This window comes from Erpetoichthys calabaricus, chromosome 13, assembly GCF_900747795.2.
Source record: "Erpetoichthys calabaricus chromosome 13, fErpCal1.3, whole genome shotgun sequence".
Lineage (NCBI taxonomy): Eukaryota > Metazoa > Chordata > Cladistia > Polypteriformes > Polypteridae > Erpetoichthys > Erpetoichthys calabaricus.
Window position 1 is genome coordinate 117989167 of NC_041406.2, and position 68210 is coordinate 118057376.

Consider the following 68210-nt stretch of genomic DNA (forward strand, 5'->3'; position numbering starts at 1 on the left):
ATGTGAAGGACTGGGTTCAGCAACTACCCCTATTCTTGTTTGCCTTTTGGGAAGTCCTGTGGGTGTCAACAGGCCTCTCACCATTTGAGGCACAGACACTTTGTGAATTTTATTTGGAAGACAGGGTTCTGGTTCTTGTTCCTACATCACACTCAAAGCTTCTAGCACACCAGCAAGGACCATATGAGATCCGCAAACAAACAAGCCTGGTCAACTATTGTCTACCAGCCTGATCAGAACATGTGTATCATGTAAATCTTCTCAAACCCTGGTGAGATCAAGAACATGCAGTCTCTGCAGTTACTCCTGCAGCGACACTCTTTACAGACAGATAAACTCTGAGCAAACCCTCACAACCTGGCAGAAAGGTGTACTTTAGAAAACAATATCGTCTGTTGATGCAGTGGTCAACCCTAAATTGGTCACACCTCCTTGATACAACACAACATCATGAGCAAGCTGGTGTTGTGGTCTGTATAGACTACCAGAGGCCAAGAAGGCAGAGGTGGAGCTAGAGACACGTAGGATGCTGGATTTCGGCATTATTGAAGAAAGTCACAACCCATGATCCAGCTCTGTTGTTCTTGCTTCTAACAACATAGATAGATAGATAGATAGATAGATAGATAGATAGATAGATAGATAGATAGATAGATAGATAGATAGATAGATAGATAGATAGATAGATAGATAGATAGATAGATAGATAGATAGATAGATAGATAGATAGATAGATAGATATTTGTGAAATGTACTGTATGATAGATAGATAGATAGATAGATAGATAGATAGATAGATAGATAGATAGATAGATAGATAGATAGATAGATAGATAGATAGATAGATAGATAGATAGATAGATAGATAGATAGACACTTTATTAAGTTCAAATACTCCAGCAGCAGCATATTGATAAAAAACAATATTAAATTAAAGAGTGATAAAAATGCAGGTACAACAGACAGTAACATTGTGTAATGTTAACGTTTACCCCCCAAAGTGGAATTGAAGAGGAATTGAAGAGTCACATAGTGTGGGGGAGGGATGATCTCTCAGTCTGTCAGTGAAGCAGGACAGTGATAGCAGTCTGTCGCTGAAGCTGCTCCTCTGTCTGGAGATGATACTGTTCAGTGGATGCAGTGGATTCTCCATGATTGACAGGAACCTGCTCAGCGCCCGTCGCTCTGCCACGGATGTAAAACTGTCCAGCTCCATGCCTACAATAAAGCCTGCCTTCCTCACCAGTTTGTCCAGGCGTGAGGCGTCCCTCTTCTTTATGCTGCCTCCCCAGCACACCACCGCGTAGAAGAGGGCGCTCGCCACAACCGTCTGATAGAACATCAGCAGCATCTTATTGCAGATGTTGAAGGACACCAGCCTTCTAAGGAAGTATAGTCGGCTCTGTCCTCTCTTGCACAGAGCATCAGTATTGGCAGTCCAGTCCAGTTTATCATCCAGCTGCACTCCCAGGTATTTATAGGTCTGTACCATATGTACACAGTCACCTCTGATAATCACGGGGTCCATGATGGGCCTGGGCCTCCTAAAATCCACCACCAGCTCTTTGGTTTTATTGGTGTTCAGTTGTAGGTGGTTTGAGTCACTCCATTTAACAAAGTTCTTGATTAGGTTCTTATACTCCTCCTCCTGCCCACTCCTGATGCAGCCCACGATAGCAGTGTCATCAGCAAACTTTTGCACATGGCAGGACTCCAAGTTGTATTGGAAGTCCGATGTATATAGGCTGAACAGGACCAGAGAAAGCACAGTCCCCTGCGGTGCTCCTGTGCTGCTGACCACAATGTCAGACCTGCAGTTCCCGAGACGCACATACTGAGGTCTGTCTATAAGATAGTTCACGATCCATGCCACCAGGTATGAATCTACTCCCATCTCTGTGAGCTTGTCCCTAAGGAGCAGAGTTTGGATGGTGTTGAAGGCGCTAGAGAAATCCAGAAACATAATTCTTACAGCACCGGCGCTAGAGAAGTCCAGAAACATAATTCTTACTGCGCCACTGCCTCTGTCCAAGTGGGAGAGGAATCGGTGGAGCTTGTAGATGATGGCATCCTCCGCTCCCACCTTCTCCTGGTATGCGAATTGCAGAGGGTCAAGGGTGTGGCAGACCTGTGGCCTCAGGTATTGAAGCAGCAGCCACTCATTGGTCTTCATCACATGTGACGTCAGGGTGACAGGCACGCGCTTGGGCTCATGCTGATCACTGCCTTTAAAAGTCCTTTTCTTCTGGTTCAAAAGGCCCTTGATGTCATTTGTAATCCATGGGTTGTTGTTAGCACAGCAGCGTACTGTTCTTACTGGTACTACAATGTCCATACAGAAGTTGATGTAGTTAGCAGTGCAGTCAACAACCTCCTCAATGTTCTCACTATGTGACTCCTGCAGGATATCCCAGTCCGTAGTTCCAAAGCAGTCTCTCAGAGCCTGAATGAGCGTGTGGTTGTAGGTAGCTCCCTCACTCTTGGTTTGTAGTGAGGCTGAAGCAGAACCAGGTTATGATCTGCTTTCCCAAGCACAGGCAGCGGGGTGGCACTATATGTGTCTTTAACGTTTGCATAAAGTAGGTCAATAATCCTGTTTCCCCGGGTGTTACAATCCACATACTGGGAGAAGGCAGGTAATGTTTTGTCCAGCGTCACATGGTTAAAATCTCCAGAGATTAGCACAAGCGCCTCGGGGTGCTGTGTTTGTAGTTTAGCAACAGCGGAGTGGATGATGTCACCCGCTATCTCCACGTCCGCGCGAGGAGGGATGTAAACAATAACAACAATGACATCTCCAAACTCTCTGGGCAAGTAATAGGGATGCAGACTTGCAGCCAACAGTTCGATGTCCCTGCAGCAAGTGGAGATTTTGACGTTTACATGTCCAGGGTTGCACCACCTTGTGTTCACATAGAGAACGAGTCCTCCTCCTTTCCGCTTCCCACAGGTATTTGCGTCTCTGTCTGCTCTAATTGTGCTAAACCCAGGTAGCTCCACGTTAGCTTCTGGGATGCTAGTTGTTAGCCACGTTTCACAAAAACACAACAAACTGCATTCTCTGTAGGTCCTAACATTTTTCACCAGCACAGCCAGTTCATCAATCTTATTTGGTAGTGAGTTCACATTTCCCATAATCACAGAAGGCACCAAAGGCTTGTATCGCCACTTTCTCGCTAGCTACTTAGCCTTTAGCTTAGCACCAGCTTTGCTGCCACGATACGGCCTTCTTACCTCGTCAGGTGAATAGGGAACCACACCGGCACGGGCCTTTGTTCTCAGCGCTAGAAGTTGACTACCTGAATAGACGAGTCTCTGTGTGTAAAAATCCATGTCCAACTAGTAAAAAGTGTCCAGGAAACAAGTCCACATAAAAGAAAGTGATAGGAGTGATCAGAGAGAAAGAGAAAAAGGTAGAAAGATAAAAAAGATAAAGTCCTACACAGAGCTGCTAGAAAGGCTACCACTCAAAGATAATAATAATAATAATAATAATATGATAATATCCTGGAAACTAGTACATCTCTGCTACTCCATGTCCCATGAAAGTGATGTGCTCGAAGTGTTTCAATCTGGTTTTAAGCCGCTTCACAGTACTGAAACCGCATTACTGAAGGTTTTTAATGACATCCTTTTGGCAACAGACTCAGGGGATTATGTGATTTTAGTTCTGCTCGATTTAACAGCTGCTTTTGATACTATAGATCATAGTATTTTATTATCTCGTCTGGAGCACTGTGTGGGCATTCGTGGTACTGCCTTGGCGTGGTTTAAATCGTATTTGACTCAAAGAACTTTTTCAGTGAGGCTAGATGAATTTAGCTCCTCCTCTGCTTCACTATCTTGTGGGGTTCCGCAAGGCTCCATACTTGGTCCTCTGCTATTTTCTTTGTATCTCCTGCCTCTTGGCTCTATTCTTAGAAAGCATAATATTGCTTTCCATTATTATGCAGATGATACTCAGGTTTATGTACCCCTCAAACGCAAGGATGCTTACTCCATACAAACTTTGGTTATGTGCCTAGAAGAGGTGAAAGCTTGGATGGCAGTGAACTTCTTAAATTTTAATGAAAATAAGACAGAGGTTATAGTTTTTGGTCCTGGGGGCACCAGTGGGTCTATTTCTACTTCTGCTCCTGTGGATTTGGGTCCCCTTGCACAATATGGTTAGCCTGTTATTACAAATTTGGGTTTTAGGATAGATGAGGATTTTCGACTGGATGGTCAGATCAGTGCGGTGGTGAAATCTGTTTTTTTTCAGTTAAGACGTTTGGCGAAGATAAAAAACATTCTTTCCAAAGATCAATTTACAACAGTAATCCACGCCTTCATTACAACCCGGTTGGACTATTGTAATTCGTTGTATTTTGGTGTTAGCCAGTCCACCCTGTCTCGGCTGCAGCTGGTGCAAAATGCTGCTGCACACCTTTTAACTGGCACGCGAAAGAATGAGCACATTACACCTGTATTATCCTCACTGCACTGGCTGCCTGTTCAGTTTAGAGTTAATTTTAAGATTCTTTTATTTGTTTTTAAGTCCTTAAATGGGCTTGCTCCGCCCTACCTCGCTGAGCTGCTGCATATGCACTCTCCTTCCCGCTCACTCAGATCAGCTGGTCAGCTGTTTCTGGATGTGCCTAGGACTCAGCAAAAGCTCAGGGGGGACAGGGCTTTTTCCGTTGTGGCTCCAAGGCTCTGGAATTCACTGCCGATCCACATTAGACAGGCCTCCTCACTGCCCATTTTCAAGTCTGCTCTTAAGACTTACCTTTTTGGTTTGGCGTTTGATCCTGTGTGAGCAGTTGATTTTTCTCTGTTTTAACTCTGTTTAGTTGTTTTTACTATGTTTTAAATTAGTTTTATTTATTGTATTTTATTTACTTATTTATTATTTTGTTTTTGTTTAAAATTTATTTTAGCCTATGTTCAGCACTTTGGTCAGCGGCTGTTGTATGTAAAGTGCTTTATAAATAAAGTTGACTTGACTTAAGAACTTTATCACATAATATAACATGTTTAATCCATTGCATGGTTTGCGGAGGCCTGGAGCCAATCCTGACATGGCATAGGCACATGGCTAAACCAGACCATGAATGCATGCATCCACACTCACAATTTAGAATCAACAATTAGCTCAAGAAAGATATTCTTGGTCACATAGATGGAAAACCAAAATACATGTGGAAAAAGCATAAAGCATGCAGACACAGGGAGAATGTACAAACTTCACGATGACAATAAATGGGGGCAAGATTCAAGCCAGTGACAGGAGATCCATGAGGAAGCAACACTAACCACTATGCCATTATGCCACCACCTGATGAAGAACTTTGTTCAATTTTTAGTGTTTAGTTTTATTTGTATAAAAATGTGCATAGATTGTTGTACACAAAACTAACAAGAATGTCAGTGATGAAGTGGAAATAATACACTTCTCAAAATTCTAGCTGCAAATCTGAAAAGTTTAAAAAATATTTTGCAGGAAGTCAGTAATACCAGCAAATAGCCCTTCTTGGATTTTCCATTTCTTTTCTACAGATCTGCCCACTTCCACCTTTTTTCTAGTTCATTTACTTTTTCATTTTTTGATTGTGTTCTTGTTGTGTTTCAGCGACACCAAAACAGAAAAAAAGTGAGCAGGCATCAAAATAAAGCCAGATCAAGGCCTGTATTCATCAAGCATTTCAGAATTATTCCTAGGAATTGCACTAAAAGTCACACTAGGATAAGAGTTTGTCCCACCTCAGAGTAGGACATAAGTTCATTCACAAAGCAGCTTAATCTTACTCCCAGCTAGAAGTGAGAGTTCACATTTGAGAATGAAAGACATTATGACTTCACAACACCCCAAGCCACAAACTGGAAATCATAATGATATTTTGTAGTTTTATGATACTAACACTAAGGCTAAACCACAAGGATAATGATGATGATAATAACAATAATAATATTTAAAGTAGAATTAGAAGAAGAAGAAGAAGGAGGAGTAAAACATTAAAAGGTAGTATATTACTCTAAGATGTTGCCACTTTGAAACAACATAATCTATATATATAAAATCCCTATGTGCGTCCAGGTGTCCGTGTGTGGGTGTCTTCTGGTGAAGTGCGCATGCGCGGGGCATGGTGCGATGCGCGATATTACTGTCAGAGAAAGTTAGAGGCGTTTTACGGAAATACAAACCAGTATTACTGCAAGAGGAAATTAAAGGTACACAATACAGTGACGCATATTACAGCCACATACAAACCAGTATTGCTGTCAGAGGAGATTAAAGGCATATTACCGACGCACACGCCTGTATTACCGCCAGAGAAAATTAAAGGTATATTACGGACGTACAAGCCAGCGGATGTACAAGACGGTATCCTTCAATAAGGGCACGCACAAAAAGGCGAGCCTCAAAAGGGCGAGCTCAATTGGGCACAGTGAATAAAGGCGCGCGTAAATAAAGATCTGCACCTTGTTGCTCTTCACGTATTCCAGAGCCATTTGAACTAAATTATCTACGAACGTCTTTATTCGCCGCGCTCAATTGAGGTCACCCTTTTAAAGCTCGCCTTTTTGTGCGCGCCCTTATTGAATAGAGCCGTACAAGACAGTATTACTGTCACAGAAAATTAAAGACACACAATACACGGCGGCAGTCCACGAAGAACGGTCAGCTCAGCAAGTAAACATCAACAAAAGAAAGGCTGAAAGAAAGAAAAATACGACCAACAAAAAGAATGAGGTCAGAGTCCCTTGCCATTTAATATAGACTGTTCCTACTAATGTTTATGCACTATTGTTCTAGCGCCCATTATTGTAACGGGCTAAATGACTAGTAATAATAATAATACAGTAACGAGGACTGAGATGAAAAGACTGAAACACACACACACACAAGGAATGAAAGTTAGGCCTGACAATGGGAATGTTTACTGAATGCTCCAAGGATTGTTCCTGCCTTTCGCCCTGTGCTTGCAGGGATAGGTTCCAGCTTGCACATGACACTCCTCTGAATAAAGCAGGCAAATAAATAAAATCGATGGATGGATAACTGGAAGATCCACAGCCTTACCTTCAGATTAAGCACCTTCCCACTGTTATAATCATAGTAAACACATTGTAAATGTACAATTCCTGAAACTAGGCACATCCATTCTTATGCTGTTTTTGAAGTTGTGTCCATTCTTCCAGTGTCCTGCTTCTCTTCCAGACCTGAATGCCATGTCCTTCTCCTTGATCCCCCTTATCTTCGGTGCTTCTAAATGTATTCAGTGCCTCAACTGAACCTTTAGAGGCTTGTAAATTGTAATTCAAATGTTTCAGGAGTTCGAGTAATGCAGAGGTCAGCGTAACTGGGTGACATTTCACTGTCCATCATCCATTCATGGCTACTACAGTATAGTTTACATTCCTAACCACCTTAATTTTGATACTGTGTTATCTCTTGCAATTCACATATATGTGCTCATCCATACTTGGGTGGAGTAATTTCCTAATGAAGGAAAATTGATAAAATGCTTTCACTCCTCTTCCTAAGAATTCCTAAATTTGCATCCCTCAGATTTTTGTGTCAATTAGAACCATTTGTATACTCTTAGACACTTCATAAATATGGACATAGGACTCTGTTATATCTGGGCCTAAGATGCATTCCTCACCCCAGGAAGCCTAGCCTCAAATTCAAATAGCAGACATTCTAACGTACTGTACATACTGCCTCATGTATAACGCTGTGCGTAGAACTCACACTATAACATGGCGTAAGCACAAAAGCGGAAATGTTCGTATGCACAAAAAATCCAGATGCATAAATCTGTGCGAATGCCAACTTCCACATTCTTCTGCTACATAAATCCCAGTCAGCATGAAAAGTAATGCACGTGCATGCGCCTGCTGTCCCGCCCCATCTCCTCCCAGAATTACGCCTCTTTGAATATGCAAATCAATATAAATAGCCCTTAAGCTCAGCATTCTGTGAAAAGGCAATGGCAAAAGCACAGGGGGAAATAGAGGAATTTCAGCGAATACCAAGTGGAGGCAAGGAAAAATGTACTATCTGTTGGTTGAAACAGTGGTATAAACAACAAAAGGAAGTTGATCGAGTGACATAGAGTGTCGGAGAAACTCTACAGCTGAAGTTCACAAAGTCGCACAGTGCCCGAAATAAAAAATAAGTTGTCAGATATCAAAGTCGCCATGAAAAGACGAGTCGTAGCCCACCGTGTGAGTGTCATATGAAAGCTTAATAGGGTACAGAGAAAAAAAAATAGGCACACAGTGGGAAAAAAGCATGAAATGTCAACTTTAATCTCTAAATTTCCACTTTAGTCATGTAGTTTATTTTATCATTAAAGTAGAACATCATAAACTTCATCTTAAAATCGTTTAATTTACTAGTTTCTCAAATCCCAACGTAACTAAAGTAGCATGTTAAATGCTTTGTTTTGTGTTTGATCTTATATGTGCCTGAATCACTACGTGCTCTTCCTCCGACAGGACACAGAATCCATTACATTCGTGATATTACAGCTCTTTGAATAATTAAAATACTGAGATCTATACTAGATATAATTTTCATGATGATAGGAGTTAAAGCATGTTATTAAACATGGGAACACGGTGGTGCAGCGATTGTTCATGCCTCATGCAGGATGCTTGCTGTGCCGTGCGTGACCTTCGATGAAATAATTTATTGCAGCAGTACTGTTTCTTTCAAACGTACTAACCCCCAATTCCTGTCCTTACTTTTCTTTCTCCAAATACCCAATTGCCACACAATCAGCTCTGTAATAGACGTTAAGCCATCTGTAAGCTTAAAATGCCGATTCTTCAAAACCTTTAAGGAACATTGAAATATCTTCGTAGTACATGTTAAATTATTCTATCCATCCAGTGTCACGCCAGTCCCAACAAGAATACAGCATGAGGCAGGAACAATTCATGAACGGAGCGCCAGCTCCTTGCTAGCCCTGCGACACCGTGTCCTCATTGTTTATTTATTAACAATATAGATTATTTAAATTAAGCTAAAATTGTATCTGTATAATATAGCATTTCATCTTAAAAATGATATTGTCATCATATGTAAATACGCGCTTTATAAAGTGGCTCAGGTTGTGCAATATTATAACTGTATTGCAAATTTACAGTGAGGTAATTGTACTTATAGGTACAAACAGTTCTACAAGGAGCATTTGATGGACTGATCGAGTGCGTTTATAATTCTTGAGAAGAAACTGTTTCTGAACTGCGAGGAAAGGCTCTGAAGCGTTTGCCATATGAGAGCAGTTCAATAGACAGCATGGCTGAGACAGCATGTGCTTGATGCTGTGTACCGATAATTCTCTTTCCGATCAGCTGCTGTACAGCTGTGATTCCACACTCAAATACAGTGATATAAATACTCCGAGTGGTGCAGTGAGAGTAATATGGAAAAAGATGATCCGCTGTGGCAACCCCTAATGGGAGCAGCTGCAAGAAGAATAAGAAGGTGCAGTGAGAGTAACAACGCTAAAGCAGCTATGGTATTTAGAATAGTTTGACCATTCTGTGAACCATTATATTGTTACAGGTTAATTACAATCAGATGCATTAAACTAATAAACAATATGCGGTTAATTTCAGTGTATTTATAAAGCCGCGTCAGGGATGTGGATCTAAAAAAGAAAGGGAAACCACACTGGAACAGTAGCATTGCTTTGATGTTGGGTGCCGCCACTCTGCAAAACAGAGCGGAGAACTTGTGTACGCCAGGGTATGAGCTACTGTGGAAATGTGCGTGGCTTTACGCCAAGTTTAGGTTTTATACATCGTGATTTGAACGTGGAAACATTCATACGTTACATTTTTGTGCGTACGCACCATTTATACATGAGGCCCCTGGTCTGCTGACTTGAGAGGGCGAGACGGTGCATATGGGTGCAGCAGTTCCGACAGATAAAGTGGGGCACAACCATTAAAGGATTTAAAAACAAATACAAGAATCTTAAAATTAATTCAGCAGCATTTTGCACCAGCTGTAGGCAAGCAATGGAAGCTTGGCTAATTCTAAAAAGAAGCGCATTGCAGTAATCTAGACGAGAGGTTATAAAAGCATGTATCACTGTTTCAAGGTTGGATTTAGACAAAAAAGGCTTGATTTTTGACAGCCTTCTCAAAAGGAAAAAGCAAGATTTTACCACTGCGTTCACATGGCTATCAAGTTTTAAAGTAGAATCCATTTTCACACCAAAATTTGTGATCATGGATTTCTCATATTGAGCCACGGTGGAAAGGTCGATGCAGGGGGTCCCGCTGGTGCCATTGGGTCTAAACAGCATGACTTCTGACGTTGTTCTCATTAAAATTTAGAAACTTTAATGCCATCCAACTCCTGATGTCAATAAGGCAATCAAGGAGGGGCTGGACAGAGCATGGACCAGGGCACTTTAGAGGGAAATAAACCTGACAGTCATCCATATAAAGATGAAAGGAAATACCATGTTTCAGGAAAATAGCGCCAAGTGACAGCAGGTACAAGGAGAACAGAAGAGGTCCCAGGATGGAGGTAAAATTATCAATGTAGTCAAAATAATGGTTGAATATTCACAGTCATTTCTTTTTTGCAACAGACTCCCAAAGCACATGCTTCATGTGTCTCGCAACCATGCCTAGTAATGACTCAGCAAAGCTCAATAAGGTTATTTGTAATAACCACAGGACTCGGTTTTTCTCTCCAAGAGCCAGCTACTGGTGCACAATGCACCATCTTCTGAAATAAATGTGTAATAATATAAATAAAACAGCATAAAGTCTACTACAACTACTTAGTAGCTTATTCCACGTGTCTATGGTTCTCTGTGCAAAAAAGAACTTCCTATTGTTTGTGTGAAATTTAATCTCAACAAGTTTCTGTGTTATTAACTAAGTTAATAACTAAGTTATTAACTCATTTTAATATAACAGCCTTGATCCACTGTACTAATTCCCCTCATGATTTTTAACAATTCAATCATGTGTTCTTTTGCTTAAACTGAAACGGCTCTGCTCTTTAAATCTTTCCTCATAATTCATCCACTGTAGCCCTATTGCTCTTCTCTGGACTTTTTCTAGTGTTGCTATGTCTTTTTTGTAACCTGGAGACGAAAAACTAGTAGGCATAGATGTGCAGGCATCTTGTTTGATTCCTAGAATTAAATGATGTTATAGTCTTTTAAAACTAATGCTATTTGTCTGAAATTAGTTTGTTTACAGTACGTTGCAAATCTATGTAATCATTCTGAGTATCCCGTCAGAGAAGAGCACATATAAAAAAAATTAAACTGAATGCAGTGCAATTAGCCTTCATGTTTTGGACGTCATTCCTGGCTGTTATAGACTATAGGATTATCACAGTGCAGTCTGAAACAACACGCAGCATCATAACATTTGGTCAAAAGCTTATAGGTGCTAAACAGGTACAGAAACTTTTAAATTTGGGAAAAAGAAGAAAAGGCACTGAGGTAGAGGCTGCAAAAACTAAAACTGAAAGGATAGGAAATTTTCCCTGTTGAATAATTCACGAATATGTCATTACTTCCTCTTTTGTCTTTCTATTTAAGCACTTCTTGCCTCATTAAGCCCTCATTACATCTGGAGAAAAATAATTAGAGAATCACAAACACAGAGAGAGAAAAATGCAGGCAATGTTTCTGCTTGGAGTCACCTTCTTCGCTCTCATCATCTCTCCAACCATGGGAAAACGTTGTGAGCTGGCAAAACAGCTTAAGGCATCCGGGATGGATGGATACAAAGGAGTCAGTCTTCCTAACTGTGAGTGACTGGATGGGTTGGGCCTTAGGATCCTAAATCAGTTTAAGAGCTCCCTCATCCTATTATCTTTTTACAGTAGACTCTGCTGTTTAGTAAAAAATGCTAATTACCAGTGCAGATGACGGGTAATTCATTTTATTATGGATTTTCTCTGTTCTGTTTTTCACTCCCGTTGTGTCCAACAAATGAAGACTGTGAACTCCAGCTTAGACACCAGTTCAGACAGTGACTCAGGGTTATTGAAATATACTGTAGCCAATAGACTTATATTTCACAGGTTGATACTTCCCAAGGACTCTCAATTTAAAAGCGTGAAGTTCAGCTGTTGGTTAAGCATGGCCCAGTGTGCAAAGACTCTGAAGCTTACAGGTTCCCAGTTAGGACAGCTGGCAGATTATTAGCTTGTTGTTTTCCAGTTTCCTGGGATAGGTTCCTTTTTCTACTGTCACATTTGTCTGCATGACATCATTTAAGTCTGAGTATGACACCATGGCAAGGAACATTAACAAGGACGGCTCAGCAGATTATGGTATACTGTATTTCAAATTAACAGTCGTTGGGGGTGTGAGGATAGAGAGACACCAGGCTCCAAGAATGCCTGTAAAATCTCTTGTAATGGTATGTGAGCCATTGTCAGTAGAACTACTCATTGATTCCCTCTTTCTGCAATTTAAAATACTGTAAAATAATCCCTTTTATCTTGCAGCACTGCAGAATGATGACATCACTGATGACATTAAATGTGCCAAGCGAGTGGTCCGGAACCCCAGTGGACCCCAACCAATCTGGTGAGATACAGATACAAAAAGTTTCCATGTGTCTTTCACAAGTGACCAGGGGGCATAAGTATCCAAGGGGGCAGTAGTAGGCTGTTAGAGAGAGAAAATAAATGTCATTTTCAGGTTCTAAAGTGGCCTCAACTATGACCATGTATGTTTATGTAACTCTTTGCCTGTCTTTGGTGTCTCAGTATACATGTACTAAGTCATGGTGTGCCCAGATGTGGTGTTCATTAAAAGGTCATTTACTGCTTCATCCCTTTCCCTCCATCTCCTGGTCACTAATTAAAGTTTCACTCTTTACAATGCTTGTTATACAGTGAAAACCCTCACTAATACTTTGAGATAGCTTGTCCAAACATGAAAATGTCAGCTTTAGGCAGGTGTAGTGTGGAGGAGAAGGGGACCTAAAAGGAACCCATTTGGATAAAGAAATGACTTGTAGAGCAGAGATGTCAGACAGAGGACTGAGTCTAACAAGCTTTTCTCCAAAATTAGGATGGATTGGAGGCATTACTTGCTGAAAAAGACCTAATAAAATACAAAGAAGATTGTGACCTGTACTGAAGATATCCAACGTGCACCACTCCCGCAACTGGACAACCAGAACAATTTAGCTTTCCTCTACATATTGCTTCAAAATTAACTAATGTATTGAACTGCCCTGTCTTCGATTCCCTGCTTTCTTAAAATACCCTTTTGATGCCTTAAATAAAGCTTAACTGATCCAAACTTTTCTTTTGTTCTCTTTGTGGTGGAATGTGTGAGTGTGAGGTGGCACCTCTATGATGCTTAAATTAATTTGAGTGTTGTGTTCTTGCATTCCCACCTGCTCCTGTCCAAAGTGGCCTGGATTTCTATGGGGCTTTATGAAAGGTTTTTTTGGGGGTATAAGGATTCACTTAATTTCAAGTAAGACAATAGTGTGGACATCATTATCCCTGGGTTTGTTACTCTCCTTTCCCCAACCCGTTTTCCCAAGCACACAATTTACTGAAATGAGAAAAATGTGGAACTTTTAAAATGTTTTCTGGATGAGGGTCACATGGCTAATGGCGAATTAACTGCCAATGACAGTGGGTATGAGCTAAAGCAGCTACCAACATCTATCCACTCTGCTTTACCCTAACATTCAAGGATTCAGTGCCACCCAAATTTCAGCTTGCTGTGTTGTGACTCTACAGACAAGCCTGTATACAGGGAGCACAAACCTTGAGATTTAGATTTTCTGAAGTCTAAACCCCCCAGTTGACTGATTTCTGTGTTATTAGCAGAACAAACAGGAGCAACCACTTAACATTATAAGTATCATTCAATCTTTGAATTCCATTTAAGGTATTCCAGGTAAATGTCAGTGACAACTTTGATCAGATGTCAATGAGGGGGTCTCTGTCTGTTTCTTGAAGAAACTAGACTATTTAACCCTGAAATCAAATAAATCTGGAGCAGCAAAACAGCAGAAGCAGGTGCTTGGAGTAAAAAGGATAGGGGATAAAGATGAGAAGCTGCTTTCTAAAACACTGAGCCTTAAACAAACCTTGGTAGGAGGTCAGAAGTCCTTTCTATTTCCAAGCAGATTGTCTTTTCAGCAATGAGGAAACATAATATGTTCAAAAAATATAAAAGCAAGGCGCATATGAAACGAACCTGCAGCCTGATCCTTGAAATTATATTTTTCCGAGGTAACTATTGGTTTTTCTATTACTTAAAGTGGTTATTGTTGAGTCAGTGTGTCAGCAGTTGCACTTGAAGGGAACCCATCATACAACATATTAAATTTGGTCCTTTCTTTAGATAGATAGATAGATAGATAGATAGATAGATAGATAGATAGATAGATAGATAGATAGATAGATAGATAGATAGATAGATAGATAGATAGATAGATAGATAGATAGATAGATAGATAGATAGATAGATAGATACTTTATTAATCCTGATGGGAAATTCACATTTGTGATGTTCAGAGAAGAAGCTGTGTAATGGTTACCTCATTCTGATAGATTAACCAAATCATTCTTGTAGCAGTTTTATTTTCTCTATTACTAACCCATCTACTTCTGTTGTAATAGCGAGAAGTGCTTCTTACAAATATTTACAAAGGCATGGATGTACATTTAGAATAAACATAAAACAAAGAATTGACAAATACTTAAATTATGCATTATTTCTAATCCACCTTAATAAAATGTCTGTGTGTCTTTGTATCTGTGTGGCGATCCTGTTGTTATGTTTTTGACATTCCAACTAATACTGCAGCACAAACGTGTAATAATGCATTTTATTACTACAAATGTTTTTGATGCACCATCTGTTGAAATGACAAATACAAAGTATTTTATTACTACAAGCATTACAAAATACATTCCAATAGTTTGTGCACTGCAAATGTTAATGTTGAGGTCTATGGTGATTACTTATCTTTCAATCCAGTTTAGCTAGTATAGCTGTACTTTCTGCATTTGTTTCTACAGCTAACACAGCTAGTATTAGGTAAAGTATTAAGATAATTGTTTATTTCTAACGCAAATACTTTAAAAGGATGGTTCTCTTTTGTATGTATTTCTCTTGTCTAGAAATCAGTCATATATCATTAACACATTAACTGAAATACACATTTCTTGGTTTCCTTTATGTTGCTGTACTACATTATAATATTAGTTTAATTTTATGTTTGTTTTCCAGAATAAAAATCTTTTGATTTGTAGTTTTCATCTAATTTCCACTGAATATGCACTTTTTTTCAATTTCTTTCCTAAGCAGTTTGAATGTTCATAGAAATATAATACTTGAAGAATAAATGTTCGAAACTCACAATACTGAACTATGAATTAACTCTTTTAGGGCGGATGTCGACTTTTGTTGACACAAGAGGTTGAGGATGGATATCAGGGGCAGAGTGCAAAAGAAATCTTTAAATGCTGATAAAACTCACCATTACATTATAGGTAGACCCTCTTTGCTCGGAGGACTGTTAGACTCATTGACTTGATGTTGAAACCCTGCGTGTGTGTGAGTAGCATAGAGTAAGCAACGTCTAGAATGGCATCGACATTGGGTGAGAGAGCAAAGCAAATGCACAAAGCAAAAATATTCTGTGCATATTATTTATTTCTTTATTTTTTGTGTATTATTGCTGAATCGGACTCTGACTTATCCAACTCCAAGTTTGATACAAGTAATTTGGAGATTGAAAATGAAAGTCAGGTGCCTGCATCAGCTGACTGGTTGCCAGCTGATCGTAGTGCTGGACACGCTCATGCAGCTGACGCGCCAATGAAAACGTTCACCCTGGGAATACTACACAGACATCGATCTGTGAGAGACAAGCTGGCAACTGGACTTCACCAAACAACACAGCCCGCTGGTGGACACAATGGATTAGCATCCCCTCGACTACTTCAAGCCGTCTTTTACCAGAAAGTGCCTTTCAGCATATGAGTGATGGGACAAGCATGTAGATAGATAGATAGATAGATAGATAGATAGATAGATAGATAGATAGATAGATAGATAGATAGATAGATAGATAGATAGATAGATAGATAGATAGATAGATAGATAGATAGATAGATAGATAGATAGATAGATAGATAGATAGATAGATACTTTATTAATCCCAAGGGGAAATTCACATTCTCCAGCAGCAGCATACTGATACAATAAACAATATTAAATTGAAAATTGATAATAATGCAGGTAAAAAACAGACAATAACTTTGTATAATGTTAAATGTTAACGTTTACCCCCTCCCCCCCCCGGGTGGAATTGAAGAGTCGATATATAACGTATGTAATAAGTATGTGAATATGCCTACTGTAGGGGCTCCTGGAACATAAAACAGAGTGACATTTGTCATAAGTAAGTATTTTATGTTGATTTATGTGTGAAACCATTGCTTTATGTGCTTTTTAGAAAACAGATTTTTGGAAAAATATTCAGCCCTGGGACAAAACGAAGAAAAAATAATTAGCCCTAAAAGAGTTAAACAATACATAAAACAGGAACTCGGGCTGCAGGCAAATCAAGATTGGAAAAGTGTGACCTAGTACTGACTAAACAAGGCAGCACTCAAAGCCACCTGAACTTTAACCTTCTGGTACTATAACCATTATAAATAAATCATACAGCTCAAGACTGCTTGGCATTTATTTAAACTCTTAAGTTTTAAAACATATCTAAATGCTTAAACAAGCAAAAATTCTGTCTGTTGAAATCTTTATTTGATATTTTCTATCTTTTAAAAGGTATTAGTGTTGATGGCTAGATGTTGACCTAAACTTTGAAACTTTTTATTAATCTCAATCTTTTATCTTTTTACTTTCTTTGGAATGTGCTAAACTAATTTTATGTATCAGCCAGGGTAATTAGGATGTGAGTGGACAAACAGCCTGAGAAAGGCAAACACTTCTTGGTTATTCTTGTAATCATTGATAATTCAATGTGAAGTGAGGTCTTCATGTTTGGTGTGCATGCTGAGCAGAGAAAGGAAGAGCAGAGCAGGGAAGAGTAGAGAAGGGGACAACAAAGAACAGAAGAACCCAAAGAAATTGACAAGATCTCTGCAGAATAAACAACAATTTGAAGCAACTCTTGAAGCAACTTGGAGGACTCATCTTTCATCATCTAAATTTTCTACATCCATCCATTTTCCAACCCGCTGAATCTGAACACAGGGTCATGGGGATCTGCTGGAGACAATCCCAGCCAACACAGGGCGCAAGGCAGGAACCAATCCCACAGGACACACACACCAAGCATACACTAGGGCCAATTTAGAATCTTTAATCCACCTAACCTGCATGTCTTTGGACTGTGGGAGGAAACCCACGCAGACACGGGGAGAACATGCAAACTCCACGCAGGGAGGACCCGGGAAGCGAACCCAGGTCCCCTTACTGCGAGGCAGCAGCACTACTACTGCGCCACTATGCCGCCCCATTTTCTACATAAGTCTCTCTATTATATAAAAAATCCAGGGATGAAACGAGACTTTTTAGCCTGGGACGAGATGTGACTTTTTCAGAGAGATACTTTCAAATCCCGCGAGATGAGACTTTGTGCCAAGAGATTTAACCACGCCCGTGGCCAGAAATAAAAGAAAACGAGTAGATGACAAAGTAGAACGTCGTAAAAAGGTTCCAAAACGTTGCCGTGATACACATACAGACCAGGTTAGAGATAATGAAAGTACTAAAATTCGAATGTCTCAAAAAATGATAGTAAAGATCGCATTAGCGCAAACAAATGGAAATTATTACTCAGTGAAATAATGGAACAGTGAAAAGAGATTGAATATATTGTTCAGCTGTAAACTTTAAGTCGGAGACTTGTAGATCGTCTAATTCGTGTTGCTATCGGGGAAAAGTAGTGTTTGCTCCCAATTAGAGGCATATCTGCGAGAATTAAAAGATTTGTTGTTTGGTGAAAGTGCAATCCACATATGCGAACGGCAGAGACACGAAGTGGCTGGCGCGTAGCACAGGCAATAGAGTTGGGGAGCAAAGCAAGAAGGGAGCGAAGCCCCCTAGTCTCTCTATTATAAAAAAAAAATCTTGCAACAAGACGTGATGTTTGGAAGAGAGACCTTTTGAAGAGAGACAGAGAGACACTTTCAGGTCCCACAAGAAGGACAAGTAACGTCATACTTACAACCTTTGGAAGCAAGTCCCACGATACACATGCAGAGCAGGTTAGAGATAATGGAATTAGGAAATTTCAAAAGACTCAAATTATAGTAAAGATCGCATTAGCGCCAACAAACAGAAAATATTACTCAGTTAAATAATGGAACAGCGAAAAGAGATCACATAGTGTTTGAGGATGTCTGGTGGACAAGAGAGACAAGGCAGTAAAACAAAAGGACTGGTGCTGTACAGGCTTTTAAACGTTTGAAGCACCGCACGAAATGCAGATCATGCGGCATAGCAGCAGCAGCAATCCAGCAGCTGATTGAGCAAAGAGGAGGTAAAAAAATGTATTTGTTTCCCATTGTATCACCGTTTAAGAGGGGTTTCGGAGGAGCGACCGTGTCTCCTTGCAGTGCGCTAAGCCCACCTTTTCACAACGGTGCGTAGCGCTAGCAGGAGGGGAAAGGGGTTGGTGAGCAAAGCGAGCAGGAAGTGAAGCCTCCTAGTATTTTTAATAAGAATCTTTTTCGAATACATTTTCCAACCTTTAAGTCTCTTCTCAGATATATCTCCTACTTTTGCTATGTTCAGCTTTACAGTTTTTTTTAAATTTTGCTTTATAATAATATTGATTTTATACTGTTTGATTGGATCAAGGTACGTTGATAAAAGTAGCTAGAGAGGGTTATTGCTATATTCCCACAGGTGTTAGCAGTGTGGTAGAAATTAACATATTAATTAAAAAAGAAATGTATCCTCTACCAGGACAAGTTTGATAAAAACCTTTATGAGTTAGTAATCAGGCAGGTGAAAGCTTGTCTATCTGCATCAATTATTTACCTTTGCAGCATTATGCTGAAGAGTGTGCATTCATCACAGCGGTCTGTTACAGCATGGCCAGAATAGTCAAAAAGTAGAAGGTTACATTTACAGCCAACTGAATTTGCATAACAGTGCTGAATTATTGCTTACATATCATACTCTGATTGGTACAAAGTCATGATACAAAGACATAAGGTGCTTTAGCACAAAACACAGTCTGCCTAAAATAAAAGTCTTTCCCCATTATATCCTTGCTGTTCAACATCTCTTCATCCAGCTCTTATTCTATTATTAAAACTGTATATGTACCAGCTAGTAGGTCTTACTAGGTGCATGAAAGAACATTAAATCATCCAGTTTCTTGAACCATCCCCCTGGAACATTTTGATATAATATCCATCCATCCATTTTCCAACCCGCTGAATCTGAACACAGGGTCACGGGGGTCTGCTGGAGCCAATCCCAGCCAACACAGGGCGCAAGGCAGGAACCAATCCCGGGCAGGGCGCCAACCCACCGCAGAACACACACACCAAGCACACACTAGAGCCAATTTAGAATTGCCAATGTACCTAACCTGCATGTCTTTGGACTATGGGAGGAAACCGACGCAGACACGGGAAGAACATGCAATCTCCACGCAGGGAGGACCCGGGAAGCGAACCCAGGTCCCCTTACTGTGAGGTAAAGCAAAGTTGACTGACTCGTTCACTTACTCACTACTCAACAAAAACACCATTTCCCATTTAGTTAAAAAGCTGAAATTAGGAAGGATGGTACATCTGAAACAGTAGGTATTAATGTGAATTTCCCATTGGGATTAATAAAGTATCTATCTATCTATCTATCTATCTATCTATCTATCTATCTATCTATCTATCTATCTATCTATCTATTATCTAAGAAATGACATTTTGATGTATCAACATTTAGGGGTAAATCCTGCCCCCACAATTGAACTAAATACCCCAAAGTCATAAAAATGCTTTAAATGATTTGATTGAAATTTGGTGAAGTTGCAGAAAAAAGAAACTTAGCTGGCATGTTTTTATATTTGTTGATATTTTTTTTTTTATTTCTCAGTATTTATTAATATTAGGCTCATATACAGTACATGCTATGTTCAGCATTGACAGGAGGCTTTATGCAAATGAAGAACACAAATGAAGTGATGGATGGGCCATGCAAACAGCACCACTAGCCAATAGGGTGGAGAAATGAGTAAAGAAGGGGCAGTGTCCTGGACAGGAAAAAACACATACTTGGCATGTAGAGGTGTGAAATAAAAAAGGAAAGCTTGTTGAAGCTCAAGGAAGTAGCAAAGCACAGCACCAGTATCAGTGTGCTGTGACTCTGAGTAAGTGTTGCTACACTAGAAGCAAAAAGGGAGGAAGAGAAAAGAAGAGTCAGAAGTGGAATCCTCATATCCAAGACATGCTAGGATCAACACCAACAGTTTAAGCTCAGCAGGTCTCCCTCAGAGAACTCCATTGTAATATACATTATCATCTACAAGGGGGCTCCGCCCCCTGCTCGCTTCACTCGCCTACCCCTGGCGTTGGGTATCCTGAAATACATTAGTCGAGCTCATTCGTTTTGGAGCCGTGCCCGCTTTGCCTGCGGCATTTCAGACGCACGTTGTAGGCGCCTGCGTTCATTGATTTTATCCAGGCGGGCTCGTGTTTGTATATCCGTCAGTCGAGCTCATTCGTTTTGAACCCGTGCCTGCTTTGCTTCCGCAATTTCAGACACGCATTGTAGGTGCCTGCGTTCATTGATCTTATCCAGGTGGGCTCGTGTTTGTATCGTTGAGCTGTATTGTGTTTGAATTTGGTGTAAAGCGTTCAGTAGTTTGCACAATCCCAAGCAGCACATTATTCCTAACTTCACTCCGCAGTAGTGCCACTCACAATATGGCGGTGACGCCTGCGCCTTCCGTACTATGTCGGGTTTGACTATGCTGTGTAGTGTGGACGTTTGCGGCATCCGTACTCTCTCCGATTTGACTTTGGGCGGGGCGCCGAATCCTGTTGTGTTTGTTTGTTCTGTGGCCATTCTCTGGGGCCGTGTGTTAGTTGAGCTGTATTGTGTTTGAATTTGGTGTAAAGCATTCAGCGGTTTGTACAATCCCAAGCAGCACATTTGTTTTATTTGCTATTTCCGCTAGTTGACCTGTATTGTGTTTGAATTTGGTGTAAAGCGTTCAGTGGTTTGTACATTCCCAAGCAGCACATTATTCCTAACTTCATTCCGCAGTAGTGCCACTCATAATAAGGGTGGTGACGCCTGCGCCTTCCGTACTATGTCGGGTTTGACTATGCTGTGTAGTGTGGACGTTTGCGGCATCCGTACTCTCTCCGATTTGACTTTGGGCGGGGCGCCGAATCCTGTTGTGTTTGTTTGTTCTGTGGCCATTCTCTGGGGCCGTGTGTTAGTTGAGCTGTATTGTGTTTGAATTTGGTGTAAAGCATTCAGCGGTTTGTACAATCCCAAGCAGCACATTTGTTTTATTTGCTATTTCCGCTAGTTGACCTGTATTGTGTTTGAATTTGGTGTAAAGCGTTCAGTGGTTTGTACATTCCCAAGCAGCACATTATTCCTAACTTCATTCCGCAGTAGTGCCACTCATAATAAGGGTGGTGACGCCTGCACCTTCCGTACTATCTTTGTGGACCTGTGGGGCCTCCGTAGCCTTTTCCGTTTGAATCTGGGCTGCAGCGCAGAATCCTCTTTTTTGTGTGGCTGTGTCGTTAGTCGTTAGCTAGGGGCGCTTTGTTGCTTCATTTCTCATTCACGTCAGTTGAGCTCTTTCGTACTCCGCAGTAGTGCCACTCACAATATGGCGGTGACGCCTGCGCCTTCCGTACTATCTTTGTGGACCTGTGGGGCCTCCGTAGCCTCTTCCGTTTGAATCTGGGCTGCAGCGCAGAATCCTCTTTTTTGTGTGGCTGTGTCGTTAGTCGTTAGCTATGGGCGCGTTGTTGCTTCATTTCTCATTCATGTCAGTTGAGCTCTTTCGTTTTTGGGCCATGACTCCTTCGTTCGCGGTGGATACGACTTCGCTTGCGGTTTATGAGACGTGCGCTGTACGCGCCTGAGCAGTATGTCTCGTGGTCCCATCGCCGTGTACCTGCATCCATGCCATCTGGTTTACCATTCTCGGTTAGTAGTATGGATTGACTTTGAAAGGAGATTCCAACCCCCCAACCTCGGAAATCATGTACATGTTCATGAGCACATACAACTGATGAAAAACACAGAAAGAAATACTTGACTAAACGATGTAAACAAATGAAAATTGTAAACACATAATAATGATAATGCACATTTAGATTTCACATTATTCCTACTGATTACCTGTCTCATTTCAAAGGAATACACTTTAAGATAAAACTGTGTTTTGCAATGATCATCAACAATAACCAAAACACTAGGAAAAGAAGAAATTGATCTAATACAGGAATGTTTTACTCATGGACAAGTGTGTGTAGCATGTTTAAGAACTGTCACACATGTGCATTTAGGAGCCAGTCAAAAAGCCTAAAGGTGAGTGAAACATCGTTAGACAAGAGGTTGTCACGTGATACTTACTCAGATCTCTTAATCTCCTAACAGGAAAACCGAAGAAAAATAAGACCCTCCAATTCCGGGTTCCAAAATGGCCGCCAAGATGTCACTTCCAGTGCCATCCATGACGTCACTTCCGGCCACCACTGATGACATCACTTCTGGTTCCGTTAAAGATGACGTCGCTTCCGTCTCCTGTTTTCGACGTCATTTCCTGACCACCACTTCCTGTCCTCAATTCAATATACTGTATATAAACGCCATTTTGTTTCATGTAAATTGTCAAATGCTACAATTACAAGTACTTTTGATCATTGCAATTGTTTTTCTTGCTTTATTTTTGCCTGTTGGACAATATACGGGGACGGTCCCCAAAACTTCTTTTTCTTTTATACACAAAGTATTTCCACAGAGTAAACAGCTAGAGTGTCCTAAAATATTACTATTACTTGACTGGCTCCCTTATCCAAAGTGACTTACAACATATGAGATATAATTGGTTGCATTTCCTTTGCTTTTCCAATTGGAACACAGGCAACAGCATGTCAACATTAGATAGATAGATAGATAGATAGATAGATAGATAGATAGATAGATAGATAGATAGATAGATAGATAGATAGATAGATAGATAGATAGATAGATAGATAGATAGATACTTTATTAATCCCAATGGGAAATTCACATTTTTCAGCAGCAGCATACTGATACAATAAATAATATTAAATTAAAGAATGATAATAATGCAGGTGAAAAAACAGACAATAACTATGTATAATGTTAAATATTAACGTTAAATTTTAACGTTTACCCCCCCCCCCCCCCCCCCCCGGGTGGAATTAAAGAGTCGCATAGTTTTGGGGAGGAACGATCTCCTCAATCTGTCTGTGGAGCAGGACATTAAAGTTACATCTTAAAAAGAATCTATGACAGCAATGAAAAACAATATTAGAAATTACATTATCACATCTTCTTTTAACAATAAAATAATTTCTTATCCATTTGATTCAAGAATTAAACTGTGATGAATTAAGGTTTAATACATGAAGTGCTTCTTTATGAGTTTTACTGCCTATGGTATATTTTCTTAAATAGTGATTCTTGTTTATGGTTATGCGTGCAAGAGAGGTGCTGTAGTACAGAATTAAGTGATCGGAAAGTCTCCTAGGCTAACATCAAGGTAAGGACATGGAGGAAATGGAGGGCACAGGATACTAGGGTGTCTTTTGTGACTCAGGAGAGGAACACTTGAGCATATTCTGAGCTGTTGCCCTAAAACACTAAATGAAGGTTGTTATTATTGTATATTGTGCTGTCCTTGGAAGCATCAAGGCAGGTGCTCATGCTGGAGCTCAAGATTCCTTGGGATGAGTAAATGGAGGAAGCCAGCGAGAGGGCCTGTCCTTCTATGCGTTGGTGTGTGGCCATAGAAGTGGGCTGCAGAAGCTTTGCATGTCCGCTTCTATGAAAGGCCATCAAGCTCCTAGGCATTATTGGTGAACACAGAAGAAAGGCTATCAGTGAATCAACAAAGGCAGAAGAAGAAAGCCTCCAGGAGGCCAAGGATTAGGAGGGACAATATGTGGTCACATGTTACTTGCACACAGGTTAGGAACTGATCATTTCAGGTTGAGTCACCTAGGAAAGAGTGTCTGATGTTGAAAGAACCTGTCACACATGTGTGTCTGCGTGTGACCTTCTGGGCTCTTCTGAGGTAAGCTCTACCACCCTGGAACACTGGGGGTGTGACTGCTGACTCTCACCTGTTTTAACACCCTCAGCTCAGAGAAATTGCCCATTGAAGGTAACTGACTCCTTCTTTCTGGTCCAGGAGGCATAAAATCCAAGGATCTCCTGGAAGGTGGCATCTCATTCAGGAGATGGGTTACCAGGAGTACAGACCTCCTGTCCTGTAACTGAACTGCACTCCAGAGCCTATCAAGACGAACCCAATGGCTAAAAGATATATTTTATTGTTACATTGTGTTGTGAGGCATCTGTTATTTTCAGTTCTTTTACTTTCCAGGTAAACAAAGTGCCCCCAGCTGGCTCCCCAGTATTTCTTTGGAGTATTTTCCTTCCCTTAACCAACAACACCTCAAAACACCTGATGACCCCAGGTACTATCACTGATGATGTGTCCACATGTATCACTTGATGCATGTTATAAATAAATATTTCATAAAGTAAATTTACGTAACTGAATATCAATTTCTCTAATTACCAGTTGTGGAATCTTCTAAGCAAGCACACAATATAAAAATATAGACAGTCCTTCTGCTTTTGAAAATAACACTTTACTGTTGTGTAATACATATCCTAATAACTAGAAATTAAAACTCTTTTAAATAATTTTGAATTTGTATGAAAATTCAGATTGGCTTTCTGTTTCATTTGTACTGTATGTCTTAATTCCAAGGTCAAGTACTCATAGTGCGATATTTTTACTTTCATAATATTTCCTAAACCATATTATAAAGAGAATAGTTCACACAACAGGTCCATAAATGCTGTTCAATTTCATGTCTTCCATTTAGCAATATAGCTGTGTCATCCATCTGGTAATTGAAAACATTTATATTTCTTATCTGAAAATTTAATTCCATAGCAATTTTTTTTAAACATGAGAAAGAAATTTTGCCACTAATACCTCTGTTAATCTGAAACCTAGAAGTGGAGCTATGTCATAGTTATTACTGAACCGTTACATCAATTTTAAACATTTTTGAAAGTTTTTCCAAAGCCAAATTAATCTGCTCGAGTTTCAAGTATCAGTTTGTCATGTACAGTATTGAAAGCCTTGTCATCTCTCAATAAAACTATCCTTTTTCAAATCATTATAATCAATCTAATGAAGAGAAAAGCCAAGCAAAATGACACCTTTTATTGGCTAACTAAAAAGATTACAATATGCAAGCTTTCGAGGCAACTCAGGCCCCTTCTTCAGGCAAGATGTAATCAATCAATCAACTAATCAATCTAATGTAAAACTATCCATCCATCCATTTTCCAACCCGCTGAATCCGAACTTATACTCTAAATCCATTTTGATATTAATTAGTAAAACCTAGACAATTTTTCATTATAGAGTATTTCTTTGTCATCGTGATGAATTAATATGATTGGTGTCTTAAGAACTCTACTAGGGCTGTAGTACCACGGCCAGCGGGCAAGGGATGATGGGAAACAATTAATCTGAATGGTGTTGTCTCGTTGCTATAGGAACAGTAAAAGCATTAAAGCACACACTTAACCCCGGATCGATCAGAGCCAAGAGGCTTGCAAAAGGGGAAGAGCGGCTTAATGGAATAGAACGACGCGCTGCGGAAGTGGAAAAACAGGCGCGGCGGGGCCGGTGGCGGGGACTCGCGCTCCGCTCGGCCCTTATCTCGGCCGCTGTGTGCTGCGTTCTTCCATTGCTCCTGACGCTGTTCTTAGCGTCTCCTGCGATGGCTGAGGAGGAGGAGAACTGGAGGCGCTTCCTGTTCGGGGAGTGGATGTTGGGATTGTGAGTTTGTTTATGTGATGTTTCGTCCATATTTCTATTTGTGGAACCAGTAAATAAATGCGCGCATACCATGCCTCTGGGATTCGTTTATAATTACGCTTGGAAAGCAGTTTATGAGAAGATGACTGCTCATCGATGAGTCTCATCCTCGCTGTTACTATTGGAAGAGTCTCGGCTCGTAACTGCGACTAGACATATGTTTTGCTTGTCAGTTGACAGAACAGCTCACTACAGAAATCTCGGAATCGAGTGGCCGTGTGTTGTGCACTCTGGTGTATACCTGATAAGCGCACCTTGAATCGGCCACTGTTAGTACAAAATCATGTCCTTCAAATCTTTGATTATGCAGTGCTGAAGTTGGTCCGGAGTATTCCAAGTGCTTTTCTTTTTATTCCTGTCGTGCAGTACACCTAAAGCAGAGAAAATGATGACAAATTTGAGAATGAGGAAGCTAATACCATTGCTTAGTTAGCCTTGAGAGAACTTTGTTTTAATTTAAAATGGTGTGTAAGCAGTTATATTGTTTTATTAACCATTTTGACTCTGCTTTCTTTAGTTAGCTGGGAGATATTGGATTGATATTATAACAAACAACACAGGTGTGCAAAATGAAACTCATAAAAATGTATTAGTTGTCAATAGTTATTTTTATGTTGATTAATGTAGTAAAATATAATTAGGATGTTTCCATCATGTCATTTTTAAGTACCAAATTGAAAAGATGTATAATGTTTAAAAATTTACACAATTTATTAATGTATACATTTTTTGTAAATCAATTTATTGTGAAAATATTTAGTCCCTGGTGCTTTCCTTCCATGTCCTTCATGTTCTGATGGAATCTTTCACTCTGCTCTTCACTCACCACAGTGAACTTTGTGACTCATGTTACAATCCATTTATTTAATTATAACTAATAAATGTTTATTTTTTTATTTATTTGGATCTTTATTGTTACCTAAAAGCATCTTTTGAGTGATAACAAAGCTTCTTGTTCCAGGTTGTTAATCGTACCTCAAGTTCTAGATAGATAGATAGATACATAGATAGATACTTTATTAATCCCAAGGGGAAATTCACATACTCTAGCAGCAGCATACTGATACAAAAAAACAATATTAAATTAAAATGTAGGTAAAAACAGACAATAACTTTGAATAATGTTAATGTTTACCCACCCACCCCCCGGGTGAAATTGAAGAGTCACATAGTTTGGGGGAGAAACGATCTCCTCAGTCTGTCAGTGGAGCAGGACAGTGACAGCAGTCTGTTGCTGAAGCTGCTTCTCTGTCTAGAGATGACACTGTTTAGTGGATGCAGTGGATTCTCCATAATTGATAGGAGCCTGCTGAGCGCCCGTCGCTCTGCCACAGATGTTAAACTGTCCAGCTCCATGCCTACAATAGAGCCTGCCTTCCTCACCAGTTTATCCAGGCGTGAGGCGTCACCAGTTTATCCAGGCGTGAGGCTTCCTTCTTCTTTATGCTTCCTCCCCAGCACACCACTGCGTAGAAGAGGGCATTCGCCACAAACGTCTGATAGAACATCTGCAGCATCTTATTACAGATGTTGAAGGACGCCGGTCTTCTAAGGAAGTATAGCCGGCTCTGTCCTCTCTTGCACAGAGAATCAGTATTGGCAGTCCAGTCCAATTTTATCATCCAGCTGCACTCCCAGGTATTTATAGGTCTGTACCCTCTGCACACAGTCACCTCTGATGATCACGGGGTCCAGGAGGGGCCTGGGCATCCTAAAATCCACCACCAGCTCCTTGGTTTTGCTGGTGTTCAGGTGTAGGTGGTTTGAGTCACACCATTTAACAAAGTCCTTGATGAGATTCCTATACTCCTCCTCCTGCCCACTCCTGATGCAGCCCACGATAGCAGTGTCGTCAGCGAACTTTTCACGTGGCAGGACTCCGAGTTATATTGGAAGTCCGATGTATATAGGCTGAACAGGACCGGAGAAAGTACAGTCCCCTGCGGCGCTCCTCTGTTGCTGACCACATTGACAGACCTGCAGTTCCCGAGACGCACATACTGAGGTCTGTTTGTAAGATAGTCCACGATCCATGCCACCAGGTATGAATCTACTCCCATCTCTGTCAGCTTGTCCCTAAGGAGCAGAGGTTGGATGATGTTGAAGGCGCTAGAGAAGTCTAGAAACATAATTCTTACAGCACCACTGCCTCTGCCCAAGTGGGAGAGTGATCGGTGTAGCATATAGATGATGGCATAAGAAATCAGTTTTCTAATATCAGGTCTGGCAAAAATTACCTCTTGCAAAATAGGCTCAGACAAACCCAGACACTTTGGACACAAATACATAAAACAGGCTCCACCTTTTGATAGGGCTTTGGCAAATTGCTTAATATGATGCAGTTGTAGCAGCACTCAATCTGGATCCACCGAGCTAGGTCTGATAATCCTTTTGGCACCAAACTGTCATTTTTTTCTAGCTGGTTATTCCTTCTGAACCCAAAATAAATTCTTGACTGTGCTGACCCACTCACAGAGAAAACATGGGAGTTTTTATACTGTACGTCCTATCTGTTGATACAGTAAGATTCGTAAGATACACAGAACTTTCAGGTCCCCAAATATGAACCAACGGTGCTCATTGTAGTTAATTTTTTTCAAGATTTTCAAAGTTCTTGCAGGTTTCTTTCAAATGCACTAAATGAGCAGCATGTTTTGATTTGTACTTATTACAGTTATAACGAAGTAGTTTTTTTAAGCATCTTTTAGATGAGTTTATAAATTGTCTCTATTCTTCTACATTGTAATATCTGCCCAGTTTCTGCATTCGGCCACTTATTTCAGTGTAGTAAACCAAGGATCCATCTGTCTTGAAATAGGTTGCAAATTCATCTGCTCTATTTTGGTACTAAAGAGAAAGCTATGTATGGATGTAATAAGTTTTTATCTTTTGTTTGGGACCCAAGGATCTCTTACCAAATCATTAAGTTTATCCAAAGTAAATGTCTGTGGCTCATTTCTTGGACATGTTGGGACAAATTCTTTATCGGTACCTGAAGTACTGTGTGTTTCTACAGAATTATCAAGTGAAATCAATAAAAAGACAGTAATTGACTTGTAAAAAAAAAAAATAAGATTTTGTGAAAAAAATGCTACATGGTGGAGAAAAATGGTTTCATTTCTGAATTCGGCACCCAAAGTATATAAAATTCAATGAAATAAATCAATTTTTTCAATGTATACCACTTATATTTTTACATATATTACACCTTCCAGGGTGAAGAGCATATCACAGCAATGCAAACTTTGTATATAGAAAAATAAGAGGACATCGGTAATCTAAATGCCACAAAACTCCAGGTCCACACATTTTATTTGTAGCATCTGTCATACGGTGCTATCTCAAACTGATAAAAGCAATGTTTTTAATATGCATTGAAACATTAAAGTTGTGAGGAATATGAAGTAAAAGGTAGGCCAATACTGAATGAAATCCGAACATAGCACCTTCAGCCACTTTAGTCTGAATTGTCAATGAAAATCCCCTTGGGATTAATAAAGTATCTATCTATCTATCTATCTATCTATCTATCTATCTATCTATCTATCTATCTATCTATCGAAAAAAACAGTGCTCTATTACATGTCAAGCAATTGTGACTAGGTTCTAAAAAATGAGACACCAGGCAAAAATATATAGCACAGTATCCTATTTCATATGGAAAAACTCAACCACCCTTTTAATCAAGGAAGTATGGCTCTTCTGCATCCCAGAGAGGTGTCTTGTGACTCAAAACTGTTTAGGAAGGAGCGGGTGAACCTCTTGATCTACCCAAGCATGCTGAGGTCTCAAGGAATCCTTGCACAAGTTAAATGTACTGTCACTGTCCGATTTTAAAAATGCCATCAAAGCTGAGGAACTGAGGTCCAAATGAATAGACTGCCAGAATAGGAGCACTGCAGACTGCTGGATGCTTCATAAGTTGTCTCACATTCACAACATGAACAGATTAACAATGAAATGTTTTTATGCAACTAATTTCTAAGGGTAGGTTGCTGCTATCAGTGCATCTGGTGCTGCTAGAATGGACTCCAGCACCAGTTACTGTGAGTTGGATTGGGCAGGTTCAGTTTTGGATTGATGGCTAAAGAGTTATTCTAATGGAGTTCACAGGTATTGTACAGGACAATTTGTGTCCATATTTCTATAGTTGAAGTACTGGTCAAGTATAGGAAAGTCACAAACGCAGAGTCAGTGGTGAAGATAAAACCTCTAATTTCTGTGTTTTACAGATCGATGCTTTAACCACTATAGTTCCTTGCGCCTGTTTTTGAATTCAAATGTAAGACCTTGTGAATGTGGAAATGCCTAAAGCTTGTTTACTTTATGTCTAATGTTCTTTATTATTTCTTTCAGTTTTCAATCTGGCACTCCATCTTCTCGGCCGTTTAAGGAGATGTGGGATAGATTTTCAGCTAAGACAACAGGAGTGAAAGTGGGCATCGTGGACATTAGTGAGAATCCAGGTATGCTGTCCATCAGCTGTGGGAGAATCTGGATGAAGGGTGACCCAAAGCGAAAGAAATTCCAGCTACATGCACTGTTTGATCCATCCATCCATCCAGTCATCTATTTTTCTAGACCTTGGATTTGCTGGTTATGTTCACTGGGGAGTTTGAGCCTATGATGGCAGCAACAAGCACAAAGCATGGACCAGCCCTGGATATGAGGGTATGCTAGTCCATTGCAAGATCCCCTCAGTCACAGTAGGCCAATTTAGATCCATCAGTAAAAGGGACTGCCTATCATTGAAGGATTTTACCAATTATAAAATTAGTGGATTTTTAAAATGTTAATGAATATACTGTAAAGTAAATTTATTTAAAATCTCAATTAAGTCACTTTCTTTATTCTTCTACAGAACTGAGTGCCAGATTCCTTGTGACTAAATATCCAGCAATATTCCAGTGAGTATTATTCTTGGACGCTTTTCCTGTTGACAATCATTAGTCCCAAAAGCCTCTGGATTTTGCTGCTCTGACCTCCCTGACAAAGGTTTTCCTGGAATCCTTTTTGCTGCATTCGACACCAAAAAAATAATCAAATGTGTAAAATGTTTATCTTTCAGTCTCTTACCTTTCTAACCTCCATATATATGTACCTAATTTGTTTTCCTTCTTCTGTGCAATTCATTCTTCCCTTGTGCTTTTATGTCTGTTTTTATGTCTGACATTGAGTTTCGGAATCAGTACTGAATAGCCATGTTCACACTGAGCTGCTGAAAGATCTCAACAAGATGTAGAATATTCTGGACATCTTTACAATAAAACTCTTTATGAGTAAGACTTCCCAGAAACTGTTGTAAGACTTGTCTGAGAATTGGCCTTTAATCAGAATTTTTAGTCATCTATATTCTGTTTGTACAGCACTGACATCCCATGTATTCTTCCACAAGACTTCTTGATACCAGTTAATTAAAGTGTCAGTCTCCTTTTCTCCAAAAGTGGTTAAATTATGTGGCCATGAATCGTGGTATAAGATTGAGAAGCAATAAATGATCTCAGACCCGTGCTGGCTTGCACCTTTGAGTTGAATATTCTGAAAGGTAATCTCTGTATTAGAACTACTCACTGACTTTCCCAGCTTTTTAGTTTTCAGTCTGTCTGAGATCTTTATTATCCTAGGGCACCACATTTTTGTGCTGAGCAAGTGATTCTAGGCAAGTGTGCTGCAGAAACTCCTGTAACTTTCCATTCTTCAATGGTCTATCTGATGTCCCCTTGATTGTGAGAACACAACTGTCAATAGTTGCTACTGTTTAATGCAAAATCAAAGAAGGCAAGGGACACGCCTTTCTACAGCTCTGCTCCAGCCATGGAAATGAGTGTCCAAACCCTAGTGGATGAGACAGAAGGCCACAGTAGACATGAAAGTGATAAATAAGACTTTCTGCAAAATTTTAAAATGTGTTTTGAAGTATTTTAGCTGTCCAATGTTCATTTTGTAAGCAGCAGACAGGGACATGTTCTTTTACAGCTGCACACCAGCTGGGGCAACAAGTGTCCCTTTCAGTGGATAAGACACAGTGAAGAAAAAAGTGACAAAGGCCTTCCTAGATTCTTTTAAATAGATTTAACTCAATTTTATCTGTCCAGTGTTCATTTTGTAAACAAAAGAGCATTTCATTGACAAAGGCTCAGCTGTGGAAATGAGTGTCCCCTAATGTTGATGGGATGGAGGGGCACATTAAACTTGAAATTAATATAGAAGACTGTCTACAGTCTTTTAGAATACATTTTGAACTCTTTTACCTTAACAATGTTCATTTTGCAAGCAGCTTACAGGGGCACACATTTGTACAGCAAAGCTCAGCTATGGAAATGAGTGCCCTCTATAGTGGATAGGATGAAGGAGCATGGTAGATATGGACATGCTATAGAAGACTATCTGATAACCTTATTATTAAAGACACTGTGCACAATTATAACTACACAGTGTTCACAGTTTGAGCAGTTTTAATCTACCATGATCAACTGTGCATGTAATATTCAGGAAAAAGAGTTTTACAGGATAAATGATACCTGCTGTGAAAATGAGATCCTCCTCCAATTTAAAGGGGTGATCATGACAGGCAAGAGATTTTGCTTTTGTTGTTAGAATTTGAACTATTTCATTTACATGGTGAAATTTGAGTTCCACAACAAATCCTTTCCCATGAAAAATGTTTTTTTTTATTTTTTTCCCCCCATAAAAAAACTACCAGAGTAAATGTTTAACAGCAAGATACCACATATGGCAAGAAAGTGGATTAATACATTTATTTTAATGATTTGTCTTTAAAATGTCTTTGTACAGAGTTCTTGGGTGTCAAGTACTGAATTATTTATTATAATTATTACTGTTATTATTTTTTTACAAAATCCTGTTTTTATGTTTCTTTGTTGATGAGCTCCCGTTGAAGAATTTATTGGTAACAGAACATATGGTGTGGACAACAAAATGACTAACTAAGTGACATTTATCAATACCATCCATCCATTATCTAACTCGCTATATCCTAACTACAGGGTCACGGGGGGTCTGCTGGAGCCAGTCCCAGCCAACACAGGGCACAAGGCAGGAAACAAACCCCGGGCAGGGCGCCAGCCCACCGCAGATTTATCAATACCATTTAAGCAAAGTTTACTGTCTGCCATCAATCACACAGCACCACAGTAAAACAACAGTGACATGTAATACACCTGCAACTTTAATATGTAGACTTCATGACATTGCTGTGCATGAGGAAACAGTGGGAAGGTGGCTGCGCATACATGCTATATAAATGTAATGAATTATTATTATATGTTTACTGACAGACAGGCAAGCATTTTGCACGAGCATGCATTAAATGAAAAGGGAAACGGCGCTCAAAGATGCTTGAACGCGAGGAGATCTGTAACAATCACACCTTAGTGTGCCTGTGCCAAATCATAAGGAACAACTAAATTCCACAAGGCACAGATATCTTAATAAGAGGGGACTTACATGATGGGCAAATGAATTTCAAGTGTTTTGCATTCTTTCCTTACATTTTGATGAACAGTTGCTTCATATTCAGCCATTCATTCATTATTCTGGCACAAGCTTAATAATAATAATATTTATTTGTATAGCACATTTTCATAAAAAAGTAGCTCAAAGTGCTTTACATAATGAAGAACAGTAAATAAAAAAAATAACATAAGAAATTAAAATAAGACAATATTAGTGAACATAAAAAAAAAGAGTAAGGTCCGATGGCCAGGGTGGACACAAAAAACAAAAAAAAAACTCCAGACGGCTGGAGAAAAAAATAAAATCTGCAGGGGTTCCAGGCCACGAGACCGCCCAGTCCCCTCTGGGCATTCTACCTAACATAAATGAAATAGTCCTCTTGTGTCTAGGGTTCTCACAGAAGGACTTGATGATAATGGACAAGTAGACTTCTGGCTTTTAATTCTTCACTGTTGGAACATCATGGTGCTTTGAGTAGATGGTGGTGGCCAAAAGGACACCGGAAAAAGAAACAGAAGAGAGAATAGGGGTTAGTACAGATTTTAGAGCTACCATGGGTAGTTGTTATAATGAATTGGATATACACAGTATCAGGATTAAATTACAGTGAAATTATGAGAAGGCCATGTTAAAATAATGTGTTTTCAGCAGTTTTTTTGAAGTGCTCCACTGTATTAGCCTGGCGAATTCCTATTGGTAGGCTATTCCAGATTTTAGGTGCATAACGGCAGAAGGCCGCCTCACCACTTCTTTTAAGTTTTGCTCTCGGAAATTCACCAGCCTCTCCTTGAAATTCACTGTGTAGAATTAACAGCTGCTGCGTCAGCCATGCAGTGTATATAGAAATATTTTCATATGCTCCACCAGGTCTGACGTCATTTCCACCATGTGTCCCTCACACCCAGCGAGGATTTGCAAAGTGTATAAACCAGCCTTAATTAGAATGTGGCTCATGTAAGTCCAGACACATAATGTTACTGGCACGTCAACACAACAATAAATAAATAAAAAAAAAGATTTTTATATGTGTTACAATTTAATTAGATTAAAGTTTAAATGATTTCATTCACCACTGGCAAATTGCATAAACATGATAATCACCAAAACCTATTTTTGTCACATTTGTGACCTTTTTAGTCGCAGTTTGGAGCCCTGATTATTGATTACATTTGTTGTGAGTGCCTTACCCAAATCAGCTAAATGGAATATGCAAACAGAACGCTTCTGTAGCTTAATGCAGCTATTTAGTATGAGCAAATCTAAACAAACTAAAAGGCAACCAAGAATAAGAGATGCTGTAGGCATTTTAGCTGGAGCAGGAGTACAGTTGGATTCTGCTTATTTTGTCTGACACATGATCCAAAAGAATAAGCACTGCTGCTTCAGTTGTTTGCACCTGTGGCCTCTTTACATATAGGATTAAGTCCTGTGTCCATCCATATACTGTAGATGAGGCACACTTACCAGAAATATGCTGTTGGATTTGACAAGAAGGTTAGTGCAGTGACTTTGACAGTCTCTAGATTATCCAGACAAGCCAGATGATTTAGTTGTGGCGTGTACCGAATTTCCAAATGATGCATCACCTTCCTTGACTAACTAAAGGCGCAGAGAGGTTATATTTTCATTTTATAGTTCTGTGTGTGTATACAGTGTATGTTTGTTCTTGCATGTTATTGCTATTACATTTTATTGTTTTTTTTTTTTTTTGTGTTCATGCATTTCAGAATCTGTGACCTACTAGTAGCTGTGGAATTTGATCATGAAGCATTGATTATTTTCTATATCTACAAATTAAATTTGATGATTTAGGTTAATTCAGTCAATACAGCCACTGGTTCTTTAAACACAATGCCAACTTAGACTATACAAAGAACCATGCAGAGATCTCCATCACAAGACTTGAAATGGTTAACCATCCCTGATGAATGTGTCTTCATAAAAAAGGGAGATGATCTGATAACCTGTAACATCTAGTGTTGCTTTTAGAGTAAGGAGAATGCATTAATGAGCAAGATATAGTGGCCACAGCCAGGTGGTATATTACCTACTAAATTACGGACATCTGACCTAGAAAGTTTAAATATTAGGGAACTCTTAGCTGTATAGGCTGCGTAGCAACAATCATTTTCAAGCTGCAGTCCACTATACATTAACAAAAATTTATTTCTTGTATAACACAAAATCACACAAGCCTGATGAAAGGACACTTCTGCCCCATTATTCCAGTACACCTTTATGAGAGATGACTTTTCCATAGGCAGTCAAACAACTTGGTAGTAGAGCAGTGACACCAAGTGCCACATGTGAATACTGAGAAAAGAAACAGAGTAGGTGGGTGTTAGTAACAGTTTATGAATATATTACTTATATTTTAGTACTAATGACTAACACCAGAAATGCGGTATGCACAGCTAATTAGCAGCTCTACCCAGGGTATGCTAAACTAAAGTGGTGAGTTCTTTAGCCAGGATTTAAAAGCTGAGACTGAAGGGGCACCTCTTGTAGTAGCAGGCAGAAAATTCCACCTCTTTGGGGCCTTGTAAACTAAAAGCTTGACTTCCCACAGTTATTTTAGTAATCCTTGGAATTATAAGCAGACTGGTATCTTGAGTTCTTAATGTGCACTAGGGTTTATAAGTAATGATAAATTCAGTAAGCAGCACCTTGGCCGTTTAAGAGTATTACAGTAATCCCTCCTCCATCGCGGGGGTTGCGTTCCAGAGCCACCCGCGAAATAAGAAAATCCGCGAAGTAGAAACCATGTTTATATGGTTATTTTTATATATTTTAAGTCCTTATAAACTCTCCCACATGGTTTATAAATATTCCCCGTACAGTTATACAGCATAAACCCCTTATATTCTCTTAGTTAATAGGTAAGATTCGTTGAAATTATGTATGTAAACACAGTTTATATACTACTCACAAACATACGTATCGTATATCATTGAGTTTTATTTAATACGTAATACAGTTTTAAACATATTGTAATTGAGTAGGTAATATAAAAATATGTGAAAAATCTATAACATTTAAATCCATCCATCCATCCATTTTCCAACCCGCTGAATCCGAACACAGGGTCACGGGGGGTCTGCTGGAGCCAATCCCAGCCAACACAGGGCACAAGGCAGGGAACCAATCCTGGGCAGGGTGCCAACCCACTGCAGGACACACACCCACACACCAAGCACACACTAGGGCCAATTTAGAATCACCAATCCACCTAACCTGCATGTCTTTGGACTGTGGGAGGAAACCGGAGCGCCCGGAGGAAACCCACGCAGACACGGGGAGAACATGCAAACTCCACGTAGGGAGGACCCGGGAAGCGAACCCGGGTCTCCTAACTGCGAGGCAGCAGCGCTACCACTGTGCCACCGTGCCGCCCTAACATTTAAATGCTGTACATTAAACCAAAATGTTATTTTAAAGATACTGTAGAGCGTCTCCGATATCACATTTGTTACAGCCATTACGATAGACAGGCCACCGGCAATAAATACCAACAATGCAAGGAAAAAATTGTATAAAATGTGTGCACAGTTACAATAAACGTACATACATGTACTAAGTACGTAGAAAAATAGTTTTGGGTACTCACCAACTTGTCAGATAACGATAACATTTACTGCACTGTCACAGCTGTTCTAATGGAGCCTCTTCAGGCGACTGTGTAGCACCGCCATCGTCTTCTTCCACTGAAGGCGTGTAAGGAACATCACGATGGGCAGTTGCTGGCGCTGCTTTTTCATTTGTGTAAAGAGGTTCCTATACACTTCCGTGGCGCCTTCAAGAGCATTTTTAAATTGCAAAGAACGAATCATTTGCGGGTCCCATTCTTCAACTGATGTCTGGAGATCTTTTGCCATTCGTAGAATGGTCGCGAGACGCCCGAGAGTTAGCACAGCACCCAGGAGCTTAACCGTGTGCTCTGATTGGGTAGCTTCTCAGCCATCCGGCAATAGCGTCCCTTGTTTGAATTCAAATGCGTCTTTTGTTTGAATTCAAATGGGCAAATCAACTGAGGAAGCACACGTACTGTAGACCGCAGACATCCGCGAAGCAGTGAAAAATCCGCGATATATATTCACATATGCTTACATTTAAAATCCACGATGGAGTGAAGCCGCGAAAGACGAAGCGCGATATAGCGAGGGATCACTGTATATGTTAAAAGGAGGATTTTGAAATCTGCCTTAAACTTAACCATGAGCCAGTTACGAATTTAAGAACTGGAGTTATGTGTTTGCAGCAGCATTTTGAATTAACTGAAAGCTGTATAAAAAACTATTTCAATGGCCAGTGAACACTGCATTGCAGTAGTCAATCCTACCTTTCTCAGTATCCTGCATATTTTGAAAATGCCTTAATTTTTCAAAAGTTATAGGATAGAAAAAAATATGTTGGTTTCTGTTTTGTAATGTGTGTTTTAAATGACACGCTGGCGTCAAAGATAAAGCCTAGATTGCAGGCTGATTCAGAAAAACTAATGGTGATTCCAACTGAGTTAAATAATAACAAAACATTGTGGCGATCAGCATCATTTCCTCCAATAATTAATACTTCTGTTTTGTCTGTGGTCAAAGACAAGTAGTTCTCATTCATCCACTCACTAACACATCTAATTAAGGATATCGGAGAAACATCCTTTGATTTAAAAGAAAGGTATAACTGGGTGTCATCTACGTTTTCTGATGATGGATCCCAATGGAAGCATGTAAAGTGAAAACAGTTAAGGTCCCAGAACTGAGCCCTGCGGGACACCATATCTCAGTTCTGTGTATAATGGTGGAGTATTGTTGGCACACTTCTGTACATACTGTAATTGATTTGATAAATAAGAATTAAACCAAGCAAGGACTTTGTCTGTAGTCATTTTTCAGCCTGTGTAGTAAAACAGAATAGTCAATGGTATCAAATGCTGCACTTAAGTCTTGACAATATAATTGCAGTGGAATTTCCTTCATCAGAGGCGATATCAGAATGTCATTTACAACACATGTTAATGATGTTTCTGTTCCATTACCTGTGTCAAACTGGAAGTTCTCTAATAAATTGTGATGTGTAAGGTGAGACTAAAGCTGATTGGCAACTACTTTTTCAAGTATTTTAGAGAGTAAGGGTAAATTTGAAATGGGTCTACAGCATAATTATTAAGTTTATGTAGGTCTAGGTCTGACTTTTTAAGTAATGCTTTGATGACTGACACTTTTAGTACATCAGGTACTGCACCATACAATAATGAGCTATGAATAATGCTAAGTATAGTACTGCAAGAACATCCATTTCACTTTTACTAGTTTTGCTGGCAATGGATCTAGATAACAAGTAGTAGGTTTCATTTTAGAAATTAAAGTTAAAACTTTCTGTTCTGTTACAGGATTAAGATTTGTAAAGTTTTGAATGCAAGGCAACACAGGGTATGACAAGCTGGTATGAGTTTTGCACTGTGGTGCTGAGATCTAGGGTCTTGTATTTTTGATTTTCTCATTAAAGAACTTCAAAGTCTGTACTGCAAATGTCTATTGGTATTTTGCACTATAGTTCTGAATTCCCATTGGTTAAATTAGGCACTGATCTAAACAGTGCACTAGGAATATTATTATTATTATTGTTATCTATTATTTTAGAACAGTAGTCTGTGCAAGGCTTAAAAAGAGTTGGTTTTTTTTTGTTTGTTTTTTTTAACGCTCTCTGTCCATGCAATTCAAAAGACCTATAGCTTTGTTGTTTTCCATCTATGCTCCAGTTTCGAGCACTCTAATTTAAGGGCTTGAGTGTTATTAAACCAGGATTAATTTCTATGTACTTTTGATCATGTTTGTTTTAAGGGGAGCCACTGCATCCAAAGCCTCCCTCAAGGTCATATTATAAGTGGATGTTAGCTGATCTATATTGTTTTCTGTGATTACACTTGACTTACTCAAAATATCTGTACATTTTGAAGCAGAGTTACAATCTAGAAGTTGTACTGTCTTTGTCTTATTCTGTGACTGTAATTGGTAAGTGCAGAACCAAATCAAGTGTAATGAAGTAGTGTTCAAAAATAACTTCATTTAATGGATTAATGTTTAAACTTAGAAATTCAACTCTGAGTTATAATTAAATCTAATGTGTGGTTATGATTATGACTTGGACCATTGACAATCTTGACAAATTCTACTGAATTTAACAAATAATTAAAATATTTGCTAAAAGTGTCATTTTCCTCATCATTGTGTACATTAAAATCCCCCATCAACACTACATGATCATAATTTATAGCCAAATCAGACAAAAGGTCACCAGTATTCAGTCATGAACAATGAATATGGCCCTGGTGATCTATAGACTAACACAACAATTGTGCTGGAATCTGTTTTCATATCTTATACTAATAAAAGGCAAAGCCCTCACTGACTCACTCATCACTAATTCTCCAACTTCCCGTGTAGGTAGAAGGCTGAAATTTGGCAGGCTCATTCCTTACAGCTTACTTATAAAAGTTAACCAGGTTTCATTTCGAAATTCTACGCGTAACGGTCATAACGGTCGACAAAGTCCACCATGTTAAACTTTCTTCTTTATGGCCCCATCTTCACGAAATTTGGTAGGCGGCTTGCCTGCGCTAACCGAAACTGATGTACATTCTTATTTCGGTGGTATGACGCCACTGTCGGCCGAAATTCTACGCGTAACGGTCATAACAGTCGACAACATCTGCCATGTTAAACTTTCTTATTTATGGCCCCATCTTCACGAAATTTGTTAGGCGGCTTCCCTGCGCTAACCGAAACCAATGTACGTACTTATTTTGGTGGTATGATGCCACTGTCGGCCGCCATATTGAACTTTCCAACGGTCTTTGTTACTTATGGGCCCATCTTCAAGAAATTTGGTACGCGGGTTCCCAAAGCTAACTGAATCCTACTTACGTACATATATACCTCCATAGCCAGTAGCTTGGTCGCCGTGTGAGGCGACGTTGGGTCCCCCATCCCCACGCCTCCCACGTAGTTGGCTGCCTGCCTATATAAGGCCGTCCGTCGCTCCGGTCTCTTCATTCCCTTCCTTGCTTCGCCACGGTATTCACATCTCCCTGCTGATAACTGCAGCCTTTTTATTTAATCCACAGCTTCTCCGTTGTTTTACTGTTCGTTTATTATGATTATAGTTATTGAGTAGGTATTTTAGGCTTGGTTTACATTGTTCAGGTACCCATTTCCTTTATCGTTACAGCCGTACCCTCATTAACATGTCTATCGAGGTGATCACCATCGATCAAAGAACTGTCACTTACCGAGTGGTTTCCATGCCCGGAGATGGCGCCTGCCTTTTCAATTCTCTGTGTTACATATTGCACGGCCATATCAGGCTCACTCTTGATATCCGGAAGAACATTGTGTCTTATGTATTGAATGACTGGGACAGGTTCAAGGTGTGCACTGATGACGGTACAGGAGATAATTATACTACACAGGAGCACTATAAGAGTGAAATGCTTAAGCCCTTCACCTATGGTTCTGCATGTGAGTTGATGGCTGCCGCTGAATTGTTCAGTTGTCGCTTTCAAGTGTACCAAAATGGCCAAATATTTTACACCTTTGGACAACCGCCAATGCTTCTTACAAAGCCCTCTTCAAAATGTTTACCCCAATCTACGAAATCTCCACGAAAACGATGTGTCATGGTTGAGGGAGACAGCTATCCTGACACCAAGAAATGACATGACTACGACTATAAACCACATTTTACTTCAAGAACTACCTTCACAACCGAAAACATATCAGTCTGTGGATTCAGTTGTAGAAGTGGAAGACGCGGTGCACTATCCGGTAGAGTTTCTTTGTAAACTTTGTAACGGCACGAGACTTCTGGTCACGTGTCTGCAAAAGAACCTAATTGAGGCAACTATTTTTACTGGCAGTGGCTCAGGGGAGAGAGTTTTTATTCCTCGCATCCCCGTTATACCCTCTGATCTCCCATTTCAATTCAAACGCCTCCAATTTCCAGTAAGGCTCTGCTTCGCAATGACAATTAATAAGTCTCAGGGACAGACCCTACAAAAGATTGGCATTGATTTGAGGCAAGATTGCTTTTCACATGGCCAACTGTACGTTGCATGCTCAGAGTAAGATCAGTGCACAGCTTGGTCATATTACAACTGGAGGGCCAAACCAACAACGTGGTATACAAACAGATCCTTAACAAATAATTATTGGTATATTTTCCCTCAGTTTAAAAAGGTTTACTTTTCTATCTATTATAAAAAGAAATCCAGTCCTGGAAAGCAAAAAGCAAGTCTACGATACGTGATCTTCTCGGAAGACATTTTAAAGACGCGCAAGACCAAAGACACGCCCTACTTACAATCTACCCGCGAGACCAAAGACACGCCCTACTTACAATCTATCAAATAGGACAATAGGCAGCAAAACATTCAGTCTTGTGAAGGATTTGAGCACACACAGACCCAGGGCTCTCGGCGCATATAAAGCGTATAAGGACAGTATGTTATAAATTAAATGTCGACATCTAAGCAAAGAAGAAAGCAGCACGGAGAAAAGAGACTCAAATGCATTGGACAGAAAAAAGAGCAAAAAAGAATAATCGAGGTGCAAATTCAGAAAATAAGGAAAGTAATTATCAGTCCGGAACAAGTGGAATTGAAAAAAAAAACACGTCCAATCCGGTTCAGAATTAAAAGACAATGAGTAAAAGACAAAGTAGAACTTCATAAAGATGTTTACAAACGTTGGCGCTAAACACATGCAGAGCAGGTTAGAGACTATGAAACCAGGGAAATTAGAAAGGCTCAAAAAAAAAAAAAAAAAAAGTTGGCGCTATACACATGTGGAGAAAGTTAAAGGATATGAAAGTAGGAAAATTAGAAAATACAAAAAAGAAAGTAAAGATTGCAGTAGCGCAAACAAACAAACTGCCTTATTTAACTATGCACCAGTCTAACTTTGGTTTTGCACAATAATTACTACACTATTGCACCTTAACACTTAATTCTACTTTATTCAAATAATTTTACTTATTTATTATATTCTACTATACTGTTATCTTTCAATCTATGACTTTTTGTTAATCTAACTGATATTCTTCTAACTTTGCACAGTTTTTGATAAGCGGATCAGGATGCATTTCACTGCGTGTTGTCCTGTATAACTATGCATGTGACAAATAAAGAATCTTGAGAATTTCAAAAACGGAGTTTACCGCACATGCATTTATTGATGTATATATATTTATCTGTCTGCTTATTTAAAAAGCTAAATTTACCCCAGGAGTCAAAAAATGTTCTGTCTAGCCCTTGTACAAAAACCTAGACAAAAGCTGGGGTATCACCTTGGCAACCCCATGTACTTTTGGAACTGTGAGAGGAAAATAGCACGACTTTACAGACAGGAGTCTAATACAGAACTCTACTTACTTTTTTACTTTGTAAAAAAAAAAAATTATTAACTGCTGATGATGTAGATCGTTTTGTCTGTGCTGAAATTCCAAACAGAGAAACCTATCCTGACCTCATTAAAAAGATTCAGCATATTGGGAATCGCAAGATTACAAAAATTGTTTTTACAGAAGTTCTGAAATAAAAGTGAAACTAATGAAATAGCAACAAGTCAAAGAAAAAAAAATCTTAAAAGTTTGTATCCGGAAAACCAAACACGGGGGTTGGCGAGCGAAGCGAGCAGGGGGTGAAACCCCCTAGTCTTCTTAATAAAAATTTTAAGGCAGTACTTCGCCGCTGCGAAGCACGGGTAATTTACTAGTTTATAATAAGTGCCTCAAATGTGAATTTGAGATGTGAATTTCTCTAAAATTTTAGAAGCACTCTTTACAATGCATCCAAAAGTTTGCTTTAATACTGATTGTTAACATATGAATCTAGGTGACATTCAGGTAATTAATGCTTTTGTCTTTTAACGCTTCAGCTTCATTCGGCTGCATATCTCTAGATTTATGAAGGAAAATAAGGTGGTGCTTCAGCTAGGGGAACAGTGTCAGATTTATGAAGCCAGGATTCATTGAGAAGACACAAATCAGATTTTGTACTTTGTATAATATCATCGACTAAAGCAGCTTCACTTCCAAGAGAGTGAATGTTTAATAAATAATATTTAAAACTGCATATATGTTTCTGAACTGATGATATGCTGTATTTTTTGTTTCAATTTGAATTAAGTTACTATTGCAGGTGACCTTGGTGGAGGATTTAATTTTATCTCTTGGTCTAATTATACTCCTTATTTTTTGGTAATCAAGTAATTTAAGGTTTGTATCAAGACTAAAGTTACCAGATGCCCCACAACAGGGAGTATGGGTAACAGCTACAGGGTAATACAAGGGAGTGTAGAGCTTTGCATTAATCCATTTTTTTTTTAATATGTAGTTTTATTTTTTTTAATCTGAGTATTTTATAACCTAGAAAACATAGTGTTACTGAGCTGTCCATGGTAATGTTCATTTTCATTGGTACAGATTAATCCTTTGTTTATTTGCAGTTGCAAGAATGGAGTTTGTAGGGAATACCAAGGCTCCTTGAGTACAAATGCCATTTTGGACTTTGTGCAGAATAAGAAATGGCAGAAGATTGACTCAGCACCTGATTGGCTTGGTCCTTCATCATTAGCGTGAGTAATGCTTTTCATAAGCCCCTGAATATTTTACTCAAAGCTCTAGTTTAGCTAACAAATTTACTTCATAAATACTTACTAAATATTTTTGGAATGAGTGCGTTTATACATTACTTTTTGTCTTTACAACTGTTTCTTTGAAGTTATACTTTTGTCAGGAGTTTTTCCTTTACGCCAACCCAAAAACTTGTTAAAAAACGTGCTTTAGTTGTCTGTCTGGGTCTCGTTGTTTACAATGCATCCACAGGTTCACTTTAATATTAATTGTTAACTTATGGATTTAGGCGACATTCAGGTCATTAATGTTTCTGTCTTTAACACTTTGACTTCTCCACAACATGCATATCGATACTGTCATAGATAGTAAACAAGTTGTATATTATTCAGCTGACTTCCTAAATTCTTTGGAACCTGTTTGAATGCCACCACACGGATTAATTTTAGAAATTGGATCACCGATAATGCTATTGCGCAATATTGACCCACCAAAGTTGTGCAGTGGAACAAGGCTATGTGTGAAGAAACGCATGACAAATGTGATAGAAGCAACAGTTTTAACTGTCAATGCTAAAGGAGAAGATGTGTTAATTCCAGGCCTTCCAATGATACCCACTGACACGCTCAAGGATAGTCACTCAGGGTAACATGCATTAACTTAGAAAGTCCAGGCTTTTCCCATGGTCATCTATATGTAGCTTGCTCCAGAGTGGGCATGCCAAAACATTTATACCTTTACACAATGGAGGAGAAAACCAAAAATATTGTATATCTCAAAGCATTAATCGCAATGATACATGTATGTACTTAGTATAGAAGAACAAAATGATACACTATATGAATTTGTAAAGTAAATATTGCTGAAATATTTTGAATATATTATTGTTACTCTGTATTCTACTGTTAATTGTATTGTGTTCATAAGAATTACTTCTGAGCACTTTGAAATCACTTCAGTTTTTTTGGATGTGAAGTATTATTTTAGACTATTTCAGGGTCAGTGATTACAAATATGTTATATTTAATTTCTGATTTCTTAACTAGGGATCTAGCCCTCTATGGACATCTATGAGAGGATGAAAATGACAAATTAATATTACAACTGGAGAATATTTAGACTTTAAATATTTATATTGAAGCATAATTTAAAAATTCCAAAATATGAATCAAATATTCGTTTTAATTAAGTACTTTTTCCTCATTAGATTAGATTAGCTTAGATAAACTTTATTAATTTTGATTCATACATTAGCAAAAACCTAAAAAAAACAAGTATAAAGACTCCTAGGACAAATAATACAATCAGTCAACCAATAAATAAATACAGTATATTGTGAAGAAAATGCAAAATGAACTTAAAGAGCATCAGCATTTAGTTTGTGTCATCAGGAGTCAGCATTAAATTGCTTGATAGCAGCAGGCAGAAAAGATTCCGAGAGGCGCTTCTTAGCACATCTTGTGGCTAAAAGTGCTCCAAGACTGCATCTCCTGGAGGGGATTGATGGGATTTTTCATAATGGTATCCAAGTTTGCCACCATCCTCTGTTCCACAACAGCTTCCAGTGTTTCAAATCTTAGACCTGTGATGGAGCAGTCTTTCATGATATGTTTGTTCAGGCATTGTGCCTTATGAAGTTAATCATTACATTTCTTATGAACACCCTGAATTAGGACGGCTTATGATAATTCCGACTTTTTTTTTTACTTTTGCTATATTTATTGATGTAATACAAACCTGCCAACAAATTCTTAGCAACTGTGTTGTCTGGTACTAAAGCTCAAGTTCGAGCTCAGGTAGTATTTTGTACAATGTTCATTTTAAGATCATATTGCAACAATCTGTAAAGTTGCCTCCGCAACATTCAGAGCTCCTTCTGCTAGAAGAGGAGTAGTGCTAGCAATAATAGTAATAATAGCAGTAGTAGACTTGTCATGGGTACACAGTGAAACTTTTAATTGCTTGTCCAGGCAATATGTTTCCATACTCTGGTACAAATAAGATCAGCAGTAATGGCAAGCTGTACTGAGTGTGGAAAAATGACTTTAGAGTGACATGCCTTGGTCATAGATGTAACTTTAAAAAAATCATTATTTGGTCTAAATATTTTTCTTCTGTGTTATAGTGAATCACTCTAGAAGTGAGTAAAGTGTCCTCTTCATTCTGTTCATCAATATAAACTATTTCTTTTTTCTGTTCAAATTTTTGTCACAATTTGATTCCTGCAGTGTTTCTCAAACTCGGTCCTGGGGACCCCCTGTGGCTGCAGGTTTTTGTTTCAACCAGATTCCTAATCAGTGACAACATCTGAGAACACTCATCTCATTTAATTAGCTGTTTTTTTTTTTCTTTTATTTGACATTCAGAAAAGCATACCAGCATTATTTTTACATTTATAAGACACTAGCAAAATACCCGCACTTCGCAGCGGAGAAGTAGTGTGTTAAAGAGGTTATGTAAACATTTATATACATATACATATATATATACATATCTACATATACATATATATACATACATATACACATCCACATATACATATATACATATACAAATTTACACATCTACATATATATATACATATGCACATATCTATATATATAAAAATGGAATGGGTGGGTCGTCGGGTGGGCCTTTTTTTCATTCCGTCGTTTTTTCGACGTTTTGAAAATGTAGAATGATTATTTGATTTTTTTGTTTTTATTTGATCGTGTCTATGTAGCCGCCGTCATAATAAAGTATCGCTAAAATCGTCATTTATCGTAATTTATTTTTGACGTATAACGTCGCCGTCGTCGAGGTCAGTGATACCAGTGCAAAAAATCTGCTTACGGTTGAAAGACACGCCCTAATCACTGGACAGTTAAAAACACCAATCAAACTAACGATGACATCAAGTATTACCCAATCAAAAGTAGGAAAGGAGGCATCTTCATAAAATGCGTGTGGGATGATTTGCATGAGACGCTGCTTTAAAAAAAAAATGATAAAAAAAATACGGGATAAATCCCGTCCAGTATTGATTCAAAACAGGACGCGCAATTTCATTCTCAAACGCGGCACGATTCCGTATTTTAAAGGACGGGTGGCAACCCTACAGTGCCAGGTAACCACCCATACAATCACATTGTGATTCAGACTAGGAATGCAATGAATGTAATTACCCCGATCTACATACAAGGCGAAAGTCTTGCAACATTCAAAGATGATGGTTTGGGATAAGTACACCATACAACATAAAAGAGCTTATGAAGCCTTGAACCGAAAAAAGCAACATCTCAGAGATCGTAAAAAAAAAAATAGGAGCTAATGTCGTTTTACTCGCTGTAGATTTTAGTCAAACATTACCAGTTATTCCACGACGGAGACCAGCAGATGAACTCAACGCGTGTTTAAAATCCATGCTTCTCCCACGCTCGGTTATATGTTGCGTGTTCTCGGGTAGGTGCACCAAAAAATATACATTTAAGCATGTAATGGGCAAACAAAAAATGAGGTATACCCAAAGGCACAGCAGTAGTACTTAATGTAACTTTACTTCTTAAATGTTAATGTTTTACTGTTTAATAATTTATACGCTTCTTATATGTTGTTCAAATTCTTTTATCAAAATACCACTGACAGCGCAATGCACGATAACATGGAGTGAATACACCATACGCATCCGCCCACGGCTGCCCTGCTGTGCGCAGATACGACTTGATTGTACAATAAAATAAAATAAAGATAAAAAGACTAAAACAATCATCACCCATAAAGCGGATAGTAGACGTGACGTACTATATGTGTACCACATTTCAAGTGTATAGGTGCAACGGTTTGCGAGCTACAGGTCATTTAAAATCCTGGACAGACACACAAATTGCCACGGTAGCAAATTACAGAAGAAGATTTTACTGTTTAATAATTTATATTTATATGAAATGTGCTTCTTATATATTACTTCATATTCTCATATGATAATGATGTTAATGTTTATATTGATTTCTGTGTTATTAAAACTGCATGTATGTGTGTATATGTATACGAGCTGTATATACCCGGCGTTGCCCGGGGCAGAAGTAACCTAATCGGTCAAACAGTTACATATATAAAAAAAGCGAACCTAATCGGATAAACAGCTAATCTATATACATAAGCAAACCTAATTGGTCAAACAGTTACATAAATACAAAAGCAAACCTAATCGATGAAACAGCTTCATATATACAGAATCGAACCTAATTGGTCAAACAGTTATGCATGTGCAGAATGATTTTACAAAGATTATGCGTGTTAACAATCATTAAAAAGAAAAGATTGAGGAACTCTTCTTCTATATGTGATGAAGCTGGATGAAGCTGACTTGACGAAGACGTAGGTGGCATAGATTGGTTTTTCTAAAACAGAAGAAAAAAATGAGTATCTATTATTATTTTAAATTAGAATGAAAATGAGAACCTTGATTAGAGATAGATTATCCGTATTAAAATATGTGCATGAATAAACTTTTGCTAACTCTCTAGCAAAAGTTTATTCATACAAATTGGCATGGGATGGCTTTGTGAAAAAGTAAAAATTAGATAAAAATAAATTGAGAATGCGTACTTCGATTTGACTGAGATTATCTATAATGATCAAAAAAAAAGTTTACTATGTTTTTTTTTTCCATACGGGAAGGATGTAAAACCTTACATAGGCACCCTTCAGCCCGTACTGAAGGGTAGTGTCAGATTCTTACTGACTAAAAAACACCCTTTTTATTCCACAGCTACCCCAAAAACCACTATTAGGCATTACTTTGGGGTGGCAGTAGTTTAGTTATGAAACAGCTGGGTCCTGAAAAAAAATCTGTGTTATTAGTGGCTTCATCACATATAGAAGAAGAGTTCCTCAATCTTTTCTTTTTAATGATTGTTAACACGCATAATGTTTGTAAAATCATTCTGCACATGCATAACTGTTTGACCAATTAGGTTCGCTTCTGTATATATGAAGCTGTTTGATCGATTAGGTTTGCTTTTGTATTTATGTAACTGTTTGACCAATTACGTTTGCTTATGTATATAGATTAGCTGTTTGTCCGATTAGGTTCGCTTCTGTATATATGAAACTGTTTGTCCGATTAGGTTCGGTTTTTTTATATATGTAACTGTTTGACCGATTACGTTTACTTTGGTATATATGTAAGTGTTTGACCGATTAGGTTACTTCTGCCCCGGGCAACGCCGGGTATATACAGCTCGTATATATATGTAAATATAGACATACATATATACATACATACATTCACATATATATATATATATATATATATATATATATATATATATATATATATATATATATATATATATATATATATATATATATATACAGTAATCCCTCCTCCATCGCGGGGGTTGCGTTCCAGAGCCACCCGCGAAGTAGGAAAATCCGCGAAGTAGAAACCATATGTTTATATGGTTATTTTTATATTGTCATGCTTGGGTCACAGATTTGCGCAGAAACACAGGAGGTTGTAGAGAGACAGGAACGTTATTCAAACACTGCAAACAAACATTTGTCTCTTTTTCAAAAGTTTAAACTGTGCTCCATGACAAGACAGAGATGACAGTTCTGTCTCACAATTAAAAGAATGCAAACATATCTTCCTTTTCAAAGGAGTGCAAAGCAAGCAGTCAAAAAAAAAATCAATACGGCTTTTAAGTATGCGAAGCACCGCCGGTACAAAGCTGTTGAAGGCGGCAGCTCACACCCCCTCTGTCAGGAGCAGGAAGAGAGAGAGAGAGAGAGAGAGAGAGAGAGAGAGATAGCGAGAGACAGATAAAAAAAATCAATACGTGCCCTTTGAGCTTTTAAGTATGCGAAGCTCCGTGCAGCCTGTCCTTCAGGAAGCAGCTGCACACAGCCCCCCTGCTCACACCCCCCTACGTCAGCGCAAGAGAGAGAGAGAGAGAGAGAGAAAGTTAGCTGGATAGCTTTTCAGCCATCTGCCAATAGCGTCCCTTGTATGAAATCAACTGGGCAAACCAACTGAGGAAGCATGTACCAGAAATTAAAAGACCTATTGTCCGCAGAAACCCGCGAAGCAGCGAAAAATCCGCGATATATATTTAAATATGCTTACATATAAAATCCGCGATGGAGTGAAGCCGCGAAAGGCGAAGCGCGATATAGCGAGGGATCACTGTATATATATATATATATATATATATATATTTATTCACGGCATTCGTTGTCTGAATCACAATCTGATTGTATGGGTGGTTACCTACCAGGTAACGCTTATGGTTGGCCAGCAAGTCAGCTAACATCAGCCACGGTGCCTTCAGTTGTGAGAAGCAGATCATAGAATGGTTGAAAATAGTTTACTGTCAAATAATGCAAAGAGTACGCGACACGTGTTTCACCCTAATTCTTGGCTCATCAGGCGTACACACTCACTGCACTCCCTTATGGGAATCGAACCTCGGACGTCAGAGCTAGAGGGGCTTCGCAGCGGTGAAGTATTGCTTTTAAATTTTAATTAAGAAGAAAAGAAAACCTTTTTAAATTGAGGGAAAATATACCAATAACAATTTGTTAAGGATCTGTTTTTTTGTGAAACTGCCTTTACACAGCTTGTCCGCTGTTTTATAAATGAACGCCATATAAGGCCGTCCTTTCTCCTTGCTTAGCGGTTCTGTATTGTTTTATTGTTCGTTTATTACGATTGTTATAGTTATTGTGTAGGTATTTGAGAGTCACTTTTCTGTTCAGGTACCCATTTCCTTTATGTAATCCGCGGATTCTCCGTTATTTTTTGTTCATTTATTACGATTATAGTTATTTATTGATTCCCTACTTTAGCTGACTGTCTGCTCATATAAGGCGCTCTGCTGTTTTTTTGTGAAGCAGTCTTTACACAGCTTCTCTGCTGTTTTATAAACGAACGCCATATAAGGCCATCCTTTTTCCTTGCTTCGCCAAGGAAGCAGCCTTTTTATTTAATCCACGGGTTCTCCGCTGTTTTATTGTTCGTTTATTACGATTGTTATAGTTCTCTTTGTATACCATGTTGTCAGTTCAGCACTCCGGTTGTAATATGACCAAGTCGTGCAAGCTTACTGTTGAGAATGCAACGTATAGATGTACAGGAGAAAAGCAATCTTGCCAAACTTAATTTAAACTTACGGTTTATACCGTGCTTTGTTTCCGCCTTAGCTGCACTTATGAATATGCTTGTGTGCGTCACTCGCTCGCTTCTTATTGTTTTGCTGCCTTCTCAATTGTGTAATGAATGTTTTCTTCAGCGCTCTTTGGGGCTCTTCCTTGTTTTCTAAGTACTGCGTTCACAGTCAGTTCACGTGATTACGTGGAAGGCGTGATGACGCGATACAGAACCCCGCCTCCCACGGCCAGCGAGCTGCAGTCCATTACAGTATATGGACAAAAAAGAGGTTCCAGTTATGACCGTTACGCTTTGAATTTCGAAATGAAACCTGCCTAACTTTTGTAAGTAAGCTGTAAGGAATGAGCCTGCCAAATTTCAGCCTTCCACCTACACGGGAAGTTGGAGAATTAGTGATGAGTGAGTGAGTGAGTGAGTGAGTCAGTGAGGGCTTTGCCTTTTATTAGTATAGATTTATAAATATTTCTGCTTTTGCTATAGATTTAAATGCTTAACTCTCTTTTGTTGATTTCATTATACTTTGCCCTTTCTCTGTGCAGTTTTTCCCCCTTCGTTGTATCTTAATAATGACAATTTAAAACGAGCAGAGCAGACACGCTGCCAAACAACACACTGAATAATCAAAGGCTGCAACTACTTTAGAGTCAGACCCACTAATTAGTAAATAATGGATTAATTAAACAATTAGAACACTTTGAAAAGTAGAATGAAAATCAAGATGAAAATACTGTTAAAAAGAAAAAAAAACACATTACTCCTATATAACTGCTTGGTACATTGTAATTTTTTTTTTTTTTTTAGCAGACTTAGTTTTCTAATTAATATATTGTTCCCTAAACACAGAACTTGGGAAATAGTTCACTTAATTAGCCCAGGAGTTCAATTAAAAACAGAACCTGGTTGGAACAAAAACCTGCAGCGACAGGGGGTCCCCAGGACCGACGTTGAGAACCCCTGGTAGAACAAGTGAGACTGCAGTGATCACAAAAACAATTATGTGTTCTCCTTGTCCAGTTTGGCAGGCAGAGCCTTTTCCCATTTACTTTAAGAAAACTAGGGGGCTTTGCTCACCACCCTCAAGCCTGCGCTACATGCCAGGCACCTCACGTCTCTGCCGTCCACGTATGTGGATTTCACTTTCACCAAACAACAAATCTTTTAATTCTCGCTGTTACGCCTCTTCATTGGAAAGAAACACTACTTTTCCCTGATGGTAACACGAATTAGACGATCTACAAGTTCCTGACTTAAAGGTTAAATCCGAGGTCTCTTTTCGCTGTTCTGTTATTTCACCGAGTAATAATTTCCGTTTGCGCAAATACGATCTTTACTATAATTTTTTTGAGATTTTCAAATTTTAGTACTTTCATTATCTCTAACCTGCTCTGCATGTGTATTGTGGCAACGTTTTTGAATTCTTTATGACGCACAAAGTCTTGTCTCGTGGGACATGAAGGTATCTCTCTGAAAAAGTCACGTCTCGTCCCAGGATTTTTTTTATTATAATAGAAAGATTCATAGGTTGTAGCTGATGATATATACCCAAAAGGCAACAGTGGATTTATCCTGTGCATTGATGCAGGAGCACTGGCTCACTCAACAGATGCCGTCTATGCCGGTTTTTATTGTTGTCTGCTTCAGAGGGTTTCATGACTGTCTCAGAGCTAAACTGCAGTATGTCAGCTTTTTGCAATCAAATGAAAGTTAGTGTGCCATATAGAAATGGCATGTAATAAGGAGGCCTGAAAACATTTAAACTGAATAAAGCTTTTGGATGTTTCATTTTACTTTTAGAGCAGAGTAGACTTTTGCATACAGATTAGTATGCATGATTTTACCTTGAAGAACTAAAGCATTTCAAAATACTGCATAGGCATGCTGAGAACCTTAAAGATCTGTTTATTTATCTGAAGCAGTTTACAAACAATCCGGTGTGATAATGGATTTGTCATTTTTGACTTTTGATAAGTCTTGAGCAAGGGGCACACAACAAAATGAGAAGTGACATTTGAATTCTTGTCTTGTTTTTCAGGATTGAATTTCTCGTGCCCTTCTACACATTTAATGTGTTTTTGAAGGTAGGTATCTTTATTGTTGAAGCCCAATAAGCAGAAAAAAGAGCTAATATTGGATTATATTAAAATGATTTCTTTTCTTTTTTTTTAAATGAGAAGATACACGGATAACCTCAAGAATCTGGATTAAGTTACATTTTACGTATATTTTGGAAAGCATTTCTTTCCACAGACAGCTGTAGATATTAAATATGGAACCATTTAGTTAGAAATGTGGTTAAACACAACACTCTGGGGGCTGTGGGGGCCTTTTAATTTTGACATGAAATTCCTAGATAAATATGAATTGACAAGGTTTTTCTCCTGTTCATTTCAGTGTACTTAGTCATTAGGCAGAAGACACTCTTAACAGAACTTTAAGACAATCTGCACTCTAAATATTTTAGTAAGACTTCAGGATTCCAGTGAACATAATAGTGAAGCAGAAAATATGGTATACTGCAAAGCAAACTTTATGATACTTTTGGTTATGGGATATAAATCTGTAATGAGGCACTATAAATCATACTCTTGAAGTTTTTGAGGCTGTGTTCTGAATAAAATGAACCTCAGTGAAGTCATAGGTTTATTTTACGTCATACTGTTAAATGATTTGGTCATCAGTGCAAGTCTTTTAGGTCATCCATGTAGTTCTGTATTGTAATGGTTTGGTTTTGGCCTCAGACTGTTTACGGTGATATAGCCAGCACTAAAGAAACAAATGATAAGGAAATCCAAACAAAAGGACAGCAACTTTCTGATTTAAATAATTTTAAGCAACAGGAAAGCTGGGATTATGCCCATAATGTCTAAATTAAACATGAAAAATATACATCTGTAGCAGCATTCCTAGTATAATTATGGCTGTTGCCTCTGTTAAATTCTTTTCCTGTGTTCTTTTGTAGAATGTTCTAAAATACTTGACAGAAGAGGCTGGCTTGCCATTATGGGGGTCTTACACCACGTTAGCAATATTGGTGCTCTTGATAGGCGTGTTGGTGGCAATGGTGAGTGGGGTGAAAGTAATGTACAGTAATTTGTCCATCTTCTTGAATATTTTACCTCCTTTACTGATTTCACAGCTATCAGGATGACAGTTTATGCCAAACCAATCTGAAAGTACAGACCTTGAAATCATACACAAGGAATGAATAAATCAGAAAAGGAATAATTTTTTGTTTGTATATTTACATACATTAAACACTGTAGCTGCTGAAAAGAATGTTGGTAGACATGAAATGTGAATGAGACTTTAAGGATCAATATTAAGAATAAATAAAATTTAAAACTCCCCAAAAATATCTTAGTGAGTTTTGCATTTTGTAATTGCGAAATCACCTGCAAAGTAAATTTTAGTGTCAGTTTCACAACACTGAAAGCAAATCGAAACTTGCCAGTTTTGCTTATCTAGTGCCAGACTATTGCAGGGTTTACTCACACCCACACTCGCGCATGGCCAGTTCTGGAATCAAGCTAACATGCATGCTTTTGTGATGTGGGAGGAAATCCCACAAAGACAGGAAAACTTAGGATTCGAATAGGATATTAACTCTGAGTAGTTTTTTAGCACCCCACAGAGACAACAAGGTCAACACTCTTGCGTTATTGATGTTTTCATCTTGTTCTAAAACACATATTAACTACTGCTGACTTTGCTTTCAAGGGCCACGTGTATGTTGGTAAGTAGTGGAGCATAATCATTGGCACTCAGAATGCCACAACCTTGAATTCCAAATGCTAGCAAACTCATTTGCCATAGTTTTGCCCACTGAACATTAGTAGACATTAAATCAAAATTATGAAACAGTCATAATTATGAAGTGCTAATGGGATATTAAGTAGTCATAACTGGGAAAGAATACATTCTAAAAAAGAGCTACTAAACTGAAATAATGAGATAGGAAGTCATAACTTTGAGATACTAAGTCAAATACATTTTTAATTTTTTTTATTTTTTTGGTGAAAATGGACTTCTGCAACACTGAGGTAAGTAAAAGTGACCTGTAGTAGCAGCATTTCAGGAGAACAGAGGTGCTGCTGAATATGTGGTGCTCTGGGCACAGGCCTTCTGCCTACTGACCTAATGTAAACACCAGAGGGCAGCAGAATTCTGTTTTAAGCCATTTGCAAAATTGTCAATGAATGCTATTACATGTTGTTCCACAAATGTAAACTATATTTCGTAATTCAGCTGTAAAGTTTGTTCCTGTTACCAGCGTTTATCAATATTTTACATCCTTACCGAAATATAATATCAAAAGGATGTTAGAATGCAGAGCGGCATGGTGGTGCAGTGGAGCTATCCTGCCTCACAGTAGGGAGTCTAGGGTTTGTGTCCTAGGTCCTCCCAATGTGGAGTTTGCATGTTTTCCATATATCTGTGTGGGTTTCCTCCCACAGTTCAAAGACATGCAGGTTAGGTGAATTGGTGATCCTAAATTGGCCCTAGTGTGTGATTGGGGTGGATGTATGTATGTGTATGTGTGTGTGCGTGTGCGTGTGTGTGTGTGTGCTTGCCTTATGATGGACTGGCTTTGTTTGTTCATGCTTTGCACCCTATGCTGGGATAGGCTCCAGCAGACCCTTGTGACCCTGATCATTACTAAGCAGGTTAGAAAATGACTGTTAGAATGTAGTTAGACTATATGAAAACCATTCAAGATTAGCCTAGTGATGACATTTATTCTAACTCCTTCATCCATCCATTTTCCAACCCGCTGAATCCGAACACAGGGTCACGGGGGACTGCTGGAGCCAATCCCAGCCAACACAGGGCACAACTCCTTCAGGTATCCTGAAACTTATTGGCACTCTTTTTTTTTTTTTTTACCACAGAGTGTTTGTCTTCCTCCTGTGAATCACGCTCCTTTGCTTTCAGACCTTCTAGGTGTTGTTTGTCTGGTCACTTTTTTCATTCAAATTTTAATTTAGTAATGTTGCGTGTCTTGTAGATTCTGGATAAAATATTCGAGGTGTGTCTTTTCCCATTTATCTCCAGAAGATTCTCACCAGATTGAGGACTGAGATGATAGGCAGCCAAATGCAGGTGAGTCACAATTACACCACAAAAAATTACTTTATTATCTCTCTATTATATAAAAAAAAACTTGGGATGAGACCAGACCTGTTCAGAGAGACAAGACGTGACCTTCTTAGAAAGACACTAGAAAGACACTTTCACGTCCTGCGAGACTAGACTTTGTGCCAAGAGATTTAACCACGCCCAGGGCCAGAAAAAGACAAAGAGTAGATAACAAATAGAACGTCGTAAAGAATTCAAAAACATTGGCGCGATACACATGCAGAGCAGGTTAGAGATAATGGAAGTAGGAAAATTCGAAGACTCAAAAAAATGATAGTAAAGATAGTATTAGCGCAAACAAATGGAAATTATTAATCGGTGAAATAACAGAACAGCAAAAAGAGATCGAATTGTGTTTGAGGATGTCTGGGGGAGAAGAGAGACTAGGCAGTGAGACAAAAGGACAGCTGCTGTACAGGCTTTTAAACTTTCGAGCAAAGAGGAGGTAAAAAAAAAAAACTGTATTTGTTTCCCATTGTATCACTGTTTAAGAGGGGTTTCAGAGGAGCGACCACGTCTCCTTGGGGCGCATTCAGCCCCCCTCTTCACAACAGTGCATAGCGCAGGCGGGGAGGTTTTGGTGAGCAAAGCGAGCAGGGGGCGAAGCCCCTAGTATTGGGTAAAAATAAATTGGCAAGTGTATCTTAGTTTAGTTTGGATGAATCTGATGACAAAGGATTAAAAACAAACCTCACTCAAGCTTGCAGTGGTGCAAAAAAAATTCCTCTACAGAGTAAAAAGCTAATTAATTGCTTAGAATTAAGCATTACATGGTAAGAGCGGGAGTGTTCACGAACAGTCACCAGTGATTCAGACGTTGGATGTCATGTTTTACTAATATGCTAGAATTCTGTGATGAAACAACAAAAAACATATGCTCAGTAAGGTGCATATGATATTCTTTATCTTGATTTTTAGAAGGCATTTGATAAGGTCTCACCCGAGAGTTAGGGATCAAACTAAACGAAGTAGGAATTTGGCGCATACTCTGTACATGGGTGCACAAGTCATAAAAAGCAGGAAGCAAAAGGTTATGGTGTGAGGATCCTTATTGAATTGGTTGATATTAAAAGGGGTGTCTCTATAGGGTCATTACTGGGGAAGCTGCTTTTTTTAACTTGTATAAAAATATGGATACGTATATAAATAACAAGCTGGTAAACTTTGAAAGTGATAGCACTCTAGGTAGAATAGCAGCTAATTTAGAATCTGCTGAATCATTACAAAGCAACTTGGAAAGAATACATACAGATGCTATATTCCTGAATATTTCTACCAATAATTTATACCTAATAAATATTTATAATCACTTGTTTTTATGCTTTGAATTGTATTCTTAATCTGAATTGTAAACTTTGAATAAATTAACTTTAAGTATATTATGCAAAATAAAGATTTCTAGCCAGATGGTACTTGGTCTCTCTAATCAGAAAATTAATTTATCAGGTTTGGAACTAAGCCAATGAACTACAGCAGCTTTCAGAATTAGTGAGACCAAAAAACATGGAAGAATGTGGCATAAAAAGGCTAGAAATTGTATACAGTAGACAAGAGTGATAAACCTCCATTCCACCATTCCTGGATAAGGGAAAAGAAGAAGATGAAAAAAGAAAGATTGAGAGGGAATGGGTGAACCTCAAAACCTGTTAAGTCAAGACTTGCACTGAAAGATGTTATGCAGGAAAAAATGGGGAAACTGATACGTGAAGGATTGGTTTGTTGGTTATAAAACTAAAGTAAATTGTTGGTACAAACTTTCTATATAGTAAACATTCTTTTTTTGCCATTCACCCCACTGAAAATGTGCAATAAAGTTTTTACAGAAGTTGGTTTTATACAACAGAGGTAGTACACACAGGAACATACTAAGGGGTTACACAGTATTGTGAGAGAGAACCACTTCCTAACTAAATCAGTTAACCTTGTTAACTTTCATGAAGAGAGACAGTCACCTGTTTATAGTATAAGAATGAAATCTGAGTTTCCCTAAACACTGTCTTCATTCTTTAGTTCTCTAGAGCTTAAAGATTAATTTGAAGCTGAGTAGGTCTGTAGCAATATCTGTGTAATATTTCTGTGATGAAGGTGGATAGTGATGCCAAGAACATCTTTGCTGACTAGGTCAGATGTGATAGTTTTGTTGCAAAGGAATAAACAAATACTAAAACATGGCATGTATTTTGCTCCCCATTTTCAGATTTTGTCACTCATATATCTTATTCTTATTATTTTAGCTTGCAAGACTACAGTGGCAAGGTTTCAGGACATGCTGATCCTATACAAGGTCAGCCTTGCTCCCTGGCAGCAGAAGAACAAAGAATGGAGATTTGCTACTCAGCACTAGAAGTTGCAGCCTTGAGAATGCTGATTGCCTGTTGTAGAGGCAATGGGCATAGTGCAAAGACATGGGCAAGAGTAGCCATATGTGACTTTGAGGAGCCTGTCACCCATCCTTGTTTGGTGATTGTGGCTGAAGCACCTATGTGTGACTCTGGAATTTGGCTGGCTGGAAAATGGAAGTTAATCAGAACTGTATTCTTTTAGCTAATGAACTAAGGCCCTCTACATATCTGCAGTTACTGTACAGTTACTGCTAGGCCTGCTGGCAGGATCTAGTAGAGGCAGCATGGAAGGAAGCTGCTCTGAACATGATCATACAGACAGAATGTCCGGTGGGACCCGTGACAACAATGGCCAGATGTAAAGGTTAACATCTTGATGTAAACTAACTACAAACTTTTTTCAGAGGGAACAGCTCACCCTGAGCATAAGGGGGCTTTGGAAATGTGGAGCAAGAGTAGCAGCCACATGGGTGTCCTGCAGGATGAAGATGCAGTGAGTGCTTTCACTCCTTTTGTACAATATACCCAACTGATTTTTCTGTATAATATCGAAGCAATCTGGCTGAATGTAATCTAATTCATAACCCTTAAAGACAGTGTCGGATCGAGTTTACTCTGTATTAAATATGCCAGCAAATTCACCTAATATGTGTTAGTGTTGGTTTTTTATTGTGTAAAGTGGCAAAGTTCTGCAGGGATGACCTATCTTGCAATGCACGGAGCCTGGAATTTCAAATCTGCAGTGAATCTGTCATTGCATGTAATTTAGAGAAGTGAGAAAATCAATTAGAGGTGCATTTGGTAGATAAGAGTCCACTGTTTATGGCAGCAGGGAATAATTTCTCTACTTCATCATTCAGTACTGAGCAGATCCTTAGGCTAACAAACACTGACACAACAATGGCAAAATATTAAAGGAATATTCCACCAAAAAGTTGTATTTTTTATATATTACTTACCCAGTGTGTCTTATAGGAATGACCCAGAAAAAATTTTAATCTTATGTTCTCATGGAGAAGGAAGATAAAGTTTGATATAGTTCAAGATAATGGGAACACCATACAAAGGGAAACAATCTGAATAATGTACTGTACATTGGGGGAAAAAAATCTGACGTTACTCGTGTCTCATAATTAACATGTCAATTACCCAGTCACAACATGCAAAACGCACATGTTATTTGCTAAAATATTGTTAAATATGTTTCCAGGAAAGTCTTCACACATCATAAATATGAAATGGAAAGTCACATGGGATTGAGGTTTTGAATGGAAGAGAGGACTCTTTATAAATGAATGACAGAGAGGAATGGATCTTGTTTATGATGTGCACTGATTTTTCTGGAACCATTTAACAATGTTTTAAAAAAATGCATGAGTTTTGCATCTTGGGAGCAAATGACTACATAGTTGACATGTGACTTATGCAACACAAGTAACATGAGTTTTTTTTCTCATGGACGTTGGCTATATTGTACAGCATTGGATATTATTGTATCATAAACATTTTTATCTTTGTTCCACATGAAAACATGAGATTAAAATTTTTTCTTGATCATCACAGCAAAACACATGGGGTATGTGGCACTTGGTGCCACGGCCCACCTGCCAAGTTGTTTTGCCTGCCTAAGGAAAAGTCATCCCAGATGGAGGATTGCAGGAATCGTGGGAGAGAGGGGTCCTTTCATCGGATTGGCTGGCCCAGCACTGTTTCAGCTGTGGAATGGCCAAATGGGGGAGGCAGCTTGAAGGATGAGGTCTCCAGGACTCTACACAAATCCAAATCTTATTATGGGATATATCATCTACTGTTCAATTCTGCTCTGTACTTCTAAAATTTATATTTTTTATTTCTTACTATATTGAGAAATTGTTCTGTTCTGTGTACTGTATTGTATTGTATTGACCCCCTTCTTTTGACACCCACTGCACACCCAATCTACCTGGAAAGGGGTCTCTCTTTGAACTGCCTTTCCCAAGGTTTCTTCCATTTTTCCCTACTAGGTTTTTTTGGGAGTTTTTCCTTGTCTTCTTAGAGAGTCAAGGCTGGGGGGCTGTCAAGAGGCAGGGCCTGTTAAAGCCCATTGCGGCACTTCCTGTGTGATTTTGGGCTATACAAAAATAAACTGTATTGTATGTAAGACATATAAATATAATTTTTGGCTGGAGTATTCCTTTAGGAACACTTTATCCTGTAGCTTTTTATTAGTGGACAATTCACTGTTCCAATGGTTTGGTAAGTGCTTCTTGATACTGTACACTTTTAAGAGATGAAATGTTAATGAAAAATGCATTGTTTGTGCTTATGAGTGTATACCAGTTATTGCAGGCTCATTTTAAAATACTGCATTTTTGGAAGAGTGGTGGTGATTTCAGCAAAGCATTTAATTGTTTTGAACACACCAACTTGCAGTACATAACATTCGCACAAATGTCCTTCTAATAAGATCACCATGAACAATAATCAGAAAAAGAAAGGAGAAACAGTTGGACAGTGTACTTTATAACTATCAATTTTTAATATGCAGTGATGCCACTAAAAAGGCTAGAAATTAGGTTTCAAAGGAATTCTGTTGGATATAAAATGCTGATGGGCTACTCAGTAATAATGACAGGAATTACACTGAATAAGTTCATCAGTCTAATGAAGATGAGATGTCTCTTATAAATAAAGTTATAATCCTGGACTAAATTGTCCTTGAGATTGTAATCATAAAATCAGGAGACATTACTTGCTAAGAAAAAATATGGTAGGAATCAAAAATCATTTAAAACAAGATTGTCTTTCAAGTAATTACACATGATTGTGAAAGTGGGACCTTCAGGAAGGTGAAACAGGGAGAAATAAATATCAGATTGTCCACTGGAATTATCTAAACTTTTCATGTAGATTTTTTTCACTTTCCATTTTCAAAACTATTTAATGTTATGCTATATTGAATGGGTAACACTTGAGGTACTGCAAGACTGCATCTGGTACTCATTTACTACTATGTAACAAAACCTTAACAAAGGCTTCTTTTGGTCTTTATAACACTTATAAAAAATCACTTGTTAATATGACGGATTCACAGGTTTTATACTAAATATCAAGAGAAATGTCTCAGTTAAGCCAACTCAGACCACTCCAAAGTGAAGTTTTGCATACATTAATAAACAATTTACTGATACTTTGTAAGTGTTTTGAACACTTGTTAAGGTCTTGTTGCATAATAGTATATGATAAATTGATACATTTTTGCAGTCACTAAACTAAAGTGTTACCTTTGGATGCAAGACGGGATCAAACCAAGAAAACGGCGCAGGTCCGAAACAATGAACACTTACACTTCTACACTAGGAATTTTGGTCTTCTTTCAATTTATGCTACCTTAGTATGTTTTTGATGTGCAAGAAATCTTTAGAAATTCCATTTGGACACAGAGAAAACATTCAAGCTCTGAGCAGACATAATTAAAATTGGGATCTGAAACTTTGACTCTGGAGCTTTGAAATAGTGTGATAGCATCATTATGCCACCCACAGAGAATCAATCTGAAGCCAAAATATGTGCAAATTAAGGCAAACAAGAGAAGCTTCTGATGGTGGTGGACTGGAAAAACATGATGGCATTCCATAATTAATATTAATTTCCAAGATTTATGGGTTATCTTTGTTCTTGAAAACAGTTTTTCCACTCTTGTTAACTAAAAGTAACGCCAACATTGATAAAATGACCCCCACAAATGCCTTAATAAATGTATATTTCTCTCTCTCTCTCTCTCTCAATCTATATATAATATATAGTGGGAATTATACCACAAAAAGAAGAAACTCCACAAAATAGTGTTGGGGACCGTCCCCGTATATTGTCCTGTGGACAAAGTAGCAAAATAAATGATCAAAAGTCCAGATAGGTAACATTTGACAAAGTTTATAGAACAAAATGGCGTTTATATACAGAAGGGTATTATGGGAACAGGAAATAGTTGGCAGGAGATGACGCTGAAAGCAGGAGACTGAAACAACGTAATTTAGATGAAACCGGAAGTAAAGTCATTTGAAAGGGCCGGAAGTGACGTCATGGCGGCCCTTTTGAAACCCGGAAGTGGAGTTAATTATTTTTCCTCGTTTTTTCTGTGGAGAGAAGAGATTCCGGTAAGTACCACGTGACAACCCTTCATCTCACGATATTTCACTCACCTCTAGGCTTTTTGACTGCCTTCTAATCTCTAATCTCTAATATATATTAGTGGTGCCTTGACTTAAGAGTTTAATTCGTTCCGTGACGGAGCTCGTAACTCAAATTACTCGTATCAAATCAATTTTCCCCATTGAAATGAATTGAAATGCCATTAACCCGTTCCGGACCCCCAAAAAACACCGCAATTTTTTTGTTACATGTTTTTAAATAAGAAAAATGTACTTATAAATAATGAATATTGTATAAAAACATAATACAATAGAATGTACTGCAATAAGCTGGTTTTATTAAGTATAATGTACAGCACTTACCTTGGAGATCAGACGACTTGAAGATGCTGACAGAGATGGAGGAGAAAGGCTGAACTGAATCTTATTCCCTGATTTTTGCCCTTTTCGCCGTGCCTTCCTCACTTTCATCTGCAGGGGTTTTCAATAAAAACCTGTCCAATGAGGTCTGTATCATCCTCCCTTTCAGAATGTTTCTAAAATGAGTTAGGCAAGTGTCATTAAATAGCACAGTCGCACGCCCAGTTGCAACTTTTTCTGGGTGTTTCTTTTGAATAGTCCAAAAGTTTCTCCCACATTCCCAACATTTCCTTTATCTCACTTGTAGAGATAACCTCCTCCGCCTCCTATTTCCTGCAAAACCTCCGTGTGCTGCTGCATCTGTAGCTCCTTTAGCTCCTCCGTTGTCAGTTCCTCGGAGTTCTCCTCGATGAGCTTGTTGATGTCACCTTCATCCATGTCCAGGCCCATGGACTTGCCGAGGGATACAATCTCCTCCACCACTGCCGCTTCGGGTTCGAGTCTTTCAAAGTTCGTTTCAGACACAACCTCAGGCCACAGCTTTTTCCACGCAGAGGTCAAAGTCCTCTTTGTAACACCCTGCCAGGCCATATCGATAATTCTGAGGCATATCATGACGTTATAGTGGTCCTTCCAGAACTCTCGAAGGGTGAGGTTTGTGCTATCCGTTACCTCAAAGCAGCAGTGGAACAGGTGCTTGGTGAAGAGATTCTTGAAATTACAAATCACCTGCTGGTCTATGGGCTGCAGGATATGGGTGGTGTTGGGTAGAAGGTAGAGAACCTTTATAAACTTGAACTCTTCGAGGATGTCATCTTCTAGGTGAGGTGGGTGAGCAGGCGCATTGTCCAGGACGAGAAGGGCTTGCAGGGTTAGGTTATTTTCCTGGAGATATTTCTTAATGTCAGGACCAAAGACCAAATTCACCCACTCCACAAAGAACTGCCTGGTGACCCACGCCCTCAGGTTTGCCCTCCACATAACCTGCAGTTTTTCTTTCAGAATCTTATGTGACTTAAAGGCTCTGGGGTTTTCCGAATGATAAACGAGCAGCAGCTTAATCTTGCAGTCGCCGCTCACATTGGCACACAGTACAAGGGTTAGCCTATCCTTCATGGGTTTGTGGCCTGGCATCCTCTTCTCCTCTGCCGTTATATAAGTCCTCCTTGGCATCTTCTTCCAGAAGAGTCCTGTATCATCACAGTTGAAGATCACCTGAATAGAAGCCCACTTGAACCTTGACCAATTCATGCATTCCCTTCCTAGCCACGCGCTCCTTCTGACCTCATTTCTGGCTTGAACTCTTACAGATCCGCCTCTTCCTCCCCTACAACTATAAAAGCCAAGCATCTTTCCTTTCCACCCTGTCCTGTTTTGGGCGTTGACAGAGACTACTCTGGACTATCCAGGCATTGACTACTCTGAAGTTATTTTGCTTTATTTGCAGTTGTAGACAATATACGGGTTGGATCCCCAACTGTTTTTGCTTTGTGTTCTGTCCCTCACGTATGGGGATGCGGTTGTATAATTTAAACAGATTGTTATTTTCATGGGAATTGCTACATATGCATAATAGAACTATTTTACTTTACAGCAAGTAATTAACCATATTAAAAAAGAGTAAAATGTAATAATTTGAAAGTAAATTATGTTTCATGTTGCATTAGAGTAATTTGTTGCGTAATATAATTTCATTCTGTTTGGCTTTGAAATTAACGCACAAATACTTTTTAAACTTACACTTTTCAGTTAAAACAATTTTTTTAATTACATTTTTGTCAATATCGCATTGAATTTTGATTCTGTGTTTGGACTTTCATTGTGACAACGCAACGTATAACTGCCCGTGATTGAATTTAATTTCTTTCCCTCTATTAAATAAAACAACTTTTTTGAATGGCCAGGTTACATTTTGCGAAATAGTACTTAAAAGATCCTGCAGAATTCAGGAAAAAGTCTTGTGGGCAGACGAGAAAAACATAAACCTATTTCAGAGTGCTTGCAAGGGCAAAGTGTGGAAACAACAAGGAACTACCCAAAATCCAAAGCCTACCACTTCATCTGTTAAGTATGGTAGTGGGGGTGTTATGGCTTGGACATGTACAGCTGCTACTGATCTTATCTTCATTGATGATGTAACTGCTGATGCCAGTGGCATAATGAATTCTGAGGTGTATAGAAACAACCCATCTACTTAAATTCCACTAAATGTCTCCACATTCACTAGACGGTGCCTCACCCTACAACAAGATAATGATCCCAAACATACTGCTAAAGCAACACAGGAGATTTTCAAAGCTAAAAAATGGAAAATTCTTGAATGTCCAAGCCAGTCACCTGATTTAAATCCCATTGAGTATGCCTTCCATATGCTGAAGAGGAAAACTTAAGTGGACAAGCCCCTGAAACAAGCAGGAACTGAAGATGGTTGCATTAGAGGCTTGGCAGAGCATCACCAGAGATGGTGATATCTATGAGTCATGGACTTCAAGTAGTCTTTGTATGCAAGGGATATGCGACAAAGTTGTAAATATAACTGATTTAATAAGCCTGCCCATTGCTATATCCCAAACATTATGGTGCCCTGAAATGGGGAAGCTATGTAGAGAAAGTGTTCTCATTTCTATATGGTGTGACTGAAATGTATGCAAATACCTTTAAATTCTGCAATATGCACTTTAATCTCATCTGAATTGTGTGATTTGTAATGGCAGGCAGTGTGGTGCAGTGGTTAAGACTTCGGACTTCACCCCCTGAGGTGTGGGTTCAAATTCACCAATGACACTATATGACCCTTTGCAAGTCACTTCACCTGCTTGTGGTCCAATTGAAAGAAAAGAAATGTACCTCAAATAATGCAAGTTGCTTTGGATAAAGTTGTTGGCCAACTAAATAAATGTAATTTTAATTTGTGGAGCAGAGGGGTTAAGCAAGGAAAAATGTGTCTTTGTCCCAAATATTATGGAGGGAATTGTGTCAAAGATGAGACAAGTGAGACACAAACAGGTTTGGGGCAGCCACCCATATATTTTCTCCTGGCTGCAAAAGAGTTGTGTACAGAGAACATATGTGTTCAGGTTCGAGTCCAAAAAATAATTGATTTGCTGGCACAAAGATGGCGGCTTTAAGGGAGAGCGGAGAAAGTGACATCATTGGGGCCAGGCAGAATTTACCATAACTGGTCTGCAGAGAAGTGAGAGAAAGAGTTAGCATGTTAGTGCGCACGTGTGACAATATACTTTGTATGAATATCTCTCTATTATAATAATAAAAAAAATCTTGGGAGATTAGACTTTTTATCCTGCGACAAAGCGTGTTCTTTTGAAGACAGACACTTTCATGTCCCGCGAGACGAGACATTGTGCCATGAGATTTAACCACACCCGGAGCCTGAGATAAAAGACAAAGAGTAGATGACAAAGTAGAACGTCGTAAAGACTTCAAAAACGTTGGCACGATACACATGCAGAGCAGATTAGAGATAATGGAAGTACGAAAATTCGAAAGTCTCAAGAAAATGATAGTAAAGATCGCATTAGCGCAAACAAACTAAAATTATTACTTGGTGAAATAGCGGAACAAGACTTTATGCAAAAAGATTTGGAAAAGTCCTGCCCACATCTAAAACATTTACAATCATGCACACGGTTCAATCATTTCTAATTTGTGTGAATGCCATTGTCAGACACATTTCTTGTAGAGGGAAAGAAACAATATTCACTCACGGGTAGTTATATGTTACGTTGTCATGTAATTCCAAACACGGAATCAAAATTCAATGTGATATTGACGAAAAGGTAAAAGCAAAAAGAGATCGAATATATGGATATAGGTGATATGACAGAAGTATGTAGATATTGTTTGGCTTCAAACTTTAAGTCGGAGACTTGTACATCGACTAATTTGTGTTACCATCAGGGAAAAGTAGTGCTTCTTCCCAATGAAGAGGCCTATCCGTGAAAATGTAAAGTTTTGTTGTTTGCGAGCGGCAGAGACGTGAAGTTTGTGGCGTGTATCACAGGCAGGGGGGTTGGCAAGCAAAGCAAGCAGGGGACAAAGCCCCATAGTATATATATATATATATATATATATATATATATATATATATATATATATATATATATATATATATATATATATACATATTAATAAAAGGCAAAGCCCTCACTGACTCACTGACTGACTGACTGACTGACTGACTGACTGACTCATCACTAATTCTCGAACTTCCCATGTAGGTGGAAGGCTGAAATTTGGCAGGCTCATTCCTTACAGCTTACTTACAAAAGTTAGGCAGGTTTCATTTCGAAATTCTACGCGTAATGGTCATAACTGGAACATGTTTTTTGTCCATATACTCTAATGGAGGAGGCGGAGTCACATACTCTAATGGAGGAGGCGGAGTCACATATCGCGTCATCACGCCTCCTACGTAATCACGTGAACTAAAAACAAGCAAGAGATTTACAGCACGAGTCAAACGCGGGAACGAAGGTAAATGACGTTAATTTTTGAGTGTCTTTTAATACTGTGTAAGCATACATATTAACACATGTGCAATTAAACGTGTGCATTTACGGGGTGATTTCTCAGGCTTAAAAGCTCGCCTTTTATCAAACGCGTTAACAAAGGTAAATGACGTTGTTCACTGTCTTTTAATACTGTGTAACCATACATATTAACACATGTGCAATTAAATGTGTGTATTTACGGGGTGATTTCTCAGGCTTAAAAGCTCGCCTTTTACTAAAAAGGTAAATGCAAAACTATTTTCAATCATTCTATGATCTGCTTCTCACAACTGAAGGCACCGTGGATGATGTTACGTCACTTGCTGTCCAACCATAAGTGTTACCTGGT

The 68210-nt window shown here is 38.7% G+C and overlaps 1 protein-coding gene and 1 long non-coding RNA gene across 2 annotated transcripts; both read left to right on the forward strand.

Moving 5' to 3' along the window:
- Positions 1 to 12247: 12247 nt before the first annotated feature.
- On the forward strand, positions 12248 to 13259 carry LOC114664055 (uncharacterized). The gene is made up of 3 exons (XR_003718206.2): positions 12248 to 12399; positions 12488 to 12569; positions 13059 to 13259. It is a non-coding gene; the product is annotated as an uncharacterized LOC114664055 (long non-coding RNA).
- Positions 13260 to 25780: 12521 nt separating this feature from the next.
- On the forward strand, positions 25781 to 59497 carry LOC114663632 (thioredoxin-related transmembrane protein 1-like). The gene is made up of 8 exons (XM_028817500.2): positions 25781 to 26088; positions 30484 to 30593; positions 30989 to 31034; positions 44103 to 44231; positions 53415 to 53460; positions 54342 to 54443; positions 56388 to 56482; positions 58753 to 59497. Exons 1-7 carry the CDS (start codon positions 26030 to 26032, stop codon positions 56451 to 56453), a joined length of 558 nt encoding a protein of 185 aa, XP_028673333.2. The 5' UTR covers positions 25781 to 26029; the 3' UTR covers positions 56454 to 56482; positions 58753 to 59497.
- The last annotated feature ends 8713 nt before the right edge of the window (positions 59498 to 68210 follow it).

What these genes read in the sequence shown, in the direction of transcription:
- LOC114663632 (XM_028817500.2), top strand. Translation starts at nt 26,030, where the DNA reads ATGGCTGAGGAGGAGGAGAACTGGAGGCGCTTCCTGTTCGGGGAGTGG. An exon ending in AAATATCCAGCAATATTCCA is followed by an intron (nt 31,035 to 44,102) that starts GTGAGTATTATT and finishes GTTTATTTGCAG; the next exon opens with TTGCAAGAATGGAGTTTGTA. An exon ending in CTTGGTCCTTCATCATTAGC is followed by an intron (nt 44,232 to 53,414) that starts GTGAGTAATGCT and finishes CTTGTTTTTCAG; the next exon opens with GATTGAATTTCTCGTGCCCT.